Source organism: Triticum dicoccoides, chromosome 1A (assembly GCF_002162155.2).
Source record: "Triticum dicoccoides isolate Atlit2015 ecotype Zavitan chromosome 1A, WEW_v2.0, whole genome shotgun sequence".
Lineage (NCBI taxonomy): Eukaryota > Viridiplantae > Streptophyta > Magnoliopsida > Poales > Poaceae > Triticum > Triticum dicoccoides.
In genome coordinates, this window is record NC_041380.1 from 157,669,423 (window position 1) to 157,741,511 (window position 72,089).

General features: G+C 42.8%; 3 protein-coding genes across 3 annotated transcripts; 1 reads left to right on the top strand and 2 right to left on the bottom strand.

The window, feature by feature from the left end:
• Positions 1-8,870: 8,870 nt before the first annotated feature.
• Positions 8,871-11,547, top strand: LOC119368344 (polygalacturonase-like). The gene is made up of 7 exons (XM_037633635.1): positions 8,871-8,973; positions 9,104-9,472; positions 9,584-9,715; positions 9,805-9,975; positions 10,129-10,149; positions 10,247-10,762; positions 10,913-11,547. The coding sequence occupies exons 2-7, from the start codon at positions 9,224-9,226 to the stop codon at positions 11,144-11,146; spliced, it is 1,323 nt and encodes a 440-aa protein (XP_037489532.1). The 5' UTR covers positions 8,871-8,973; positions 9,104-9,223; the 3' UTR covers positions 11,147-11,547.
• Positions 11,548-11,918: 371 nt separating this feature from the next.
• On the bottom strand, positions 11,919-17,267 carry LOC119368354 (thioredoxin-like 2, chloroplastic). Its single transcript, XM_037633643.1, has 4 exons — positions 16,864-17,267; positions 16,108-16,296; positions 12,697-12,861; positions 11,919-12,439 (listed from the first exon to the last, which is right to left on the bottom strand). The coding sequence occupies exons 1-4, from the start codon at positions 17,026-17,028 to the stop codon at positions 12,311-12,313; spliced, it is 648 nt and encodes a 215-aa protein (XP_037489540.1). The 5' UTR covers positions 17,029-17,267; the 3' UTR covers positions 11,919-12,310.
• Positions 17,268-23,196: 5,929 nt separating this feature from the next.
• Positions 23,197-24,302, bottom strand: LOC119368363. Its single transcript, XM_037633651.1, has one exon. It carries the CDS (start codon positions 24,187-24,189, stop codon positions 23,479-23,481), a length of 711 nt encoding a protein of 236 aa, XP_037489548.1. The 5' UTR covers positions 24,190-24,302; the 3' UTR covers positions 23,197-23,478.
• Positions 24,303-72,089: the final 47,787 nt, after the last annotated feature.

The following is a 72,089-nucleotide window of genomic DNA, read 5'->3' on the forward strand; positions in this document are numbered from 1 at the left end:
CATCGTAAACATAGCACCACGGAATACCGACTGCGAAGGCAATGCGAGCACAAACGAGTAGGGAGTATTGCATATGCATTGAGGCTCCCTATCACCGACGGTTTTCTGGGTCGTGTGGGAAGGACCCCCCTATCGCAGTCACTCACTTGGCGACGATTCCGAATGCCATTGCGGAAAGGGGTTAAAACCGTTTGTATAGCACCTCATTGTACCAGTGTAGCATGACTCTACTATCACCATCTTGATATTGCAAAACTATTGCAAGGAATCAGACATATCATATTCAGTGATCTACAAGTTTTATGTAGGATTTTATGACTAATTAACCATGTGAATGACCAATTCCCGTTGACTCTCTAAATATATATAAGTGAAGCAGGAGAGTTTAATTATTTCTATAAAAGATATACCCACGCTCTAACAAATATAAGTGAAGCAAAAGAACATTCTACAAATGGCGGTTTTCTATGTGTAGAGAAACAGGCAATCCAAACTTCAAATGATATACGTGAAGAACATGAAGCATTCTATAAAGCCATACTCGAAAGATATAAGTGAAGTGCATGAAGCATTCTATAAATCAACTAAGGACTATCTCATACAAGCATGGTGCATAAAAGAAAAAGGAAAAATAAAAACAAAAGATGCTCCAAGAATTTGCACATATCATGTGACAAATAAAAATATAGCTCAAAGTAAAATTACCGATGATCGCTAGAAGAAAGAGGGGATGCCTTCAAGGGCATCCCCAAGCTTAGTTGCTTGGGAGTCCTTGAATATTACCTTGGGGTGGCTCGGGCATCCCCAAGCTTAGGCTCTTGCCACTCCTTATTCCTTCATCCATCGTGATCTCACCCAAAACTTGAAAACTTCAATAACACAAAACTTAACAAAACCCTCGTGAGATCCGTTAGTATAATAAAGCAAATCACCACTTCAAGTATTGTTGAAAACTCAATCATATTTTGTTTTTGCCTTGTAGCTATTGTATGTGATGAATAAAAATATAGTTTCAAGTAAAATACCGATGGTTGTTAGAAGAAAGAGGCGATGCCACTCGGGGGCATCCCCATGCTTAGTTGTTTGATACTTCTTGAATATTATCTTGGGGTGCCTCAGGCATCCCCAAGCTTAGCCTTTTGCTAATCCTCATTCCTTCATTCATCGTGATCTCACCCAAAACTTGAAGACTTTAATCACACAAAACCTAACAAAACCCTCGTGAGATCCGTTAGTATAATAAAGCAAATCACCACTTTAAGTATTATTGAAAATCTCCGATACAATCCATAGATTCATCAAAACACGCAAAACAATGCATAAAAACAGAATCTATCAAAAACAGAACAGTCTGTAGCAATCTAAATATTGACCATACTTCCGTAACTCCAAAAATTCTGAAACATTAGGACAAAATAAAAAAAATTGTATAGTATTACTGTGGAAAATTTTAGAAACTTTTGACATTCCAGTAAAAATGTAAATTCAGGCACCACAGCCAAAGTTTATGTTTTTGCACTGCACACACCAAACAAGCATTCTAATCATCCTGAAGGCAAATCTTGGCACATTCTTTTTATAATACAATGGAGTTTTACAAGAGGATAATTATTTTTGTTGAAAAGTTTCTGTAATTCAAGATTTGCAAAGTTTCCATGGGCATGAACAAATTTTAAGGAGCTCCCCCACTTCAACAGTGCTCGTCTTTCTTACTTTCACTTTTCTTTTTGAAAAGTTTTAGCTTCCCCTCTATATTTTTTGTTTTTAAACTTTTTAGAAGCACACAATGGAATAAAATGACTCTCTAAAACTTCCAGGTTGTCTCCCTGGCAGCGCTTTCTTTAAAGCCCTTAAGCTAGGCATAAAGTGCTCAAGTAATGGATCCACCTGGATTCCAAGGTATATCAAAGCCAATTTTAATTAACAATGATTTATAATTTAGTAGTGAGTACAAAGCAACATATATCATGCAACAACGAAGTCTAACTCTCTTCCTATGCATCGGCATGTGATAAAAGAACAATTCATGCACACATAGTAAAGGCCGATACATAGCATAAATAGTTTCTTGCAATTTTATTGTATTGGAAACATAGAGAGGTGGAGATGTAGTTCCTCTCTCATAATAATTGCAAGTAGGAGCAGCAAGCACATGCATATTATATCTATCAAAATCATCGTGTGCAATAGTAGAATGCAACCCATCAATATAATCCTTAATAAGAGCAAACTTCTCTAATATAGTGTAGTTGGGAGAATTAAAAAGATAATATGACTATCATGCATGGGTGCAATAGCACCAATTTTATTCTTAACATAAGGAACTATAGCAAGTTCATCTCCATAAGCATAATTCATATTGGCATCATGGCCACAAGCATAGCAAGCATCAATTTCATTAGAAAGGGATATTTCAAACGAATCCAATGGATCATAGCAATTATCATAGCATTCATCCTTTGGTAAGCATGAAGGGAAATCAAACAATGTATGAGTTGAAGAGTTACTCTCATTAGAAGGTGGGCACGGGTAGCTAATCTACACTTCCTCCTTTTGTTCTTTGCTCTCCTCCTCATCTTTTTCATCCAATGAGCTCACAGTGTTATCAATTTCTTCTTCCATAGATTCCTGCAAAATATTAGTCTCTTCTTGGACAGCCGAGACTTTCTCAATAAACTCATTAATATCGGCATTATATTCATAATTCTCATAGCAATATTTAAGTATAGCATAATTTTCAGGTCTATAAACAGCATCATCATAATTTTCACACTTTCCAAATAAAGATTCAATTTCATAAGCACCCTTAAAAGCAACAAATTATTCTATTTGTCCCACATCATAGTTATCATATATACCATTAGCATAAGAAGCCAAGGTTTCATTATCGCTAAATTTACATGAAAAGGGAGCGTGTGGAGCCTTCATCCTAGAACAACAAGTATAATCATATCTCAAGCATAAATTCCTGGCATACCAATGCAACATTTCAATTTGATCTCAAGTATAATCTCTATCTCTCTCTCTCTCTCTGTGTGTGTGTGTGTGTGTGTGTGTGTGTGTGTGTGTGTGTGTCTCCTTCTATTTCTGTGCTCCTGTTTTCTGGCCCTTCACCGTTTCTTAAATTCCCGAAGATTCGTAACTCTGATTGAGCTGAAAGTTTAGCACGATTTTAATCTGGATATTAGCTTTCTTGCGACCGAAGAAGGTCACCAACCGCCTTACGGGTGGCCACAAGCCTCCCAAGCGCGCCATGGGTAGGGGGTACGCCTCTACGACTTGTGGGCCCCTCGGGCATCATCTCATGTTGATTCTTGTTCCCAAAAATGACAAATATTCCAAAATAAATCTCCGTAAGTTTCGCGTTTGGACACCTTTGGTAGGGATATTATGCTAAACAAAAAAACATGCAACAAACAGGAACTGACACTGGGCACTAGATTAATATGTTAGTCCCAAAAATAATATAAAAATTTGCCAAAAGTATATGAAAGTTGTAGAATATTAGAATGAAACAATCAAAAATTATAGATACGACAGAGACATATCATGCTATCGGAAGTTTACTCCCTAGCAATGATTATCCTTGATAATTATCTGTCGTGTAGGGAAAATAAAAGCACTTCAAGGAGGATTGGAAATCATGCCTCTCTAAATGAGACATCGCACTCCTTGTTTCTATATATGCTTATTGGTTAGATATTTTATAATGATTATCTTTCTCTATCTAACCTTGTAGAAGAAGAAAGTTGCTTCAGATTATTTCTCTTGTGTTTCAAGAGAAAATTATTTCTATCTATCAAGTTGTTTTCCTTGCACTTCTCCTTTGTAACATCTTTGTTGCAGGAGAACTTCATCTGAAGCATATCTACTACGAGCAATATATCTATAATTCATTTGCTCTGATTTCCTCATATATCTAACTTGCAGAAATCTTATATCTCGAGTGGATTCTAGATTAAAATTGTGTTCTGAGAAAATCTTCATGGCTTATCCTTTGTCATAAATCATTTCAAAGTATTCACTTTATCTAACAAATCTTCTTAAAGATTGTGTGTGACAGGAAACACCTCAGACACTATCCAGTGTATTGAAGAGACCACGATTGAGATCATGTGTCAATATCACTCGTACAAAGATTCACATCGCTGCCTTCCATTTCTGTCATCTATGCATCTCATGCATATCTTCAGGGGGAGCGTATTTTATCTTCGTAATTATCCCTCGTCTTTCATTATCCTTCGCATTCCATTTCATTCACTTATCTATCCTTTGATGTGTTTTGTTTTGCCAACAATCATCCAAAAAGGGGGAGATTGTTGGTGCAACTATTGCCCTCCTGTGTTTTGGAGATTGTTGACAGAAACAGGCATGGACTGATTTGTTTGCTAGTGCATACAGAGAGAAATAGTCCATGCAGAACCAAAGAGAATGCTATCTTCGGTGTCAAGTTCGAGGAACTTCACCGAAGAATATCTGCGTTGCAGATAAGAATGGGCTACATCTATTGAAGACATGTTGGCGAGAAGATTGATGTGAAGGAGTTAGCCCCTCAAAAATTATTGCTGACATAAAGCAATTAGTTCAAAGCTTCTGTCCGAAGAAAAATGACTGCAGCATATGGAAGTCAAAGACAAAGTGAAGATGTAATATTCATTTCATTGTTGTTCTTTCATTTATTTGAGTCATAGGACCTCCGTACTGTTAAGAGGGGTATGGTTCTCGTAGCTTAGATCCATTGTGATGCTTAGCCCAAAACCTATGAAAGATGCGAGAGAAATCTCTTATGCTTCGAATGATTACCTGGCAGCAGTAGACATTGTTCTTCATGTTGTAGGAGATATCTTTCGAATGAAGGAGTTAGCTTTACTTGCTCCGCAAGTAGTGTTACCATTGTGCTCAATTTCCGACCATTGGACTCGTGTCATTCAGCCATTGGCTGCTCCACATGTCCAATTTGGTCATTTCTGTTCAGGGAAGGCTGCGGCTATAAATAGCCACCCCGCTCCAACATCGTTCGTTGGCTACTCCGCTTATGATTTCCGAGAAGATTGATTGAGCATCCCCTCTCCGAGTGATTTGAGTTTAAGATCCACCGAGAGAAAAATCAAGAGCCCAAACTTAGACAATGGTTGAGCATCACAGTAGTTATGAGTTATGAGTTAGAGTTCTTGTACCTAGAGTAGTTATGAGTTAGAGCTCTTGAGAGTTGCACACTCTCTAGACGGATAGGTGTCGGCTTGAGTGTTGAAGAGTTGTTGTCTTCACCGAGCTAGATCTTCAGCAACCAAGAGTGACTGTTGTTTTCAAAGGTCGATCGAAGGTTTGGAGATCGCCAACAAGTATCTACGATGAGTGAAATCAACTAGAGTCTGATCAGCTCTGAGTTGAAGGAGAATAGGGCGAAGAGAGTTTATCTTTTGTGTTAAATCACAACCCCTCCAACCAGACGTAGTTCTTTGGCAGAAGGGCAAACTGGTCTACCAAATCCAGTTGTCGCCATCGAGCACCACTAGTTCTATCTACTTTACTGCATAATTTCAGCAGTTTACTTTCGTGCTCTGTGACAATAGTTTATCTGATCTAGTTACAACTGTTGCATATCACTCGTATCAATCATTTCTCTCGTTCCCATCTGATTATCTTTCATTGCTTATCTTGATGAATCCTTTCAGTAGCATTCATTTCCATTCGCACTTGTTATTTTTGGAAGTGTTGTCCCCATGTCATATGTCATTTACTTCGTCTTAGTTATCTCTCGCATATTCCACCCATAGTTCTACCCAGTGCTATCTTATGCTAATGTATCTGTTTGTTTATTGCATTACAATAGTTATTGTCAAACCTGTGGTAGCCTATACTCGATCTATTGTTGCTCGCTATCTTGAAGGAATTGATCCTCAGTATCGAGTTTGATTAAGTTATTTTCCATCATACCTTATTTCCGCTGTTGCGTTTGGGTTCGTCTCAAAATATTCGCAAGAATTTTTGAATCTCCCATTCAAACCCCCCTGGTTGATATACTCTCGGTCCTACATCGGCCTTGAATCCCAACTGGGCAGGGGTCGCGACGCCAAGATACCGAGTGGCAGCGCTGCATTTGTTGGACCCGACGTCCATCGTGAGTTGTTTGGTCTTTTTTTCAGGTAGCTATGTTTTTATGTTTCGGGCCCAACTTGAACCTCCTGTTGAAAAGAGTGAAAGTCTCATTAACAACATGCTAGAAAATATGAGACAGAGTAAGACAATATTATTTATTGCCATGAATAACATTACTTACAGATAAATGGTCGAGAAAGATCTTAAACTGGTTTTCATTTTGTCATTCGGTACCAGATCCATGGTGGAAGGATGTGTCCATGGGACATCTGGCCTGCCCACGCTTGCCTCCGCCTGCCTAGTCGTTCACCCTGCCGGGCGACCTGCCCGGATGCCTCATCATCTGCTTGCAAAGCACTTGTCCAGACTTTGTCAAGCAAGCAATGTGCAACACGTTTAATAAATGCCCCTTTTATAAATTAACCCCAAGATCCATCTAAAATCGGTTGCAAATGAGCAACCGAACCACTCAAGATGGATATGCCTTTGGACACGGCTGATTTGCAGCTAACCTTTTGTGTTCGTGTCCCCGGGCACACCCATTCGTCCTCAAGTTGTGCCGTCTATTTAGCCAGCCTTCCCGAGATACTTAGGTGGTGTTTGGTTCTCTAGTCCTAAAACTTTTTCTAGTCCCTCGGACTTTTTGAAAAAGACTCTCAAGGAGGTACTTCTAAGGACTTTTAGCAAAAAATCCCAAAAAAGTCTCATCCTGTTTGGTTTGCTAGAGCTTTTTTTAGTCCAATATCAAAAAGTCCCTGGAACCAAACATCCCCTTACATGTCCGGAGTTAGTTCATTGGGTCCTGACAGGGGACCTTCTATCTGCCGCATTAGAATGCGGCAGACTGGAGGGGCTTCGCACAGGGGGTGCTTCGTTTGGGCCGGCCCACGAAGGAGCAGCTACTGACGTAGGAGTTAGTTCATTGGGTCCTGACAGGGGACCTCCTATCTGCCGCATTCTGCGGCAGACTGGATGTGCTTCGCACAGGGGGTGCTTCGTTTGGACCGGCCCACGAAGGAGCAGCTACTGACGTAAAATACAACGAAAAAATGTGAGGGCGACTGGAGAATCGAACTCGAGACCTCCCGCTTAATACCCGCGTGCGGTAGCCATTGCACCACTAAACGTTCTTTGCCAACACTAGGCAGCAAATACTATAAGAACATAATCCACGACTTTTATAGAAGTTCGAACGCAGTTCATTCTTTTTTTGCAGGAAAAACGCAGTTCGTTTTCAAAACCCGTATCTTTTTTTGAACGCAGACAATTCCAAAAATAGCGAATAATTTTTTTTAAATGTTGAACATTTTTTGACCTTTGATTTTTTTTTAAAAGCAGCAAAGTTTTTTTTAATGTTGAACAAATTTTGCAAAACAAGAACATTTCATAAAATTTTAAACGAAAAATAGAAAAAGCGAACATTTTTTGAAACTTGGAACAAAATTTGAAGAAAGCGAACATATTTTTGGATCTGTGAAGAATTTTTGAGAAAGGGAACATTTTTTGTAACTCTGAACAAAATTTGGCAATGCGAACATTGTTTTGAATTGTTAACATTTTTTGAAAATGCGAACAAGATTTGAAACTCGAACATTTTTTTGAAGCTTGGAACAAAATTTGAAGAAAGCGAACATATTTTTGGATCTGTGAACAATTTTTGAGAAAGGGAACATTTTTTGTAACTCTAAACAAAATTTGGCAATGCGAACATTATTTCGAATTGTGAACATTTTTTGAAAATGCGAACAAGATTTGAAACTCGAACATTTTTTGAATTAATTTTAAAAAGATTTCAAATGTGAACAAAATTTTGAAAATCAGAACAAACAAACAAAGAAAGCATGAAAAATTTCGAAATTCTGAACAAAATTTTGTAATGTGAACACTATTTCAGAAATATGAACAATTTTTGACAAAAAGAACATTTTCAAAAATTCTGAACCATATTTGAACTTTTCGAAAAGCTTACAAAGAAAAAGTAAAAAATATTGAAAAAGAAAAACAAAGAAAACAAGAAAGAACAGAATAAGACTGAAGAAAAAACAGTACAAGGAACATATGGGTTTTTCGTCGCTCTTAGTTTCTTTAAGTTTAGCATTGCTTTCTTACAGATCCACGAGCCGATCATGGTGGCTAGCGAGTGTGTATCGCTACTGGAGGTCGTAGGTTCGATCCCTAGCGCCATTGGTTTTTTGCGGTTCATCTCGCGAGGCGAAACCACTCAAATTGGCCGGCCCAGGGTGAGCTGCGCCCTGTGCGAAGCGGCGACTACTTGCCGCAGTAAGCGGCGAATAGGGAATTCCTCCTGACAGACGCCCCCACACGACTGACATAAGGTGGTGGCGTGTTCTGGGCCCGGGACGCCACCGGCCCATTTGGTCGTGGCCCAAGGAGTTGGTCCACCCTAGCAACGACCAGAAGTAGAGCCTCGCACGAAAACCCTTGCAGCAGGCGCACCCGCCGCCGCCACCACCACCAGCTCGCCGCCCACCGGCGCCCCAGCCAGCGGCAGAAGCCGGGAGAAAGAAGATAATGACCTCGCTAAAATGTCAGCGCAAGAAATCTCCATCAAATCGGCAACCATGAATCGAGCCCCACGCTTCTCCTTTCTCAGCTAAGATCCTGTAACTGAAACCTCTGTTCATGAATGTTAAGATACCTACCTGAAAAGGTCCAAATGCAATCACATGCCTTCTTTCCCTGATGATTTGTCATTAGCACTGATAAGTTGCACGATGATTCATTACTTCCACCAGCCAGTAGGTTATACATCTGTAAGGGTTCAAACATCCATGCAAGGTTAGTGGGTCTGGAGGGTGCAGCACCGAAGAAATGCGTTTCTCAGATGATCTGTCTCTACAGTGGGTACTCCAGGTGTCCTTAATTTTTCTGTTTGGATCTTAGTGTTGAAATAATCTCAAAAGCCAAACTGGGTTAGTTGGGTGCAATGGCAAAAAAGGCAAACATAATGTTTCAAGCACATTTATCTTGACTCCCATGCCAGGAGAATCTTCTGTTGCTACGCTCCAAATATCTATGCCAACTTAGCTAATCAACCAGAAGCAACCTGAGCTAAGAACAACCAAAGATCTCCAACCAAACTTGGCACCTATAAATAATCCTCATGATGGAATACTTGATCCCATCAGTTTCAGCACCAACAGCACATACTAAGTGTGCACAAATGGCTTCCATTGTGCCCCTTTTCTCTCTACTATCATTATTCTTGTGTTGTGTTCTTGCCAAGAAAGACATGAAAGTGGCCCCTTTGACAAATTGGGCTGATCATAGAGACCGATCTCTACAGTCAAATCATGTTTTCAGTGTGCTCAGATATGGGGCTTACGGGGATGGACGCCACGACGACACAAAGGTATGTATAATGCAAAACCAACTCAAAATACATAGCATAATTCATTTCACTAGAGATAGAAATGCATACGGAAGGTTTACCATGGGTTTCTTGCGCATCCACTTCTTGCAGGCATTGTCAAAGGCGTGGGCTGCAGCTTGCTCCTCTTTGAATCCTAGCACTGTGCTCATCCCCAAGGGCAAGAAATGCCTGACGAAGCATGTAACTTTCTTTGGCCCATGCAAATCCAGTATCAAGTTAATGGTGAGATAGATGAATAACAATAACATGCATACATTATTTTCTTCCATCAACTTTTGCAAACAAAGATGACAAGTTCTACCAAATTCCAGATTGAAGGTACTTTGGTAGCTCCTCCAAAGAGATCATACTGGATAGAGGATACCATTAGGCACTGGATTTTGTTCAGATCTGTGAGAGGTCTTACTGTCACCGGTGGTGGGACCATTGATGGAAATGGAAAATTTTGGTGGCAGAACTCCTGCAAAGTAAACACAAAACTCGTAAGTATATTGAACTTCTGAGTTGTGCATTAATGAAAAACACTAGGAAAATATAATGTTTCACTGTCAACTTTAAAAAGTTTTAACTATTACAGCTTTCAATTTATTTTTTCCTGAAACATTTCTAATATGAATTGTTCTTTTCCTTGATAGCCTTGCAGGCAAGCTCCAACGGTGAGTGCACCTTCCAATCATCTTACTTGGCATATTCCAATCGAGTAGCCTTGTTTTTCTTGCTTACATATTGGCTATCTTTCTTTTCACTTTCCAGGCTTTGACGTTCTATTCTTGTACAAATCTGAAAGTGAATAATTTAGAAGTGTTGAACAGCCAACAAATCCACATATCAATGGAGCGTTGCAGCGATGTAAGGATGTCACGCCTATCAATCAGAGCACCCAGCACTAGCCCCAACACCGACGGCATCCATATCGCCCATAGTAAGGATGTGAAAGTCATGGACTGTGCAATCAAGACTGGGGACGACTGCATGTCAATTGAGGATGGGACTGAGAATCTACATGTCAAGAACATCGTGTGTGGACCAGGGCATGGGATAAGCATTGGGAGCTTAGGTGATCGCAACTCTCAAGCTCAAGTTGCAAACATCACCATTGACGGGGTGCGACTGCACGACACGGCGAATGGAGCTCGTATCAAGACATGGCAGGGTGGGCGGGGTTATGCAAAGAATATTGTGTTCAAGAACATGATAATGGATAATGTACGGAACCCGATCATTATCGACCAGAACTACTGCGACTCGGCTACACCATGTAATAAACAGGTGAAAGAACATGACGACCATGATGGATTTATTCATTTGTTTATGTACATTGATTTTATTTTTTGTTGATTGTTTTCTGAGATAGCAACCCGCTCATACCAAGCGGTGTATGTACATAGATATAACCTGGTGTGTTATTCTTTTGTATAGAAAGTGGCTGTGGAGGTGAGCAATCTGTTGTTTAAGAACATTAGGGGGACAAGTGCCTCAAGAGAGGCTATCAAGCTCAGTTGCAGTAAAGCTGTACCTTGCCATGGGATAGCCTTGCACAACGTCAGGCTTACTCTAAAACGAGGGGGTGGTGATGCAAAGAGCACCTGTCAGAATGCAAAATGGAGGAAATTGGGAACAGTTATGCCACAGCCATGTAGTCTCAACGATTGAAAATATATGACAAGGATTTGAAACGGAATCGCTGAGGCCTGCCTAGTAGTAGTTGATAAGCAGAAAGGGTTATGTGTTTCGGTATGCTTCCTCTGATTCTCCAAGTGAAGCCATGCAATGGAATGATTCTGAGTGAAGTCATGCAATGGAAGCATACATGCTAACATTGAAATGTATAGAAGTAGGCACAATAGTTGGGGGCCTGGGGCTTACGGTGAAGAGTACCTGCATTTTTTTAGGCAGGGTACTTGCAATTTGATTGTAAAATGGACTGTTCCAAAGTATTTTGCATGCAATACTTGTAGTCATACATGAGAACAGTCTGTAACTAAAACAATTTCAAAGAGTAATACTGAACAGAACTATGTACTTTTCTCTGGCTGATTATTTTCAAAATTTGAAAAGCACCTTGGATGGGCCAGGGCGAAGAGAAGAGATGCGGCAATTTAGCCAGAAAATAAGGTTTTCTTATCTGTTTGATATTCTCGATTGTCTGAATAATTCATTAATTTTGAGTCACTTGACTCAGTATGCAGTTGCTAAAACATGCTTCCGTTATGAACAATAACCACACGGGAAAAAAAGGAATAGTTAATGAAATCAGCTGGTATTAACCAAAAAAATCAGCTGGATGCCCACCTTATGGTTGAACATAGCCTTCAAATTGTAGTACAACACAGTATCCAAAAATTGTATTCCAAAAGAGCACAATATTAGCAAAATGTTGCTGCGATTTTTGCTCTGTAGTTCACAGATAGTGAGGCACAGATGATGATTGGGATGGCTCAGAGAGATCACTAAGGAAAATCAGTCTAATTAGAAATAAACGGTCGGTTTAGTCGTTACCTAGGCCTGGCTTCACCACACGTCCTTGGCCAAACCAACGGTGTGTGACAGCCCCACTGCCCCAGGATGGAGTTCATGACTTTTACCACCCCTAAAATGATGTAGTATAACACTACTGCTTCTGCCAAGCACAAGGAAAAGTTGGCACGCTATATATGATACACATTTTCCTTCCCTGAGAGAAAAACAGTAATCCTCACAACATCTGATGCGTACGTGAGCCCCCTCTATACAGGAAAACGGAAGATTCTCCTGAAGCTGATTACAGTGGGGCAAAAAAATGAGTCGGGCAAAGAAACAGATGCTTTCTTAGGAGGGCTAGCTTGCAGCTTCTGCAGGTTTCTCCTGGGAGCTCGAGCTAGCAAGCACATCCCCAACTCCGACAGGTGGACCAATGCTGCAGCGATCGGTGTTGTGAACGGCAATGGCATCCTTCAGCTTCTGAAACTGTAAAGGAGAGACTTGATTTAATGAGAGCATACGGAACTTGGACAGAACTTTGCAGAGTATTTACTGGTGCCTATCTTCTGAACCCATAGTTGAACAACAAAACAATAAAGTGAAAACACTTTCAAAAGAAGCCTCTCTAGAAAAAAGATAATGTGTCTGGAGTTTCCGACAATCTGATACAGTACATTATGAGTTGTAACTAAAGATTACCTATTGTACAAGGTGAGCTATGAAGGGGGTGATGTATGGTTTACCTTAGCTAAGGAACATGAGAACGCCTCCAGTTGCCCATCGGCTCCGCGATAAAAATGGAAGAAAGGGAGGACCTTCACATTCAGTCGTTTACACATAGGTTTGTTTTCATCAAAATTTACTTTTAGGAATACGATATTAGGATTATCCATGGCTGTCCTGCACAGCTGCATTGTGAATTGAGATGCCATTAGTTTCAGAACAGTATACATGTTAGGGAGATGCTATCAGATGGTAATCATAAACTACTTCCTCCGTTCCTAAATATTTGTCTTTATAGAGATTTCAACAAATGACTACATACGGAGCAAAATGAGTGAATCTACACTCTAAAGTGTGTCTATATACATCCGTATGTGGTAGTCCATTTGACATCTCTAAAAAGACAAGTATTTAGGAACGGAGGGAGTACTTATGTTTTAAGGAAAGCAAGTAGCACAAGGTTAAAAAAATGAACCTATGAAACCAATCAATCGACTCAGTATGGAGTTTATAAAAAGTGATTGCCACAAAAATGTCAAACAAAAAGTCTGTCACGGTAAAATCCATAAAGCGTCCATTAGTTCTTCAAAGTACCAATTGTCATGTGGGGCACGTCCTACAGGCGTGGGCCACGCGGCCAGGAGCAGCAGCCGTCGGCCGCATCAGGCGAGGCGTAGGCTGGGCAGGAGTCCTGGTCCTGATACATTAGTTCCTAGAATAAAAGACTAGTTTGTTACGTATAGGTTTCTAGTTTGTTAGCAGCCCATGGGGCCTTTATATATCGTATAATCAGCACCCTTTGAGGGCAAGCAATAAAGTTATTATCTCCTACCTCTTCCTCCGTCTCCTATCCTCTCCTCCCGCACCATTGAGCAGCCAGGCAAAAACCCTAGCGCTCCTATCCACCGAGACTACGAACTACGTAGTCGAGGCCCCGCGTCTTGGGCACTGAGGCCCTTGACACCAATCATAAACTGGAAAGTCCTTGCTAAGCTAGATGCTAAGTTGCTAACAAGTTGGCAGTAAGAGCTTGTATTGTCATGAAGATGAGGTGGTCACCAAAACACATGACCTGGGCAAAGGTGAGCCGTCTCGTAATTGCAAGCAAGCAGCCTTTTTAAAGCAAGGGCAATCTCAGTCATGGTATTGACCTATGCAGCCAAGTCACTCGAGAACCATGAACCAAGCAAGATCTGCAACACTAACATAATGCCCAAAGCAAACCAATCAGCCAGCCATTGGCGATGATCTATACCCAACAGTTGCATGCCTATTAAACATAATGCAGCTACAGAAGGAACCAAATTGAGGGGCTGAGAAAAGAGCCACAAGGAGATGGTAAGACAATGAGTTTAGGATGGACAGTTCAGCAGGTAACAACTTATGCACACAAATTCAGTAGCTTCCGGAATCAGGCCTTGTTACAGCCTCCAAAAGGCCATAAGCTTCTAGGTAAGAAACAACAGGTGTGTAATAACTTGGTAAAAAGAGAGAATCTAGGGAGTCCTAATCAGGAATACATCTACCTTGCAGCTTGGCCTCCTTTTCTTGTGAACTGTTAACTAACTGGTAATGCTTTCTACTCCCTCCTTCCCAAAATACAAGGCGTGGTTCACTTTTTTCTGGTCTTCGATGTATAGCTTTGATTATGATTTTCACTTATAGCATGTCTACAGAATTAGTACAAAGATATATGAAATAAAACTATTTTGCAAGACAAATACGATGATACCACTTATACATGCTAGATTCATATAATTTTGTACTCCCTCCGTCCCATAATATAAGAGCGTTTTTGACAATAGTGCAGTGCCAAAAACGCGAAAATCCATCTCTGCACCCGAGCTCATCTGCACCCGTGCTGACGAGAAAAAAAATCAAAACAAATACTAGAAAAATTCAAAAAATTCCAAATTTTTTTGTGCGGTAGACAATTTGATGCATGAGGTCCGCTCTAATTTTCAAATCAGTTGGACATCTGAGAAGCTCTCAGCAAAAAATACAAATTGGGGGTCTGTAAAAATGTTTACTGTTCATGTACTGTTTTGGCCTGATTTGTCTTTTTTGCTGAGAGTTGCTCAGATGTCCAAATGACTTGAAATGTGGAGCGGGCCTCACGCATCAAATTATCTACCGCACAAAAAAAATGGAATTGTTGGAATTTGTTTTGAATTTTTTACGAATTTTTTTCTAACCGGGTGCAGATGAGCCTGGGCACCGAAACGCCCTACTCGTCAAAAACGCTCTTATATTATGGGACGGTAGGAGTATGTATTAGTGGTCAAAGTTGTGCATTAAAGACCATGCAAAGTCAAGTGCGCCATATATTTTGGGAAGGAGGGAGTACCAGCTAAATGCTAAACTGGCACACTCTTGTGATGATTGTCAAATCCTAAGTATGCTTAATAAATGTTCAAAAAAAGAATACTTAATAAATTAGCACTCTCTATCGTGACTAGAATGCAGAATAGGTGACCTGCGCATTGCTTGATTGTGACCTTTTATAGCAGGTTTGGCATAAAATTCCAGCGTTTGTTGTGCTGGTTCTATGACACTTGAGAACAGATTTGTCTGTGAACCTTGCAGGTGGCAAGAACCAAGAAAATCTCTGCCCAAGCAGCAAAGAACTTAAATGGAGTTATCTTACCCTTGGTGGAATCTCTAGGTGGACCAGGACCATGGAATTTTCAGCAACACAGTATTAGGCATGACCTCGTGTTCAACTTGATCCAGGAAGATTTCAGCAAAGGAATTGGCCTTAATTCAACACTATATGTCCATACCCACTAAGCATCTTGGCACCATAGTATTCAGCTATGCAGCGATCAATTAATATTTCTCTTCTATTTTAGAGAACAGTAACATCTTACGACTCACCAAAAACCTATTAAGGTCTCATCACGATGATGGATTGCTAAAGGAGTTATAACCATGGTATCCATGGTGCTAATGTCTTGTGAATAAGAGAGATAATATGTAGTATGTGTGTCTATGCATAAATTTTCAAGAGAGGGGGGAGATAAATGACAACGAAAGAGAAAAAAAAATATTCATTCTAAATTCAAGCCTTATATTTTGGAACAAGATTGCAGAAACTATAATCCTTACATTTTGAAATGAGAGAGACTGCTTTAGATCTAGCCCTAGTCTTGTAAAGATTATAAATACCAATCTACCAATTATAAATGGAAAGGAAAATGTTTCCCTGTTTCTGTACAAGGTCATTGGCAACTCTGGAACAAGATCAAGAAACAAACAGTACTACAGTATTACACAAGCAACATACCTTCTAGATGACATCTATCCACACAACTATGTGAAGTCATAACTAGACATGTGAGAAACAAAATTTGAAAGAAAAGGCAATCAAGGCATGAAAAAATCAAACGTACATAGTTACATATATATCAGTACGAATTAATGGTAATTACCCTTGGGAAGAGTGCCCGGCAAGAACCACACCAAGTTCCATAAAACTCTACAATAACAAGCCTGTCGCCTGCATCCCTTAGTGCATCCAAAAACTCCTGTGTGGAGTGTATGTCAATCATATTTGCACCAGCGTTCTTTTCCCACCATTTAGGTTGCTCACCAGTCTCTGAACGCACTGCGGCATGGGCCTAGCACGAGAACAATGGAAAGTCCAAATATATCAAACACTCTCAGCAATCAGTTGCATAAATTAAGCAGTAACCCTATCCGTGTCCCAAGCATGTAAATGCAAGAAGCCTTTCTAGTTTCAGTCATAAAGAACTTCAACCAAGGATGAAGTAACATAGTCTGAAGTATATTCACAATTTCCAATATCCGCGTGTACAATTCTCAGGGAGGGTGAGGTGAATGTGATTCATATAGCCCAAATCAAGCAAATAGTGTGTAAATGCCATCGATTAGACTCATTCCAACACCACAAATTAATCTATGGCTTGCAGGTGTATCTATTTTGTTTGCATAATGACAACTCTCCGCATGAATCAGCAACTAATCAGGATACTCTCCCTATTATGTATGTAATCCAGAAGGAAACCCCAATTAAACGATCAGAAGACTTCTCAAACCCCACGTTCCCAAACCGCCAAACCCTACATGAGACTCGAGCTTCCCTCATCACAACAGCGCAAAAACCCTTAACAGCGCAGAAGTCCTCTCTCCGAGGAAGCCACAGGAGAAAAAGAGCGCGCACGCACCATGAGCCGGTGTGGCCGCCCAGGCGGGGCGGCAGCCGCCAAGCGCGTGACCCGCAGGTCGGCGCGTGGGGCGGGTGAGAGGACCCCGTGGGAGGACGGCGACGAGGAGGCGGTGGTGGAAGCACCGAAGCGGCGGGGGAGGTGGTGGAGGAGGGCCTCGGCCATGTGCTCTGCGTCGCTCCGGGACGGGTCCAACGACTCCGGCGAGCACACCTAGACCGCCGCCGCAACGACCGAACTATTTGGTATCGGAGACGGGAGCATCCGATGAGGCGTCGCTGCAAGCGGGCTGTATGCGGCACTAGTCGGCTCCTGCCGTCTCCACCGCCTCCTTCCTTGGTTGCGGTGGGGGGAGGAGCGAGGGTCAGAGATTGTGGCCGTGTGGTGGAGACGGTAGCGGCTGGCTCTTTCGCGTGGATGGGGAGCTGAGTGCCACTAATAAGTGGGGCCCAGGTAACAGACAGCAGCTTGTCCCATTCGAAATTTAGAATTCGAAATGGCCTTGCTCGAAGAAGATCTGGGCTCTACGTGCGATCGTGCGATCCAGCATCCTCAGCCGTTTGATGTAAAACATGTGGTACAGGTAGATTGGCGTGGAATTCCAGATACTTCGATGTTACATTTTGTACTTACACCCTGAACAAAATCGAACACACACAGCACAACCTTCCCCTTTTCTAACATCTCGGTGGAGGCAGTGGCGGCGTTGCCCCAGCCAGCTCTTCCCCGTTGATGAAGGTGTCATTGTTCGATAAACTCTTTCCGTCTCCAACACCGGGCCACCTAATCCCCTCGTCGATTGCGATGGCTTTGTTCTAGCCAGCTCCAGACCAATCCTTCCTCACATCCCTCATATATTTCCGCGAGTATTGGAGCAAAGTGCAGTTCCATGGTTGTTGTCCTGGTGACATTGGAGGCCTAACGATGGCAATGGGGCTCATTAGCGTATTTTGTCGGCTCTGTTCAATATTTCATGCAACGCCTCCTTGTCGGCTCCCGATCTACCTACGATCTATAGAGGTAGGCTACGTCTCATCCTCTTCCCTCATCCCCCACCTTCCTATGCTATGTGTTCTGTTTCTTCACTCTTCGCCTCTATTTCTAAACTTCTGATGCACGTATAGATAGGTTGTGCGTGCGTGCGTTCATATGGGGCAGAGATTTGTTTCTAGTGGATCTCACGAGATTTGGCTGATGTTTGTCTTTTGTGGATCTACGCGGATCCAGTCTTCATTCGTCCATGTGTCTACAGATTGGATCCTTTTAATCTACGCTTCTCTTAAGTGGCGACGAGTGCTTTTTTGGTGCGCTAGTCCTTTGGGGTTTTAGCACGATGACTTCTCAATTGTTTACTACAACAAAGTTTGCCTGGAGGGGCGATGACGACACTGGTGCTCATATTTTCTGAATTTATTTTAGGCTTTTCGATGATGTTCCTTCAATGGGAGGAGACTTTTCCGACGACTACAAGGCTGTGTTGGCTATGGCTCGCTTGGAGGCATCCAAAGAGGCCCTGGGTTGGCTCTGGCCTCCACGACATCTGTCATCATTCGCAATGGCGAGAAGGCAAGCTTCTAGCACTGCTCTTAGTTGGGTGGTCACCCTCTTCGGTTTGCTTTCCTGAACCTATTCAATCACTCCATTTGAAAGAACAAGTCGATGGTGGCCGCGTTTTGTGGGGACTGTTTGGGCTCACGGTCTGCGCCATGACAACGCCGGGCCATCCACACGACTGGCATCACGCTCGTCGATAGATTTGATGATGAGATTGCTTGGACGGTCGGCGGCAACGACGAGTACTCCGCGCGCTTGGCCTACGACATGTAGTTCCCAAATTGGTCGCGCCTCACGTTTATATCCATGATCTGGAAGGTTTGGGCTCCTGGCAAAGTCAAAATGTTTTGTTGGCTGTTGCATCACGATAGGCTATGGTGCAACGATCGTCTTCCGCGAAGGGGTGGAAGAATAACTATTTCTGCCCGCTCTGCAACAAAAACCTCGAGACCTCGATTCACCTTCTCTGGGGGTGCTCGGTCTTCATGGCGATCTGGTCTAAGAGCAACTCCAACACGCCGACCCAAACGAACGACGAATTTATCCGTTTGAGTCGGCCTGACGGACACCCATGTCCGCTTTCGCGTTTGGGTCGACGCATGCGCGGATGCGCCCAACGCTGGCCCGACCAATTTTCTAGGTCGCGCGAAAAAAAATAAAACACAAATATTTCAAAAATAGAAAAACATTAATTAAACATTAATGTCGGCCACAAAGGCCGGCGAGAGTCCACTTGTCCACATTTACATTCACTAAACCTAAACTACAATGAGGCGCGCTGCCCCAGGCGTCCTCGTCGTTGACGTTAGGGCCGATCAGGTCGATCAGCGTCGGTGTCGGCCCGGCCCAGGGGAGCGTTGTATTCCGGACTTTGGTGATGTCGTCCGCCGCGGGTTGTGCCGCCGCCGACTGGGCACGGCGCGCCTGCTCCTCGGCCTCGTGACGCTCCTCCTCGGCGCCGCGCTCTAGCTGCTCAAGGTACTCGCCCTCGCGACGCTTCTTGGCCAGCCTTTTGCTGGTGCCATTGTTTGAGGTAGGCGCGCTCCTGCGCTTCCGTTGCCCCCATCCAGATCAGTGGTGCACTGACCTATTCATGCGCCACCCTAATCCAGGAGTAGCGCTCGATGGGGGTCGGCTCCAGCTCGGCCTTGGTTGGGGATGGCAGGGCCAGCAGCGACACGACGCAGTCGCCGCCCGCGGACAGCGCCATGGCCTCCACCATGCGCGCCTCGCAAGTCGCTTCCTCCTCCTCGTCCTCCTCCTCCTTGCTCTCCCGGAGGACAGCGGCCAGCACCACCTAGTCCTCGTCGTGCATGAAGAGGGGCAGCGGCGGGGAGCCATGCGACACGTCGCGGACGCCGCGCCTTCGGCCTTCTCGTGCTCGAAGGCGAACCAACGCTGCCATGCCGGCGAGTCGACCGCGTACGCCGGCCCTTGCTGCTACTTCGGCGTCAGCAGCTGCCATCGGCGCTGCACCTCCTTTGCGTGTGCCCGTGCCGACCGCGGCCCCACCGTCAATGGGTCCTCTCCGGATCCAAGTGTCAGTCGTGCGGCAGCGTGACGTCGAGGTAGGGGAGAGGGACGCGGTGCTCCCAGCGCCACTTCGCTTGGTGCACTGGGACGGCGATCCACTACCTTGGCCGGCCGGAAGACAACGACAGAGGGGGGAGGCGCGTGGGGAGAGATGGCGGGGCCTTGCCCTTTTCCTTTCCTGAGAAGAGACCCATTGCGGCTTGCAGTGGCTACAATTTGCTAGGCTTTTGTCGCCGACGGAAGAGCACAGGGGTAGCGAGATGGGGACGGGGTGTCTGGAAGCGGATGAGGACGGGCCCGTACCGTACGCTTGGATTAAAAAAGGTCGACCGCCTTCACTGACGCGTGGGCCCGCGATGGGCGTTCGCCATTAATAAAGATGATCATGGTAGTTGGGCAGCTGCCAGGTGGGGACGCGGCGGACAGCAGGAAGACGCGCGAGACGGTCGCTTCGCGTCCACGTCGACGCATTTCTGCCACAAATTTAGGGCATAAATAGGTCCGCACGGACGCGAAGCGGACACGTTTTACGAATAGATTGGCGCGTTGGGCCTTTATCTTTGTCCGCGCCAACCCAGATAAATGACGGTAGACAAAATGGGTACCTGTGTTAAAGTTGCTATAAGATAGCAACATGGAAGAGTTGCGTCGCGCTAGACCCGGCAGTTTGTTCACAAAGGAAGACAACGACGGAAGTTGTGTCAACGATGATCGGCAAAGCAGTGCCAGGGACGGGAAAGGGAACAAAGACGATGGTGACATTTGTTTCGTGGCATATCTAGTTTGAGCGTAACAGCTACACCTTCATAGCAACTCAAACAGACCGATCTAAATGGACGGCGATTTCGTCCGTTTTTTATTCGTTTGGATTGGCCGCCCGCCCGCGCCGACGCATATGTGCAGGCGTGGCCGGCTGGCCGTCTAATTTTGCATTGCATTCAACATATTGTGAAATGAGAATTTAACAAACAAAATAGTCCGCCCAAATAAATAGTATATTTTACAGGCCAAATAAAAATAAAAATGTTTCACATAGTTTTGCAAATGAATAAAAAAAGATACATCTATTGGTTGCCAACATGAGTCCACATATACTCAACCAAATCATTTTGCAGTTGCACGTGAGTTTCCCAATCACGCATGTCTTCATGAAACTGAGTGAACTGCTCAAATGTTGCCGATGCTCCATGCTCAGGCATAATATTCTCACCCTGAAACTGAAAGCCTTGATCATACAGACGTTCCGGGCGATCGTCTTCTACGATCATATTGTGCATGATCACACAAGCAGTTATCACCTTCCATAGTTTCTGCGTGCTCCAAGTATTAGCAGGATACCGAACGATGCCCCATCGAGATTGCAAAACACCAAAGGCACGCTCGACATCCTTTCTAGCACTCTCTTGCTCTTGGGCAAATCTTTTCCTTTTCTCTCCAACAGGGTTGGGTATTGTCTTTACAATAGTGGTCCACTGAGGATAGATACCGTCACCCAAATAGTACCCTTTGTCGTAATTGTGGCCGTTGACGGTAAAGTTCACCGGTGGGCTGTTGCCTTCGGCAAGTCTAGCAAACAATGGCGAGCGCTGAAGCACGTTGATATCATTGTGTGATCCAGCCAGGCCAAAGAAAGAGTGCCAGATCCAGAGATCTTAAGACGCCACGGCCTCTAGTATGACAGTGCAAGCCCTGACATGTCCCTTATACTGCCCTTGCCAAGCAGAAGGGCAGTTCTTCCACTCCCAGTGTATGCAGTCTATGCTGCCAAGCATCCCTGGGAAGCCCCTGCTAGCATTCATCGCCAACAAACGGGCTGTATCTTCAGTTGTCGGCTATCTCAAGTACTCAGGGCCAAACACAGCAATCACAGCCTTGCAAAACTTATACAGGGACTCTAGGCATGTAGACTCGCTCATACGGACGTACTCGTCAATGAGATCATCGAGCACTCCGTATGCAAGCATTCGGATGGCGCAGTGCATTTCTGATAAGAGGAGAAACCAATCTTGCCGACGACATCCTTTTTGCACTCGAAGTAGTCATCATAGCCGACCACTCCCTCTTTAATACGGTTGAAAATATGCCTACTCATATGGAACCGGCGGCGGAATTTGTGATGTTTGAACAACGGGTTTGTTGTATCAAAGTAGTCCTTCCAGAGAAGGAAATGCCCGCTCTCCCGGTTACGATTCAACGCCGGAAGGTGGCCCGAAATGGAGCCACGGAACAACGGCCGCTGTTTGTTGAGGTGGTGATGGACCAACACGACAGTCAATATCTCCTCCTCGTCGTCAGACGACGAATTGTCGGAGTCGCAAAGAAAATTATGGAAAAAGAACTCGTCGGTGGAGTCCATTTTCGTACCTTGGCAAACTGTCGAACAGCTTGCGGGCGTCGAAGAAGAAGACGGCCGGCGAGGGGAGACGCGACGCCCACAGACCAGCTAGCTGCCCGGCCGGCGTCCGACGAGTGTGACGACGTCCGACGAGTGTGCTGGTCGTATGTGGCGGGGGCGGCGAGGCATCTTCTTGGTCGCGGGCGGCTGGGCGGCGGGGGAAGCGGCGGCGGGAACCAGCTTGCTCCCCGGCGGCAAAACGGCGGCGGCGGGCGACTGGGGACAGGGGCGGCGTTGCTGGGCGGATGTGGAGGCGGCGGCAGCTGGAAGAGTCGTCGGCAAAATGAGCGGCGGCGTCGGTGACGGTGGAGACGGGGGACGAGGGTTGCTTGTTGGCCGGGGGGAGGGGAGGCCAATGTGCCACAGACGAGCGGGCCCGGGAACAGGAGTAGGCGAGCGCGCGCGCGTCCGTCGCATGTCCGCGCCGATGCAAATTAGGCTTAAAAATGGGTCGGAAATGGGTCGCCCGCGGATGAAAAACGAACGCGCGTCCGTTTAAGTCGGCGCGTTGGGCCGTCCGCGCTGATCCAAACGGACGGCCGCGGATGAAATGAATCGCCCCATTAAAGTTGCTCTCAGGGCAAAGCTTCCGAGCGTGAAGGACGTGATTGACGCAAACAGAAGTGACATGAAGTAATGGCGGATAGCCGGTGCAAAATGCATAGCGACCCTTTTTGGGAATTTGACGTGAGAAATGGCGCGAGTTTGTGAAAGAGGGCTTCCCTCTCTTTCTCTTTGTCTTTTTCTTGTTTCTTGTTCCTTTGATCACATGATCACTTGATCACCACTCTTTGTCTTTGTGGCCACACTTCTGCCAAATCAATGAAATACCAGTATTTACGATTGTATTGTGTTAAAAAAAGTTAAAAGGGCAATGATTACTCGGTGAAATAGTAGTAGTAGACACGAAACACTTCCAATCTTTCTATGCTAAAGCAGGAATAGAGTTCGTTCGACATGCCTCGGCACGGCATCTCCACCGGCCGTCGACGTCGATGCACGCATGCAGGTGCAGCCAGTAGTCCAGTACCACACGATACAGGCAACACGCACCCGTAAGCCGTAACACACGGCGCGGATGCGCTAGCCGGTCACAACGCCGCCGACGAGCAGCCGGGAGGATCAAGTTATACCTACGACACGCAGCTATCCGGGATGGCGATCGAGTGCTGCATCCGTAGCTGCTCGTAAAACCTCTTGATGAAGTCGTCGGCCTCGGCGTCCACGCGCTCGCTGCTGCCGCTGTTGCCGTCCTCCGGCACGACCGGGAACGGCGAGTCGGTGACGCGCAGCCGCCGGACACCAGCGGGGCTGCGGCCCAGGATCCATGCCACCATCGGTGATGGCGTCGCCGTCGCCATCCCTGCCACCGCCGGCGTGGCTCTTCCGGACTCCACGTCGGCGCTCATCGTCTCGAACGCCCGCGCCACCGCAGCGGCATCCAGGCCTCCGTAGTCGTCGCGGGCGGTGCCCCGACCGCCTCCGCTGCGCCCGCCGCGGCTCTTAAAGGGGAAGAGCCCGTAGTACTGCGGGTACGACGGCGTGGTGGTGCAGCTGAACTCCACCGCCCGCGCGTGGTGCCCGTAGAACGACGCCATGGTGGAAGTGGGGGAGGAGGAGATACGGTGGCCATGGCCATGGGCCGTGGCGGGTTGGGCTAGGAGGCCGCGAAGCGCCCGACCGGCGAGCTTGCCGCGGCCGAGGAGGAGATTCAGGTCCATCATGAGCCGCTTCCGGCAGAGTCCGCGGCGCAGCATGTGGCACACGGCGAGCACAACGTGCCACAGCCGCCGCGCCAGCCCATGCTCCATGGGCCGCCGCGCGGGCGTCGTCGCGAGATCCATTAAATTGTCCTAGAAAGGGTGTGGATGCGACGATACAATGGAAATAAACAGACACACCTGACAGATTATGGAAGAAGAGTGTGAGAGTGATTAGCTTAAGGGATGAGCTTATCTAGGGGCTGATGGATTGTGCAGGCAGCGGGAGGAGAGGAGGGTTTATAGGGGAAAGAAAAGCTTCAACTTCAAGGGACCCACATAAACGCATCTTTATAGAAACTTTTGAATATGCACAAGAACAAATTTCATGTTAACTTTTGTTGTTGTTTTTAGTACGAAATATCCAGCATCGCCGTGATGTATTCCTTGTTCACTATTATAAGATATTCTTACTTTTTTCTAAACGGATGTATGAATATGTTTTAGTGTGTTTGTTCACTTATTTCAGTCTGTATATAATCAACATTGATATATCCAAAACATCTTATAATAGTAAATGGATGGAGTACTATATGCTACTAGCTACAAAGAAATTGGCATGTTTGTCGATACACTTATTTTGGCATGATACATGTTTTCTCTTTCGAGCTTTCGGAGTCTCATTAGATGGTAAATTGTACTAAAATAATATTGAAGGTAAATGCATGTTTCTAGTCCAAACTATTGAATGAACAAATTCTCAAATCATATTAGAATCCTATTAAAATCCTTCCAGTTAGGCAAATTACAAACTTAAATTTGACAGAAAAATCCACCGACAAGTAAAATTCCAAACATTCCGAATTGGTCCGAGAGAGGAAGGAGATACAATACTGGCCTATTCTTCTTTCTTCCCGGTCCTTTTACCCGTGCAGTTGTTATTGGCAATGATCGCAAACTGGCCACAGAAACACGATACTTAGGGGCTGCTCGGACTCTCTCCACTCTCCAACTCCACGCCGGAGCGGAGCAGGATCTAGTTTTAATTTGGGGAGTGGCTGGAAGGGCCCTTCACAGGCTCCGCTCCGTGGCAATTTTGTCGAACAGGGCCTTACACAAGGTATCTACCCAATGCAATCAGTTATACACTTGTGCAAACTCAATCAGCACACAAGATGTATACACGATTGACGTACTGTCATGGATCTTGGTCAAAAGACAAGATACGTAGCGCCGGTTTCGTGCTCCCGTGTTTAGCAAAAGCTAAAGCTTAAATTGCTTAGGGAGCAAGTGAGGAATTAGTCCGTTCTCGTTTCCTTTTCCTACTTGCTTGCTTGTATTCTTGATTTCCTACCTTTGCCTAAAGCATGGTCATGGATCAGCTCGGAGCTCGAGGACATGACCATGGCTTTCCAAAGGCTGGTGCTACCTTTTCTTATATCGGGAATCATAGTTGTGTACAGCTGGTTACCTTGCTAAGAACGTACAAAAACTGCTAGATGTAAAAAAAAAAAAAAAACTCCATCTGATCGGAATTAATTGACGCAGCCTTTATACATTATCCTCTGTATACATGGGCGAATGCAGCGGGAGCATGACAGATACCTTTGAATTCGTATTTGGAAAAAGTTTTCAAAGGTATAATTTTTCAGTAAAATAATTTATGTATTATTGATCTAATTTATGGTCAAATTTGAATCTCGAAAAACATAGGCAACTACATTATGGAACAAAGGGAGTACAAACCTTTTGCACTAAATATCACTGCAGTAGATTATTGGCAAGATTAAACCCAACTAATGCACACCACTCCCACTACAGATTAACGATCTAAAATGGTGAAGAATAAACAAGCAATTGGAGAGAAATATACATCTATAGATCAAACATAAATGCATTCATAGATCTGAACATAAAGAAATAAGTTATCATCTGATCCAGACCACCGCTAAAGAATACATCGGATCAACCATAATTATTTGGGGCAACTCATATGGCTATTGTATTAAACATGGGAATGAAGATGTCACATCTTGGCAACTACCATGAAACCTGTAGTCTAGATGTGGACTACTCACAACTCATCTTGAACACAAGGATCAATGTCGATGAAGATGGAGATGAATTCCCTCTCCAACAGAGTACCAGTCATGGATGAAAACAAAGATCGCCTCGGAAGACGAAGTGGTGGCGACAGAAAAATGCTTGATAAATTGCGGTAGTGTTTTCCAGTATATAAAGACCACCGGACACCAGAGCCACCTGGAAGGGGGTGCCCACCAGGCTAGGCGCCCCTATAAGGTGGGGGCCTAGGGACCGTGGAGCCCACCTGGGGCTGTGATGCGGCTTGAACTACGTCGGTACTTTCCCAAAGAGAAAAGGGATGATGCAGCACAACCACGGTAGGTATTTCCCTCAGTGATGAGACTAATGTTATCGAACCAGTAGGAGAACCACGCAACACCATGTAAACAACTCCTGCACACAAAGAACAAATACTTGCAACCCGACGTAAGAGAGGGGTTGTCAATCCCTCACGGGTAAAAAGATAGGTAAAATTATAGTAAATTGGATAAATAGATCTCGCGGGGCCGCGAGATAAAATAAATAAATAAAAATTGCAGCAAGGTATTTTTATGTTTTTGGATTAATAAATCTGAAAATAAACACAAATAAAAATAGACCGCGAAGGCAAATATAATAAAGAAGAGACCCGGGGGTCGTAGATTTCACTAGTGGCTTCTCTCGAGAAAATAGCAACGCTAGGTAAACAAATTACTATTGGACAATTGATAGAACTTCTAATAATCATGACGATATCCAGGCAATGATCATTATATAGGTATCACGTCCAAGATTAGTAGACCGACTCCTGCCTGCATCTACTAGTATTACTCCACACATTGACTGCTATCCAGCATGCATCTAGTGTATTAAGTTCATGGAGAAATGGAGTAATGCAATAAGAACGATGACATGATGTAGACAATATCTATTTATGTAGAAATAGACCCTATCTTGTTATCCTTAATAGCAACGATACATACGTGTCGGTTTTCCTTCTGTCACTGGGATCAAGCACCGTAAGATCGAACCCATCACAAAGCACCACTTCTCATGGCAAGAAAAATTGATCTAGTTGGCCTAACTAAACCAAAGATTCGAAGAAGAAATACGAGGCTATAAGTAATCATGCATATAAGAGATCAAAATAATCAAATAACTTTCATGGATAAAAACATAGATCTGATCATAAACTCAAAGTTCATCGGATCCCAACAAACACACCGCAAAAATAGTTACATCAAATAGATCTCCAAGAGACCATTGTATTGAGAATCAAGAGAGAGAAAGAGAGGAAGCCACCTACTACTAACTACAAACCCGTAGGTCTACAAAGAACTACTCACGCATTATCAGAGAGGCACCAATGGACATGATGAACCCCTCTGTGATGGTGTTTAGATTGGATCTCGTGGTTTTGGAACTTGCGGTGGCTGGAATTGATTTTCGTTGACTCCCTAGGCTTTATGGAATATTAGGGTATTTATAGAGCAAAGAGGCGGTGCGAGAGGCCACTGAGGTGGCACAACCCACCTGGGCGCGCCTGGGGGCCCAGGCACGCCCTGGTGGGTTGTGCCCACCTTGGGGCACCCCCAGGTGCTTCTCCGGCCCATTGGGTGTCTTCTGGTCCAAAAAATCCACAAAAAATTTCGCTGCGTTTGGACTCCGTTTAGTATTGATTTCCTGCCATGTAAAAAACAAGCAAAAAACAACAACTGACACTTGGCACTATGTCAATAGGTTAGCCCCAAAAAATGATATAAAATAATTGTAAAACATTCAAGAATGATAATATAACAACATGGAACAACAAAAAATTATAGATATGTTGGAGACGTATCAACATCCTCAAGCTTAATTCCTGCTCGTCCTCGAGTAGGTAAATGATAAAAACGGAATTTTTAATGTGGAATGCTGCCTAACATGTTCATCACATATTCTTTCTTTTATAAATGGACAATGGGACTTTTATATGGTTCAAAGCAATAGCCTAGTTTTGACATGAGGACTTTAATACTCAAGCATATCAACAAGCAACCATGTATTTTAAAATATCAACGCCAAATCAAGTTATCCCTAGCTCATTATGCTCAAATCCATTCATGAAACACACTCGCATATTAGCTATACCCAATGCTCAAGTTCGATCATAGTGCCCCTTAGTTGGTGCTTTATAAGAGAAGATGGAGACTTAAGTAAAAATAAAAATTGCATAAAGTAAATAGAAAGGCCCTTCGCGGAGGGAAGTAGGGATCTGTAGAGGTGCTAGAGCTCAAAGCGAAAAAGATAGAGATAAAACATTTTGGGTTGCATGCTTTTCCTGTCAACGAAAACGATCAAGTAGTTCCCAATACTTTCCATGCTAGATATATCATAGGCGGTTCCCAAACAGAAAATAAAGTTTATTATTCCTTTTCCATCATACTTTCACTTTCCATGGCTAACCGTATCCACGAGTGCCTTCCATACCAACACTTTCCAAGGAATTTATTATTTGACAACATAAAGTAAATTCAGTTTTCATTTTGGGACTGGGCATCCCTAATACCTGTGTCGTACTCTCGTGCAATGACAAGTGAATAAGCACTCGTCTTGAGAATAACACATCTAGCATGGAAATATATCAGCCACCCCCTACCGTTTCATGAGAGGTATGAGCACAGGGAAGAGAAGTTTATTTTGAAAATTAGAGATGACACATACAGATTTGCTTAGAACGTTAAAAGAATGCCGCATATAGGTAGGTATAGTGGACTCATGTGGCAAAAACTGGTTCAAAGGATTTTGGATGCACAAGTAGTGACCATACTTAATGCAAATGAAGGCTAGCAAAGGATTGAGAAGCATCCAACCAAGAAACGAAAAATCTCATAAGCAAGCATTAAGCATAACTAACACCGAATAATGCACCACAAGTAGGATGTAATTTCATTGCATAACTATTGACTTTTGTGCTTGCATAGGTAATCACAAATCTTAACACCAATATTCTTACTAAAGCATAATTACTCATCAACATGACTCACATATTATATCGACATATCTCAAAACTATTACAAAGAATCAAATTTATTTAGTCCAATGATCTTCATGAATTTTTTATTATATCCTCCTTGGATATCTATCACTTTGGGACTAGTTTCATATGTTGCTTTTGATAGCTCAAACAAATCTAAGTGAAGAACATGAGCATACAAATTTTCTTCTCTCAAAATAATTTATGTGAAGTAAGAGAGAATTTCTTAAAAAAATTACTAACTCTCAAATAAATCTAAGTGAAACATGAGACCATTTCTCAAAAAATACTAAAGCACACCGTGCTAAAAAAGATATAAGTGAAGTAGTAGAGCAATTCCATAGCTCAAAAAGCTTTGAGTGAAGCATACAAAGCAATTCTAACAAGTCATGGCATAATTTTGGCTCTCTCAAATAGGTGTGTCTAGTAAGGATTCATGACTAAAAAACAAAGCAAAATAAGCAAAGACTCATATCATACAAGGCGCTCCAAGCAAAACTCATAATATGTGACGAATAAAAATATAGTTTCAAGTAAAATACCGATGGTCATTAGAAGAAAGAGGGGATGCCACTCGGGGGCATCCCCAAGCTTAGTTGCTTAATACTTCTTGAATATTATCTTGGGGTGCCATGGGCATCCCCAAGCTTAGCCTTTTGCTAATCCTTGTTCCTTCATCCATCGTAGTATTATCCAAAACTTGAAAACTTCAATCACACAAAACTCAACAAAACCTTCATGAGATCCGTTAGTATAAGAAAGCAAATCATTACTATAAGTACTGTTGGAAAGCCATTCATATTTTATTTTTACATTATATGTACTGTATTCCAACTTTTCTATGGCAAAAAATCTTCAAAGAAAACCATAAAATCATTAAAACAAGCACACAACACAAAGAAAACAGAATCTGTCAAAAACAAAATAGTCTGTAGCAAGCTGGAAATTTCGAATACTTCTGTAACTCCAAAAATTCTGAAAAATTATGACAACGTGAGAAATTCATATATTAATATTCGGTAAAAACAATCAATATTTTATCGTGCTTCTTTTAAAAATGAAAATTATTTTCCTGGGTGCAAAAGTTTTTGTTTTTCAGCAAAATCAAATCAACTATCACCCAACATGATCCCAAAGGCTTTGCTTGGCACAAACACTAACTAAAACACAAAAAACATAATCATAACAGTAGAATAATTGTGCAAACACTCAATAACAGAAAGAAAAAGACAAAAGTAAATTTTATTCATTGGGTTGCCTCCCAACAAGCACTATTGTTTTACGCCCCTAGCTAGGCATAATGCAAAGGATCTAAGTATTGTCATCTTTGTTTCTAGATCCATATGGTGCCCTCATGATTGATTCATATGGTGGCATAATTCTAGTTCTAGGTAAGTGTTTCATACCCTTTCTTAGTGGAAATTGAAATTTAATATTGCCTTCTTTCATATCCATCACGACACCAATAGTACGTAAAAACGGTCTACCAAGAATAATTGGACAAGACGGATTGCAATCAATATCTAGAACAATAAAATCTATGGGCACATAATTCCTATTTGCAAGGATAAGAACATCATTAATTCTCTTCATAGGTTTTTTAATAGTAGAATCCGCCAAGTGCAAATTTAGAGAACACTCTTCAATATCGGTAAGACCAAGCACATCACATAAAGATTTCGGAATTGTCGAAACACTAGCACCCAAGTCACATAAATCAAAACACTCATATTTTTTTATTTTGACTTTGATGGTAGGTTCCCATTCATCATGCAATTTTCCAGGAATTGAAACCTCTAATTCCAACTTTTCTTCTAAAGCTTTCATCATAGGATCAACAATATGTTTAGTAAAAGCTTTATTTTGTTCATAAGCATGGGGTGAATTTATCATGGATTGCAACAAAGAAATACAATCAATCAAAGAGCAACTATCATAATTAAAGTCTTTGTAATCCAAAAGAGTGGGCACATCACTAGTTAAAGTTTTGACCTCTTCAAACCCACTTTTATCAATTTTCTCAACAAGATTTTCACCCTCCGAATTATCCGGACACCTTCTAGCTAAATTTGACTTCTCTTTAGTCCCATTATTGTCAATATTAATTTTACTAAACAAAGAATCAATAGAAGAAACACCAATCATTTTAAGATCTTCATCACTTTTATGAAAGCAATCACTAGAAAACGCTTTTTCTAAAAATTCACTTCTAGCTCTAAGTATAGCGGTTCTTTTCTTAGTCTCATCGATAGAAACACAAAGAGCCTTAATTTATTCCTCAACCTTAGGCACAAAAATTTCCATCTTGGGATTTTCTACATCATGAGAAATTTGTCAATACTTCTAGACATATCATCAATCTTATTCAGCTTTTCTTCTATTGTAGCATTGAAAACTTTTTGAGTATTGATAAATTTAATATTATTCTCAAGATCATAGGTGTTCCTATTATTATTATTATAAGAAAGATTGCCATAGGAATTATCATAATTATTAGAGGAATTACTAGGAAAAGGTATATGACTAAAATTACCTCTATAAGCATTGTTATCAAAATTGTTTCGCGAGATAAAATTCACATCTATGGCATCACTATTTTTCTCAATCAAAGTAGACAAAGGCACACCATTAAAATCAATAGGAGCACTTTTATTAGCAACCTATTTCATAAGAGCATCAATTTTTTCACTCAAAGAAGACATTTCTTCAACCGAATTGAACTTTTTTACTAGTAGGAGCTCTTTCGGTATGCCATTGTGAATAATTTGCCATAATGTTGTCAAGCAACTTGGTGGCTTCACCCAAAGTAATTTCCATAAAAGTACCACCCGCAGCGGAGTCCAAAAGTTTACGAGAAACAAAATTTAACCCTGCATAAATAATTTGTATGATCATCCAAAGATTTAACCCATGAGTTGGGCAATTACTTAGCATTAATTTCATCATTTCCCAAGATCGTGCAACATGCTCATGTTAAAGTTTCTTGAAATTCATGATTTGGGTTCTAAGGGAAATAATTTTAGCGGGCGGAAAATATTTAGTAAATAAAAGCATCTTTGCACTTATCCCAAGAATTGATACTATTGCGAGGCAAAGAAGAAAACCAAAATTTTGCACGATCTCGCCAAGAAAACGGGAATAATTTCAACTTCACAAGATCATTGTCCACATCTTTTTTCTTTTGCATATCGCATAATTTCATGAATGTATTAAGATGGGACGCGACATCCTCATTAGGAGTACCGGAAAATTGATTTTTCATAACAAGATTCAGCAAAGCGGTATTAATATCACAAGACTCCGCACTAGTGGCGGGAGGAGCAATCAAAGTGCTAATGAAATCATTCTTGTTGGTATTTGAGAAATCACACAACTTGGTGTTCTCTTGAGTCATTGTGACTACGCAACAAGATTGCACTCAAAAACAAATTTGACGAGAAAACGGCGAACGAAAAAGAGGGCGAATAAAACGGCAAATTTTTGTGAAGCGGGGGAGAGGAAAACAAGAGGCAAATGGAAAATAATGTAAATTGCAAGAAGATAAGATTTGTGATTAGGAACCTGGTAGATGTTGATGATGTCTCCCCAGCAACGGTGCCAGAAATTCCTTTTGATGCGGCTTGAACTACGTCGGTATTTCCCCAAAGAGGAAGGGATGATGCAGCACAACTACGATAGGTATTTCCCTCAGTGATGATACCAAGGTTATCGAACCAGTAGGAGAACCACGCAACACCACGTAGACAGCTCCTGCACACAAAGAATAAATACTTGCAACCTGACGTAAGAGAGGGGTTGTCAATCCCTCACGGGTAAAAAGATAGGTAAAATTATAGTAAATTGGATAAATAGATCTCGCGGGATCATGAGTTAAAATAAATAAATAAAAATTGTGGCAAGGTATCTTTGTGTTTTTGGATTAATAGATGTGAAAATAAAAGCATATAAAAATAGACCACAAAGGCAAATATAATAAACAAGAGACTCGGGGCCATAGATTTCACCAGTGGCTTCTCTCGAGAAAATAGCAACTGTTGGGCAATTGAAAAAAATTCGAATAATCATAACGATATCCAGACAATGATCATTATATAGGCATCATGTCCACGATTAGTAGACCGACTCCTGCCTGCATCTACTACTATTACTCCACACATCGACTTCTATCCAGCATGCATCTAGTGTATTAAGTTCATGAAGAAATGGAGTAATGCAATAAGAATGATGATATGATGTAGACAAGATCTATTTATGTAGAAATAGACCCCATCTTGTTATCCTTAATAGCAATGATACATATGTGTCGGTTCCCCTTCTGTCACTGGGATCAAGCACCGTAAGATCGAACCCATCAAAAAGCACCTCTTCCCATGGCAAGAAGAATTGATCTAGTTGGCCTAACTAAACCAAAGATTCAAAGAAGAAATACGAGGCTATAAGTAATCATGCATATAAGAGATGAAAAGACTCAAATAACTTTCATGGATAAAAGCATAGATCTGATTATAAACTCAAAGTTCATTGGATGCCAACAAACACACAACAAAAAGATTTACATCAAATAGATCTCGAAGAGACCATTGTATTAAGAATCAAGAGAGAGAGAGAGAGAGAAAGAGAGAGAGAGAGAGAGAGGAAGCCATCTAGCTACTAACTACGGATCCGTAGGTCTACAAAGAACTACTCACGCATCATCCGAGAAGCGCCAATGAGGATGATGAACCCCTCCGTGATGGTATTTAGATTGGATCTGGTGGTTCTAGAACTTGCGATGGCTGAAATTGATTTTCGTCGACTCCCCTAGGGTTTCTAGAATATTGGGGATTTATAGAGCAAAGAGGCGGTGCGGAAGGCCACTGAGGTGGGTACAACCCACCTGGGCGTGCCTGGGGCCCCAGGGGCGCCCTGGTTGGTTGTGCTCCTCTCGGGGCACCCCTAGGTGCTTCTCCGGTCCATTGGGTGTCTTCTGGTCCAGAAAAAATCCACAAAAAATTTCGCTGCGTTTGGACTCCGTTTGGTATTGATTTTCTGCAATGTTAAAAATAAACAAAAAACAACAACTGTCACTTGGCACTATATCAATAGGCCAGTCCCAAAAAATGATATAAAATGATTATAAAACATCCAATAATAATAATATAAAATAATAGAACAATAAAAAATTATAGATACGTTGGAGACATATTAGGTTGAGCCTTGGCTGCTTGATCCTCTTCCGACACAAAAACCTTTGTCCTATTTGTTCTGATTTTCGTGGACATTTTCTATGGCAATTTTCTGAAATTGTGAAAACATCGGAAAACAGAAACTTACGCTGAGCACTGAAGTAATAGGTTAGTCCCTTGACATAGTTTGAAAACATTGCAAACTTAAATAATAATCGGCACGACACATAAAAATTATAGATACGTTGAAGAAGTATCATTTGGGTAGAACCTATGACCCAATGATTGGTGGGTCCTATTTGCAGGGAAATATATGGATGCCGCATTATGACGACTCTGTGCGATTTGCCTCAGAGGTTTTCAAATCCATACGCGATATGGAGCCTGCCAATATAACGACTCTGCTAGAGTTGCTATAATCCTCCCATCTTCCGTGGAATTTTGGATTTCTGGATAATTAGAAAATCCATTTAATATATTTTTCATGCCAATATATTCTAAAAGTTGGAAATTAACTAAAGCTTCATAATTTTGAAAGTTTGAAATTCCTAATAATTATAAATTTCTCAACATTTTAAACTTCTAGTTTTTTTAAGTTACAAAAAAAAAAGTTTGATGAGACGTTGACTTCCGAAAAAAAGGAAATTTCATCTGGTTTGAAAATGACGGATGTGTTTTCCGAGATCGTCAGACAATAGCATTCACAATATAGTACCCCCTCTGTGCTCGACAAGAAAACCTATAAATTTTGTTCAAGTCAAACAATGAAAACCTTGACTTAGTTTGTTGAATTATTTTACAAACAACTACAATACCAAACTAGTATCATTAAAAATACTTTTTTTGTGTGAAAAATATCGTTAGAAATACAATAAAATATACTTTCATAGAATCAATAATTTGGATTTGCAGATGTTGATCTTTTCCGTATGTTAAACTTTACATTTTTTTGCGAACCAACCTGTGGTTGAGATGGTTAGGTGGACATTGGTATCCCCAACCCACCAGGGTTTAAATCCTGGTGTTCGCATTATTCCTGGATTTATTTCAGGATTTCCGGCGATGCGCTTTCAGTGAGAGGAGACGTTTCCGTCGACGACGAGGCGCCTACAGTGGCTTCGTAAATCTCAAGATGATATGCCGGCTCAATCTCTCGGAGGTGCTCATAGGGATAGGGTGTGCGTGTATGCATTCATAAGGGTGAGTGTATGCGCATGTATATGAGCACTTGTGTCTGTACTGATGCTAAAAAAATAAACTTTACATTGTTTTATTCGAGCACGGAGGGTGTATACACGACTCTCCATGCATGCAGCGGAAATCAACGACACTAGCAAATCTTTTCGCAAAGAAAAAAAAAGACGACACTAGCAAATCACACTGTCACGTCAGATTTCATGTGGATTTCGATAAAATATATCCGATCCGTCCTATCAACCTTATCCAAAGCAAAAATACAATATATTTTATATGCAACATTGGACGCTGATTTGCCCAAATTAGACGTGCGTGCGGTAGTTGGTTTGGTGCGCTCGAATGCAAGTGGCATGGTGCTTTCCATCATGGCGTCCCGCTTTTGGGGGAAAAGCATCTACAATCAAAGCAAACTACACAGACAAAAGCCAACCCGCAAGCACTAATCTTTTGCGCTTTAGCCAAACCAGCTCCCTTTGCCTTTCCCCCCTCGTGTTGTAGTGCGCTGTTTAGCTTATCTACCTAGCAGTAGTATCACTCCAGTTGTAGCGGGGTCTGGCAGACACCGATACTAGAACGACGATCCGACGGGGAAGATGACCCTCTCTACTACTCTATCTCTCGTCACGGTTTTGAGTAGCGGTGTTTGGGATTGAAGCTTTCTATTTTTTATGCGGCGGAGGATTGAAGCTTTGGCATAGTACTGCCAAATTTGCGCTTCATGTACGTCTGCATGGTGTGTGACTTGTTTGATTACTTCTTCCATTTGTTAAACCACTTGCTAGATTTCATACACCAAGTGTTGTGATCTTCTTTTTCACACAAGAACTGGAAAACGATATTTCTACGGTAATTTCATATATTAAGCCAAGGTATCATAGATACAAAAAGAAAAGGAAAAGCAAGACTAGGGAAAATCAGCCAACTCCTTGTTTAGTGAACATCATAGTAAAATCCTTGTTAACTGAAATCAGAAAGTACTATCAATCCAGTATTGAGGAATGGTGACGTTGTTTAATATGATAGCTCATGATCTTGAGGTCCTGCTTTAACAAGGTTTTCCAGGATAAAATTTCTGGAGTTGTTCAAAATTTGTTATTCCTCATCATCCAAATATTCCATCATCTCATAATTATGATGTTAAGTAAGAACTTCAATTTGGCGACAGTGGTCTACTTTGTTGGTTTGGCCTTTCCAGAAAATGCACATGGAAGAGAGCAAAGATACACCCACAAAAATACAGAGAGCAAAGGTACATAAAGCAACAGTCAGTTATTTTTACACTACAGCAGAATTATTTGCTTTCATGGAGAAGTCCAGCCGTAGAATTAGATTTTCACACTACTGTGGAATTAGCTTCCAATGACAGGCGCAAAAGGCCTACCAGAATTAGCTTCCAATGACATGCGCAAAAGGCCTACCAGTGACGGGCATGATGCTCGCCACTAGTAACATGTTATGGCGTGCAGGGCGCCCCTCATTTGTATCCCTGGACAAAGTATCATACCACTCATGAGCTAAACCACTCACCGCCACCGGTAGCATGGCCCAGTTCAAAATAAGACACTGATGTGGCAGCGTTTTGTTGCCACGACAACGTCTTGCACATTCCATTATATAAATAGTTGCATATGCATTTGTACATATCTCTACGCAAAAAGGGGAGTATGTTGTCGTTTCATTTCATTTCTCTTCGTTGCCTCCCATCCATCGAAGACATCCCACGCCCTACCGATTTTTTCCTAACGAAGCCCACCCCCCGTATTGGTTTCTACTCCGGTTTTTCCCTCCCAGTCCCCCCCAGTACTCAACACGCAAACAAACACGTCCACACCCTCGGGCACAACACATGTCCTTCGCCCTGCCTCCCTTCTCTCTTCCTTTTTAAACCGGCTAGGGTTCCACCCGCTGCCACTCGCCATCCGCCATGGCGCACTCAACGTCGATGATCTCCTGGCTTCACTTGGGGCTCCGGGTCGAGGCCTTCTGTCTGCGCCTTTCTCTAGCCGCCTCATCGCTTGGTGGCCATCAACCTCACCTTGCTTCTCTGGCGAGCAGAGGTCCCTTCTTCCTCACTGACAAGACATCAACATCATGATGGGATCTAGCCAACGGCCTCAAGGAGAGGAGCTCCACGAGCGGGCAGGGCGACCCCATGCCTTGGAGATGGCAACCCTCGACCCCTTCTCCAGTGGTGCACTGGCCACATCCCCTTCCTCGTCTCTCTCATTACTACTGGGAAAAGGCTTATAGGTGAACACAAATTTATGGCGGGCGAGGCGAGTCACCCGCCACAACTAATTTAGAAATGTAGATGTGGCGAGTACCAAAGCTTACCCGCCACTGCTACTGACAAAGCAGTGGTGGCCATGAATACCAGCCCGCCACAGGTAGACCGTTTCAGAGTTGGCCGCATAATGAAACCTAACTGTGGCGGGTGGTGACACATGCTCGCCACTGTTTATTTATACATCAGTGGCGGGTGCGGCTGTTGCACGCCACAACTAAATTATGGTAAGCACTCTTACTAGGCATGGAGGACATACATATTATGCACTCGTAGCAGTGGCAGGTTCTGTTCGCCGCTCGCCAGTGCTGTCCACTTACGTGTGGCGGGCACCCTACCACGCCCGTCACATGTAGACCCATGATGCTGACTGCAGTTCATTTCCCCCACCCCATAAACCAAACCAAATTTGCAATTTCCCCAGCCGCTACCCCCCCATCGCCTTCTCCCAAATCTTGTGTAACACCCCGGATATGATTTACCTAATATGTAATCCAACTCTTGCCGTTTCCGGCGTTATTTTATTTTCTCGGGTTCGGGTTTTTGTCTCCGTGTGTGTTGTCGTTGTCATGCATCTCATATCATGTCATCATGTGCATTGCATTTGCATACGTGTTCGTCTCATGCATTCAAGCATTTTCCCCGTTGTCTGTTTTGCATTCTGACGCTCTGTTTTCCTCCGGTGGTAATTTCTACCTTTCTTTCGTGTGTGGGGATTAAACATTTCCGGATTGGACCGAGACTTGCCAAGCGGCCTTGGTTTACTACCGGTAGTCCGCTTGTCAAGTTTCGTACCATTTGTACTTCGTTTGATGCTCCAACGGTTAACCGAGGGACCGAAAAGGCCTCGTGTGTGTTGCAGCCCAACACCCCTCCAAGTTGGCCCAAAACCTACCAAAACCCTCTCCATCCTCTAGAGAGTTCGATCACGATCGCGTGGCCAAAAACCGCACCTTATTTGGACTCTCCTAGCTCCCTCTATGCCTATTTAAAGACCCCCCGAAATTTCTCCTTCCCCTTCCTCCCGAAACCCTAGATCCATCTCCACCCGCCGCCGCCAGACAAAACCACCGCCGACGGACGTGTCCGGTCCGGCCGGACACGTCCGCCACCCCACCCGGGCCAATCCCGTGCTGCCACGTGGCGCCGCCCGTGCCCACATCGCCGCCTCCTCCGCCGGCCCGCCGCGGCCCGCCGCGGGCCCCCGAGGCCCGGTCCGCCCGACCGCGCCCGCGCCTGCTTCCTCCTCGCCGCGCCGCCGCACTCCCTCCTCGATGTCCGCCGCGCCTCCCCGCCGTCGACCTTTGCCGCCGCGCCCGTCCTCCGCCTCCTCCCGCCTTGACGTCCGAACCGCGCTGCCCTCGTCGCCGGCAGGTGCATCGACGACCGGATCCGGTGCCGCCGCCCCTCTCCCTCGACGCCGTCCTCGTCTTCCACTCCGGCCGGCAACTCCGGTGAACTCACCCCGGCGAGCCTCAAACCCCGTGCTCAGATTTGGATCCAAAAAACCCTAGGGTTGACCTCTCATTTTCTCTAAGTCCTTTTCTGTTACTTTTTATAGCATATTTAATCATGTCGTAACTTTGCACCACGTAGCTCTGTTTTGGACATATAGCATATCAAAATGTTCGTCTCTGAGAGCACATCATTTCATCTCATTGCATCATTTTCATTTGAGTTCATCTTGATGCCTGAAATGCTGTTAGAAGAATACTATTTGAGATAATTGCCAGATCTGCTGCTCCAATTAGAGATTTGTCATTTTTGCCATGATTAATGTGTGCATGATATGCCCTTGAGCTCTACATGAGTTTTGTTATATGTTTTGCCATCTATCCAGAGGTGCAACCCATGTATTTTTGTGATGTGTGTGGTGACTAGCACAAGCTTGCAAAGTGGAGCATTCGTTAATGCTGATTTCAGGGACTTGGCATTTCCACCAAGTCCTTGACCTGTTTATCTCATTATGCCATATGTTCATATTGTTTCCTAGTGATTCGTGCCTCTTTAGAGGATGATTAGTAAGGATGTTTTGTTAATCTTGTAGTGCTCTATCCATCCATGCCTTTGTTTGAAATTATGGAGCACCCTAACTTGAGTCAATCGAGCTCTACTTTTGTCATTTCGTGAATCTGGGCAGATTGTCTACTTGTTAGCGATTTTGCCGAGGATGTTGTAGTTTATTCGTGCATGCTATGTTATTTTTCTTGCCATGTCTAGCTTGTATTTTGTGTATTCTTGATGCGTGTATCCTTAGATTTTCATGACTTGCTCTGTAGTGAATGCATCGAGCTCGTAAACATGCCTACTTGATATCTGTTTCAGCATGCTCACATGCTTGCAAATGTATTTTCTGATCCCTTTTGGCTCAAGGTCACTAAGGGAGTTTTGTTAAGCTCTTTGAGTAGCTCTAGGCCATGCTTTACTTTGCCATGTTCAGGTCCTGTAGCATATAGTTTTCATGCTCCAAAGAGTGCTATCTGATCTGAAATTTCAGACAAGTGTTAATTTCACTAAGTCTGAGATCTGTTTGCCAAATGTATTTTTGCCATGCTTGTTTGAACCTGTTAATGGATGAATTGGCCGTAGCTCAGTGCTAGTCTTTTGTTAAGCATCATGAGTGGATCCCTGCCATGTATTTTTTTTGCCATGTTTGGGTGCTGTAGTATGTTCATCTTGTTGCATTTAGATGGCTACTTGCTGTAAATCGCAGAACGTGGTCATATTTGAATTGCTTGCCATTTCCAAACCGTAACTCCGATTCCGGTGTTCTTTATATCGTTTTCAAGCGACTTCATCTCACCTTTCCAGTGGCACACTTGGATTTCCAAGTTGAGGCCAGGTTCATGCATTCCTTGTCAAATCTTGCATATGCATCGCATATTGCGTCCCGCATAGCATACCATGTTTGCATCATATTGTTTGAGTTTGCACATGGTTGATTGTGTCCTTGTTGCTTGTTTGTCTTGTTTGGGTAGAGCCGGGAGACGAGTTCGCTAACGAGGAGCCCGTTGAGTTTGCTTTCGAGGATCTAGTCAACTCTGACAACTTTGCAGGCAAGATGATCATACCCTCGAAATCACTACTATCTTTGCTATGCTAGATGCTCGCTCTTTTGCTATGCCTATGCTATGATGCCTACCACTTGCTTATCATGCCTCCCAAATTGCCATGTTCAACCACTAACCCACCATGTCCTAGCAAACCGTTGATTGACTATGTTACCGCTTTGCTCAGCCCCTCTTATAGCGTTGCTAGTTGCAGGTGAAGATTGGAGACGGTTCCTTGTTGGAACATTATTTACTTGTTGGGATATCATTATATTGCCATGTTATCTTAATGTATCTATATACTTGTTAAAGGGTGGAAGGCTCGGCCTCTCGCCTAGTGTTTTGTTCCACTCTTGCCGCCCTAGTTTCCGTCATATCGGTGTTATGTTCCTGGATTTTGCGTTCCTCACGCGGTTGGGTTATAATGGGTACCCCTTGATAGTTCGCCTTGATTGAAGCTTTTCTAGCAATGCCCAACCTTGGTTTTACCTTTTCCACCTAGCCTCTTCTCCCCTGGGTTTCTGGAGCCCGAGGGTCATCTTATTTAGCCCCCCCTGGGCCAGTGCTCCTCTGAGTGTTGGTTCAACCGAGCTGCCTGCAGGGCCACCTCGGGGAAACTTGAGGGTTGGTTTTACTCGTAGCTAGTCTCATCTGAGTGTGCCCTAAGAACGAGATATGTGCAGCTCCTATCGGGATTTGTCGGCACATTCAGGCGGTGTTGCTGGATTTGTTTTAACTTGTCGAAGTGTCTTGAAGAACCGGGATACCGAGCCTGATCGGAACGTCTCGGGAGGAGGTCTATTCCTTCGTTGACCGTGAGAGCTTGTCATGGGCTAAGTTGGGACTCCCCTGCAGGGATATGAACTTTCAAAAGCCATGCCCGCGGTTATGGGCAGATGGGAATTTGTTAATGTCCAGTTGTAGATAACTTGAACCTTAACTTAATTAAAATGAATCAACTGTGTGAGTTGCCGTGATGGTCTCTTCTCGGCGGAGTCCGGGAAGTGAACACGGTGTTGGAGTAATGCTTGCGCAGGTTGTCCTCTAGTTACTCGCTCGCACTTTGCCTCCTCTTCTCGCTCTCTTTTGCGAACAGGATAGCCACCATATATGCTAGTCGCTTGCTGCAGCTCCACATATTTTTCCTTGCCTTACCTACTAAGCTTAAATAGTCTTGATCGCGAGGGTGCGAGATTGCTGAGTCCCTGTGGCTCACAGATTACTTCCAAACCAGATGCATGGCCTGATGATTCCGTTCCAGATGACGCGCTTGAGCTCAAGTGGGAGTTCGACGAGGACTCACGCCGATACTACGTGCCTTTCCCTGATGATCAGTAGTGGTGCCCAGTTGGGGTGATCGGGACCGTGTCGCATGTTGGGTTTATCTTTTATTTTGGCGCCGTAGTCGGGCCATGAGTGTTTGAATGTTGTAATGCTATTTATGTACTTTGATTGACGTGGCGAGTGTAAGCCAACTATGTATCTCCCCTTTTATTATCTATATTACATGGGATGTTGTGAAGATTGCCTAACTTGCGACATTGCTTTCAATGCGGTTATGTCTCTAAGTCGTGCCTCGACACGTGGGAACTATAGCCGCATCGAGGGCGTTACATCTCGCCTGACTCACGGCGGCGCCCTCGTTGCTGCCTCTCCTCCTCGCCGCCTCCCCGCCAATCGTTGCTGCCCCTTCATCGACGTGGCATCGCAGCCCTTTTGTCGCCGCCGCGCCCCTCGTTGTTGCCCCTTCGTCGACGCTGCATCGTAGCCCTCCTCACTGCCGTGGGCATGGACTCCTCCAACACCGGAGACATCTTGTTACCACCGCCACCGCCGTCGCGAAGCTCCTCCGCGATGGCTACCCCTCCAGACATCACGCCCTCCTCCACCAACATCGGAGACCACGCACCGCCTTTGGACGCCAATCGAGCCACCTCTCCGGTATGGTCAAAGTTGGGTTTGGGTAAATAGATATTTAGCATGGATTAAATTTGAGTAGTGTGTCTTAGTGTTATTTGTGCTTAGGGTAACTATGAGTAGATTAGGAACATTTTGCAGGTATTGACACGAGTGCCAATGTTTCGGCGACATGTTGCTTTATTTCCGTTTTGCCAAATTTCTGGCACTCGTTATGTCCTCTTTTTAGCAAAGGTCATGTCAATTTTTTCTTTCATTTTTTAACTAGGATCCATTGTAGTGTCGTTGGCTTATATTTGCAGGTATTGACATGAGTGCCAATGTTTTGGCGAAATGTCGATTCATTTCCGTTTCGCCGAATTTCTGGTACTCGTTATGTCCTCCTTTTAGCAAAGGTCATGTCGAATATTTCTTTCATTTTTTATGCTTCATGACTCATAATTGCACACTAAATTTTAGCAAACGCAACAAATGGATTCCGGAGAGCCATCTTCTACGGACCCCTCAGCTCGGCGTCGTAAAAAGGGTAGAAAGAGAAAGAAGAAATCAACCAATGAACCTACCGCCAGTAAGGAACCAGGAGAAGGTGTGGTGAATGTTTCTACCAGTAGGTGCTTCATGCAAATGTTTAAGCCCGGTGAATTGATGTTACCACAACACAAGTTGAGTGCACTAAGCGCTAAAATTCAGATTCTACACAAAGACGTAGTAGTTAGGTTAGGAATGGGTGAGATGTATTACACCGCCAATGTTATAGAGGGCCTTGGATTTGTCGACGAGTACCCTGCTGATAAAATATATCTTGGGTTTGAGAGTGTGGTCAAGCCATCTTTAATGAGGCTTTGATCGCTCTAGCATGCTACAAATCCATTACTCGAGAATGAGGAAGTTAGCTTCCTTGATCTTTATCTCATGCATTGGGCCAATGTGGATTCTGATAAAGGCCAACGTCTTATCACGACTTACCTCCACAAGACCATTCTTCATAGTCCTCAGCACAAGCTCTGTTGGAAGTATGCCCTAGAGGCAACAATAAAGTGGTTATTACTATATTTCCTTAATCATGATAAAGGTTTATTATTCATGATAGAATTGTATTGATTGGAAACTTAAATACATGTGTGAATACATAAACAAATACCAAGTCCCTAGTATGCCTCTACTAGACTAGCTCACTGATCAAAACATGGTTAAGGTTTCCTGACCATAGACATGAGTTGTCATTTGATAAGGGGATCACATCATTAGGAGAATGATATGATGGACAAGAACCATCCGTTAGCTTAGCATATGATCGTTAAGTTCATTGTTGCTGCTTTCTTAAATGTCAAATACATATTCCTTCGACCATGAGATCATGCAACTCTCGGATACCGGAGGAATACCTTGTGTGCTATCAAACGTCACAACGTAACTGGGTGATCATAAAGATGCTCTACATGTATCTCTGAAGGTGTCTGTTGAGTTGGTGTGAATCGAGATTGGGATTTGTCACTTCGTATGATGGAGAGGTATCGCTGGGCCCTCTCGATAATACAACATCATAAGAAGCTTGCAAGCAAAGTGACTAAGGAGTTAGTTACGAGATGATGTATTATGGAACGAGTAAAAAGACTTACCAGTAATGAGATTGAACTAGGTATGAAGATACCGACGATCGAATCTCAGACAAGTAACATACCGACGGATAATGGGAACTACGTATTTGTCATAAAGGTTCGACCGATAAAGGTCTTCATAGAATATGTAGGAACCAATATAGGCATCCAGGTCCCGCTATTGGTTATTGACCGGAGAAGCGTCTCGGTCATGTTTACATCATTCTCAAACCCGTAAGGTTTGCACGCTTAACGTTCGTTGATGATATAGTATTATACGAGTTATGTATGTTGGTGACCGAATGTTGTTTGGAGTCCCGGATGAGATCACAGACATGACGAGGAGCTCTGGAATGGTCCGGATATAAAGATTGATATATAAGATGATATGGTTGGACCAAGGGGTAAGGCCACGGGGCTTTAGGTTGGTGCAAAAGGAAGTTTTGTGGAGGTCAGGGACAAGACGCCAGGGACCCTGGCGAGACGCCGAGGCACATGGCGTCTGGGCCAGACGCCGAGGACCGTGGCGTCTAGTACTGGAAACCGAGAAGGGTGCGTTCCAAACCGACTTTGAGGAGGCGCTTTCTCGAAGAAGCGACCCCGGGGTTCAACATATAAATAGAGGAGCAGGGCTAGCCCCTGGGGGACACCATGATTCACCAAGCCGTGTGCCGGCGCCCCCTCTCCCTCTAGTTCATCCTCCATCCTAAATCTGTTGTGCTTGGCGAAGCCCTGCAGAAATAGTTTCACCACGTCGGCGTGCTTCCGGAACTCATCTACTACTTTGCCTCTCTTGCTGGATCGAGAAGGTGAGGACGTCATCGAGCTGAATGTGTGTTGAACGCGGAGGTGCCGTACGTTCGGTACTTGATTGAGACGGATCGTGAAGGTGTACGACTACATCAACCACGTTGATAAACGCTTCTGCTTAGCGATCTACAAGGGTATGTAGATGCTCTCCCCCTCTCGTAGCTATACATCTCCATGGGTAGATCTTGCGTGTGCGTAGAAAATTCTTGTTTTCCCTGCAACGTTCCCCAACAGTGGCATCATGAGTGAGGTATATGCATAGATGATATGCACGAGTAGAACACAAAGGAGTTGTGGGCGGTGAGGTTCATATTGCTTCCCACCAATGTCTTATTTTGATTCGGCGGCATTGTGGGATGAAGCGGCCCGGACCAACCTTACATGTCCACGCACATGAGACCGGTTCCACCGACTGACATGCAACTTATTTTGCATAAAGGTGGATGGCGAGTGTCTGTTTCTCCTACTTTAGTTGACGGATTTAACTACGGCGGTCCTTGCAGAAGGTTAAATAGCAACTTGATAATCACCGTTGTGGTTTTGCATAGGTTAGAACGGTTCTTGCTAGTTGCCCGTAGCAGCCACGTAAAACTTGCAACGACAAAGTAGAGGACGTCTAACTTGTTTTTGCAGGGTATGTTGTGATCTGATATGGTCAAGACGTGATTTGTGATGTCTACTACGCAACCTTCTTCTTGTAGACTCGTGTTGGGCCTCCAAGCGCAGAGTTTTGTAGGGCAATACCAAATTTCCCTTATGTGGATGTCGGTTTATCAATCCGTGGGAGGCGTAGGATGAAGATGGTCTCTCTCAAACAACCCTGCAACCAAATAACAAAGAGTCTCTTGTATCCCCAACACAGCCAATACAATGGAAAATTGTATAGGTGCACTAGTTCGGCGAAGAGATGGTGATACAAGTGCAACATGGATAGCAGATATGGGTTTTTGTGGTATGAACATATAAAAATATCAAGGTAACTTGTAAAAAAAAGTGAGCAAAAAAGGTATTGCAATGCTTGAAAACAAGGCCTAGGGTTCATACTTTCACTAGTGCAAAGTCTCTCAATAATGATAACATAATTAAATCATATGGCAATCCCTCAAAGTGCGACAAAGAGTCACTCCAAAGCTCCTATCGCGGAGAAAATAAGATGAAATTACTTGTAGGGTACGAAACCACCTCAAAGTTATTCTTTCCGATCAATCTATCGAGCCATCCCTATAAGTGTCACAAACATCCCTAGAGTTCGTAGTAAAATAACACCATATGAAAACCAATCAATCAACCCTAATGTCACTTAGATACTCCAATGTCACCACAAGTATTTGTGGGTCAATTATATGATATGCATCAAACAACTTCAGATTCATAATATTCAATCTAACACAAAGAACCTCAAAGAGTGCCCCAAGATCTCTACCGGAGAAACAAGGATGAAAACGTGCATCAACCCCTATGCATAGATTACCCCAATGTCACCTCAGGAATCCGTGAGTTGAGTGCCAAAACATACATCAAGTGAATCAATAGAACATGCCATTGTCACCATGATGTAAGACATACATCAAGTGTTCTCAAATCCATAAAAGTATTCAATCCGATAATAGTGAAACCTCAAAGGTAAAACTCAATTCATCACAAGAAGATAGAGGGGGAGAAACACCATATGATCCAACTATAGTAAAAAAGCTCGCGGTACATCAAGAACGTGCCAAATCAAGAACACGAGACAGAGAGAGAGAGAGAGAGAGAGAGAGAGAGATAAAACACATAGCTACTGGTGTTGGGGAATGTAGCAATTCAAAAAAATTCCTACGAACACGCAAGATCTAACTAGGAGATGCATAGCAACGAGAGGGAAGAGTGTGTCCACATACCCTCGTAGACCGAAAGCGGAAGCGTTTAGTAACGTGGTTGATGTAGTCGAACGTCTTCACAATCCAACCGATCCAAGTACCGAACGTACAACACCTCTGTGTTCAGCACACGTTCAGCACGATGACGTCCCTCGAGCTCTTGATCCAGTAGAGGGTCGAGGGAGAGTTCCGCCAGCACGACAAAGTGGTGATGGTGATGATGAAGTTACCGGCGCAGGGCTTCATCTAAGCACTATGACGATATGACCGGGGTGTTAAACTATGGAGGGGGGCACCGCACATGGCTAAGAGATTGTCGGTTGTGCTCTGGATGCCCCCTGCCCACGTATATAAAGGAGGGGGGAGGAGGAGGCCGGCCAAGGGGGAGGCGCGCCAGGGGGGGAGTCCTACTAGGACTCCAAACCTAGTAGGATTCGGCCCCCCTTCCCTTCCAACGGTGAGGGGGAAAGGGGAAAGGAGGGAGAGGAAGAAGGAAAGAGGGGGGACGCGCCTCCTCCCCTTGTCCAATTTGGATTGGGGCAAGGGCGCCGTGCCTCACCTCCTGTGGCATGTCTTCTCTCCTCCACTATGGCCCATTAGGCCCAATAACTTTCCTGGGGGGTTTCGGTAACCTCCCGGTACTCCGAAGAATCCCCATACCTTATCGGAACCATTCCGCTGTCCCTATATAACCTTCCAATATATCAATCTTTACCTCTCGACCATTTCGAGACTCCTCGTCATGTCTGTATGTCATCCGGGACTTCGAACAAACTTCAGTCATCAAATCACATAACTCATAATACAAATCATCATCGAACGTTAAGCGTGTGGACCCTACGGGTTCGAGAACTATGTAGACATGACCGAGACACATCTTCGGTCAATAACCAATAGAGGAACCTGGATGCTCATATTTTCTCCTACATATTCTACAAAGATCTTTATCGGTCAAACCGCATAACAACATACGTCATTCCCTTTGTCATCGGTATGTTACTTGCCCGAGATTCGATCGTCGGTATCATCATACCTAGTTCAATCTCGTTACCGGAAAGTCTCTTTACTCATTACGTAATGCATAATACCGTAACTAACTTATTAGTCACATTGCTTGCAAGGCTTATAGTGATGTGCATTACCGAGAGGACCCAGAGATACCTCTCCGATACTCGGAGTGACAAATCCTAATCTCGGTCTATGCCAACTCAACAAACACCATCGGAGACACCTGTAGAGCATCTTTATAATCACCCATTTACGTTGTGACGTTTGATAGCACACAAAGTGTTCCTCCGGTATTCGGGAGTTGCATAATCTCATAGTCAGAGGAATATGTATAAGTCATGAAGAAAGCAATAGCAATAAAACTAAACGATCATAATGCTTAGCTAACGGATGGGTCTTGTCCATCACATCATTGTCTAATGATGTGATCCTGTTGATCAAATGACAACACATGTCTATGGTCAGGAAACTTAACCATCTTTTATTAACGAGCTAGTCAAGTAGAGGCATACTAGGGACACTCTATTTGTCTATGTATTCACACATGTACTAAGTTTCCGGTTAATACAATTCTAGCATGAATAATAAACATTTATCATGATATAAGGAAATATAAATAACAACTTTATTATTGCCTCTAGGGCATATTTCCTTGAGTCTCCCACTTGCACTAGAGTCAATAATCTGGATTACATAGTAATGATTCTAACACCCATGGAGTCTTGGTGTTGATCATGTTTTGCTCATGAGAGATGCTTAGTCAATAGGTCCGCAACATTCAGATCCGTATGTATCTTGCAAATCTCTATGTCTCCCTCCTTGACTTGATCACAGATGGAATTGAAGCGTCTCTTGATGTGTTTGGTTCTCTTGTGAAATCTGGGCCTTCGCCAAGGCAATTGCTTCAGTATTGTCACAAAAGATTTTCATTGGACCCGATGCACTAGGTATTACACCTAGATCAGATATGAACTCCTTCATCTAGACTCCTTCATTTGCTGCTTCCGAAGCAGCTATGTACTCCACTTCACACGTAGATCCCACCACGACGCTCTGCTTGGAACTGCACCAACTAACAGCTCCACCATTCATTATGAATACGTATCTGGTTTGTGACTTAGATTCATCCAGATCAGTGTCAAAGCTTGCATCGATGTAACCATTCACGATGAGCTCTTCGTCACCTCCATAAACAAGAAACATATCCTTAGTCCTTTTTAGGTATTTCAGGATGTTCTTGACCGTTGTCCAGTGATCCACTCCTGGATTACTTTGGTACCTCCCTGTTAAACTTATAGCAAGGTACACATCAGGTATGGTACACAGCATTGCATACATGATAGAACCTATCACTGAGGCATAGGGAATGACTTTCATTTTCTCTCTATCTTCTGCAGTGGTCGGGTATTGAGTCTGACTCAACTTCACACCTTGCAACACAGGCAAGAACCCTTTCTTTGACTGATCCATTTTGAACTTCTTCAAAACTTTATCAAGGTATGTGCTTTGTGAAAGTCCAATTAAGCGTCTTGATCTATCTCTATAGATCTTGATGCCCAATATATAAGTAGCTTCACCGAGGTCTTTCATTGAAACATTCTTATTCAAGTATCCTTTTATGCTATCCAGAAATTCTGTATTATTTCCAATCAACAATATGTCACCCACATATAATATTAGAAATGCTACAGAGCTCCCACTCACTTTCTTGTAAATACAAGCTTCTCCACAAGTCTGGATAAAACCATATGCTTTGTTCACACTATCAAAGCGTATATTCCAACTCCGAGAGGCTTGCACCAGTCCATAAATGGATCGCTAGAGCTTGCACACTTTGTTAGCACCTTTAGGATCGACAAAACCTTTTGTTGCATCATATACAACTCTTCTTTAAGATATCCATTAAGGAATGCATTTTTGACATCCATTTGCCAAATTTCGTAATCATAAAATGCGGCAATTGCTAACATGATTCGGACAGACTTAAGCATTGCTACGGGTGAGAAGGTCTCATCATAGTCAACTCCTTGAACTTGTCAAAAATGTTTTGCAACAAGTCGAGCTTTGTAGATAGTAACATTACCGTCAACGTCAGTCTTCTTCTTGAAGATCCATTTATTATCTATGGCTTGCCGATCATCGGGCACGTCAACCAAAGTCCACACTTTGTTCTCATACATGTATCCCATCTCAGATTTCATGGCCTCAAGCCCTTTCGCGGAATCTGGGCTCATCATCGCTTCCTCATAGTTCGTAGGTTCGTCATGGTCAAGTAACATGACCTCCAGAACAGGATTACAGTGCCACTCTGGTGCGGATCGTACTCTAGTTGACCTACGAGGTTCTGTAGTAATGATACGTCTCCAACGTATCTATAATTTTTGATTGTTCCATGCTATTATATTATCTGTTTTGGATGTTAATGGGATTTATTTTACACTTCTATATTATTTTTGGGACTAACCTACTAACCCAAGGCCCAGTGCAAATTGCTGTTTTTTTGCCTATTTCAGTGTTTCGCAGAAAAGGAATGTCAAACGAATCCAAATGGAATGAAACCTTTGGGAGAGTTATTTTTGGAACAAACGTGATCTAGAGGACTTGGAGTAGACGTCAAGCAACCAACGAGGTGGCCACGAGGCAGGGGGCCCTACCCCTTGGGCACGCCCTCCCCCTTGTGGGCCCCTTGTGGCTCCACCGACCTACTTCTTCCTCCTATATATGTTCATGTACCCCAAAAACATCCAGGAGCACCACAAAACCCTATTTTCACCACCGCAACCTTCTGTACCCAAGAGATCCCATCTTGGGGCTTTTTCCGGAGCTCCGCCGGAGGGGGCATCGACACGGAGGGCCTCTACATCAACTCCATGGCCCCTCCGATGATGTGTGAGTCGTTTACTTCAGACCTTCGGGTCCATAGCTATTAGCTAGATGGCTTCTTCTCTCTCTTTGAATCTCAATACAAAGTTGTCCTCGATCTTCTTGGAGATCTATTCGATGTAACTCTTTTTGCGGTGTGTTTGTCGAGATCCAATGAATTGTGGGTTTATGATCAAGTCTATCTATGAACAATATTTGATTCTTCTTTGAAATATTTTATGTATGATTGGTTATCTTTGCAAGTCTCTTCGAATTATCAGTTTGGTTTGGCCTACTAGATTGATCTTTCTTGCAATGGGAGAAGTGCTTAGCTTTGGGTTCAATCTTGCGGTGCTCGATCCCAGTGACAGAAAGGGAAACAACACGTATTGTATTGTTGCCGTCGAGGATAAAGAGATGGGGTTTATATCATATTGCTTGAGTTTATCCCTCTACATCATGTCATCTTACCTAATGCGTTACTCAGTTCTTATGAACTTAATACTCTAGATGCATGTTGGATAGCGGTCGATGTGTATAGTAACAGTAGTAGATGCAGGCAGGAGTCGGTCTACTTGTCACGGACGTGATGCCTATATACATGATCATGCCTAGATATTCTCATAATCACTCGCTTTTCTATCAATTGCTCGACAGTAATTTGTTCACCCACCGTAATACTTATGCTATCTTGAGAGAAGTCACTAGTGAAACCTATGGCCCCCGGGTCTGTTCTCCATCATATTAATCTCCCGTCAACAAGTTATTTCTGGCACCATTTATTTTGCAATCTTTACTTTCAATCTATATCATAAAAATACCAAAAATATTTATCTTATCATTATTATCTCTATTAGATCTCACTCTCGTAAGTGACCGTGAAGGGATTCACAACCCCTTTATCGCGTTGGTTGCGAGGTTCTTATTTGTTTGTGTAGGTACGAGGGACTTGCATGTAGTATCCTATTGGATTGATACCTTGGTTCTCAAAAAATGAGAGAAATACTTACGCTACTTTGCTGCATCACCCTTTCCTCTTCAAGGGAAAACCAACGCAGTGCTCAAGAGGTAGCAAGAAGGATTTCCGGCGCCGTTGCCGGGAAGGCTTACACCAAGTCAAGATTCGATCTCCCGCCAACGTGCGATTTCTGGCGCCATTGCTGGGAGATCTACGCACAAGTCAAGACATACCAAGTACCCATCACAAACTCTTATCCCTCGCATTACATTATTTGCCATTTGCCTCTCATTTTCCTCTCCACCACATCACCTTTGCCGTTTTATTTGCCCTTTTTTCCATTCGCCTTCTTCCCGTATGTATCTTCCTTTGTGTTTCCATGTGCCTTCTATTTTCTTGCATCTTTGCTTGCTAAAAATCTATTGTTATGGATCCACTTAAAGTGTTCTACTTGGATCATCTTCGATCCTTATGCGCTCATGCTGAAACCCCAACTAGCCTAGTTGATGGGAAATCTTTAGACGAGCATGCTCATTTTGTGCGTCACCGTTTGTCTGAAAAAGGAGACTCTTATGGGATCAAATAAACAAATTGCTATGTTATGCTTGGAATCTTTGTGAAATTTGTGATCTTACTTGTTGCTCTAAGAACCCTAAAAAACACCTCCCCTACCTATGTGAGTTTAATGATAATGAAATCTTATAAGGGTGTTTATAGTTACTACGATATCGAGCAAATTGAAGAATTTGTTGCTTTTATGGGTGCTTATGAAGTTGCTTCTTTGATTGAAAAGTATGATATTACTATTTATGAATCTGAAAATTTTGGCATACTTAAATATTGCTATGAAAACTATGCTGATAATGTCCATGTCAAAGAATTTATTGAAAGAATTACCGTTGCTTCGGAAGAAAATAATGATATGCATGAATCTATAGATAATTATGATTTCGATGATTTGATTGAAATATCCCTTGATGAAAATGATGCTTGCTATTCTTGTGGCCATGATGCCAATATTTATGAAGATGAATTTGCTACAGTTCCTTATGTTAAACATGAGATCGTTGCTATTGCACCCATACTTGATAGTTCCTTCGATGAAAAGCATGATTGCAATGATGTTATTATAAATTCTCTTAATGTCAATTGTGCTAATGATATGCAAAACCTCAAGCTTGGGGATGCTAGTTTTGCTATGACTACTATTTGTTGCAATGATAATGATTGGGGTGATTCTTCTTTTGATCTTGAAAATTTATTTAAGCCCCATGATGAATATGAGATTGATATTAGTGTTTGCAATATTATTGAAAGTGGGTTTGGAAGAGTGTCAACTTTAGATCCCAAATATTTGGAGAGTGTTCAATCTTATGAAATTTTTGATAAAAGTGGGTTTGGAGAGGTCATGACTTTAATTAATTTTAATCCCACTATTTTGGATAAGTGTCAACTTTGCATACATGTGGATCGTGTTAAGAATATGTTTTGTGATAGCTATATTATTGAATTTGTTTACGATCCTACATGTAATTATTATGAGAGAGGAAAATATGGTTGTGGAAATTTTCATGTTACTAAATTACCTTTCAATATGTTGAGATTGCTATTGTTTTTTTCCGCTTCCTTGCATATGCTAGTTTTTGCTTGCCTTGATAATTTGTGTGCCTATAATATGCCTATGCATAGGAAGTATGTTAGACTTAGATGTGTTTGTCACGTGTTTTATGATGCTCCCTTTGTGATTCAATTCTTGTCTTTCATGGGAGCATCATTGAAATCTTTATGCCTAGCTAGGGGCGTTAAACGATAGCGCTTGTTGGGAGGCAACCCAATTTTATTTTTATTACTTGATTTTTGATTCTGTTTAGTAATAAATAATTCATCTAGCCTATGTTTATATGTGGTTTTATGCTTTTAATTAGTGTTTGTGCCAAGTAGAACCTTTGGGAAGACTTGGGGGAAGTTTTTGCGATCTTGCTGTAAAAAACAGAAACTTTAGCGCTCACGAGATGAGCTGCCATTTTTTACTGGAGAGTGCTATTTAGTTAATTATTTTCGCAGATTATTAATAGATAAATTAGTCACTTCCAGAAATTTATTTTAGAATTTTTGGGGTTCCAGAAGTATTCGAAACCTACAGATTACTACAGACTGTTCTGTTTTTGACAGATTCTGTTTTTCGTGTGTTGTTTGCTTATTTTGATGAACCTATGGCTAGTATTTGAGTGTATGAACCATACAGAAGTTGGAATACAGTAGATTTAACACCAATATAAATAAATAATGAGTTCATTACATTACCTTAAGTGGTGGTTTGTTTTGTTTTACTAATGAAGCTCATGAGCTTTTCTATTTAAGTTTTGTGTTGTGAAGTTTTCAAGTTTTGGGTAAAGATTTGATGGATTATGGAACAAGGAGTGGCAAGAGCCTAAGCTTGGGGATGACCAAGGCACCCCAAGGTAAAATTCAAGGACAACCAAAAGCCTAAGCTTGGGGATACCCCGGAAGGCATCCCCTCTTTTGTCTTCTTCTATCAGTAACTTTACTTGAGGCTATATTTTTATTCACCACATGATATGTGTTTTGCTTGGAGCGTCTTGTATGATTTGAGTCTTTTCTTTTTAGTTTACCACAATCATCCTTGCTGTGCACACCTTTTTTGAGAGACACACAAGAATCGGAATTTATTAGAATACTCTATGTGCTTCACTTATATCTTTTGAGCTAGGTAATTTTGCTCTAGTGCTTTGCTTATATCTTTTAGAGCACGGCGGTGGTTCTATTTTATAGAAATTATTGATCTCCCATGCTTCACTTATATTATTTTTAGAGTCCTTTATAACAGCATGGTAATTTTCTTTGGTTATGAATTTAGTCCTAATATGATAGGCATCCAAGATCGGTATAATAAAAACTTTCATAAAAAGCGCATTGAGTACTAGGAGAAGTTTGATACTTGATAATTGTTTTGAGATATAAAGGTGGTAATATTAGAGTGTGCTAGTTGAGTAGTTGTGAATTTGAGAAATACTTGTGTTGAAGTTTGCAAGTCCCGTAGCATGCACGTATGGTGACCATTGTGTAACAAATGTGAAACATGAGGTGTTATTTGATTGTCTTCCTTATGAGTGGCGGTCGGGGACGAGCAATGGTCTTTTCCTACCAATCTATCCCCCTAGGAGCATGCACGTAATGTTTGGTTTTTGATGAGTTGTAGATTTTTGCAATAAGTATGTGAGTTCTTTATGACTAATGTTGAGTCCATGGATTATACACGCTCTCACCCTTCCATCATTGCTAGCATCTTCGGTACCGTGCAATGCCCTTTCTCACCTTGAGAGTTGGTGCAAAATTCACCGATGCATCCAAACCCCGTGACATGATACGCTCTGTCACACATAAACCTCCTTATATCTTCCTCAAAATAGCCACCATACCTGCCTATTATGGCATTTCCATAGCCATTCCGAGATATATTGCCATGCAACTTTCCACCGTTCCGTTTATCATGACACACATCATCATTGTCATATTGCCTTGCATGATCATGTAGTTGACATCGTATTTGTGGCAAAGACACCGTTCATAATTTTTCATACATGTCACTCTTGATTCATTGCCCTTCCCGGTACACCGCCGGAGGCATTCGTATAGAGTCATACTTTGTTCTAGTATCGAGTTGTAATCATTGAGTTGTAAATAAATAGAAGTGTGATGATCATCATTAATAGAGCATTGTCCCCCCCAAAAAAGAAATGCCAGAAAAAAAGAAGGCCCAAAAAAAAGAAATAAAAAGGGGCAATGCTACTATCCTTTTTTTCCACACTTGTGCTTCAAAGTAGCACCATGATCTTTATGATAGAGTCTCTTGTTTTGTCACTTTCATATACTAGTGGGAATTTTTCATTATAGAACTTGGCTTGTATATTCCAACAATGGGCTTCATCAAATGCCCTAGGTCTTCGTGAGCAAGCAAGTTGGATGCACACCCACTTAGTTTCTTTTGTTGAGCTTTCATACATTTATAGCTCTAGTGCATCCATTGCATGACAATCCTACTCCTTGCATTGACATCAATTGATGGGCATCTCCCTAGCCCATTGATTAGCTGCGTCGATGTGAGACTTTCTCCTTTTTTGTCTTCTCCACATAACCCCCATCATCATATTCTATTCCACCCATAGTGCTATATCCATGGCTCACGCTCATGTGTTGCGTGAAAGTTCAAAAAAGTTTGAGATTACTAAAGTGTGAAACAATTGCTTGGCTTGTCATCGGGGTTGTGCATGATGAGAGCATTCTTGTGTGACGAAAATGGAGCATGACCAAACTATATGATTTTGTAGGGATGAACATTCTTTTGCCATGTTATTTTGAGAAGACATAATTGCTTAGTTAGTATGCTTGAAGTATTATTATTTTTATGTCAATATTAGACTTTTGTCTCAAATATTTTGGATCTGAATATTCATGCCACAATAAAGAGAATTACATTGAGAATTATGCTAGATAGCATTCCACATCAAAAATTCTGTTTTTATCATTTACCTACTCGAGGATGAGCATGAATTAAGCTTGGGGATGCTTGATATGTCTCCAACGTATCTATAATTTTTGATTGTTCCATGCTATTATATTATCTGTTTGGATGTTAATGGGCTTTATTTTACACTTTTATATTATTTTTGGGACTAACCTACTAACACAAGGCCCAGTGCAAATTGCTATTTTTTTTGCCTATTTCAGTGTTTCGCAGAAAAGGAATATCAAACGAAATCCAAATGGAATGAAACCTTCGGGAGAGTTATTTTTGGAACAAACCTGATCCAAAGGACTTGGAGTAGATGTCAAGCAACCAACGAGGTGGCCACGAGGTAGGGGGCGCGCCTACCCCCTGGGCGCGCCCTCCCCCCTCGTGGGTCCTCATGGCTCCACTGACCTACTTCTTCCTCCTATATATGTTCATGTACCCCGAAAACATCCAGGAGCACCATGAAACCCTATTTCCACCGCCGCAACCTTCTGTACCCAAGAGATCCCATCTTGGGGCCTTTTCCAGAGCTCCGCCAGAGGGGGCATCAATCACGGAGGGCCTCTACATCAACTCCATGGCCCCTCCGACGATGTGTGAGTAGTTAACTTCAGACCTTCGGGTCCATAGCTGTTAGCTAGATGGCTTCTTCTCTCTCTTTGAATCTCAATACAAAGTTCTCCTCGATCTTCTTGGAGATCTATTCGGTGTAGCTCTTTTTGCGGTGTGTTTGTCGAGATCCAATGAATTGTGGGTTTATGATCAAGTCTATCTATGAACAATATTTGATTCTTCTTTGAAATATTTTATGTATGATTGGTTATCTTTGCAAGTCTCTTCGAATTATCAGTTTGGTTTGGCCTACTAGATTGATCTTTCATGCAATGGGAGAAGTGCTTAGCTTTGGGTTCAATCTTGCGGTGCTCGATCCCAGTGACAAAAAGGGAAACGGTATGTATTGTATTGTTGCCATCAAGGATAAAAAGATGGGGTTTATATCATATTGCTTCAGTTTATCCCTCTACATCATGTCATCTTACCTAATGTGTTACTCTGTTCTTATGAACTTAATACTCTAGATGCATGCTGGATAGCGGTCGATGTGTGGAGTAATAGTAGTAGATGCAGGCAGGAGTCGGTCTACTTTTCATGGACATGATGCCTATATACATGATCATGCCTAGATATTCTCATAGTTATTCTCTTTTCTATCAATTGCTCAACAGTAATTTGTTCACCCACCGTAATACTTATGCTATCTTGAGAGAAGCCACTAGTGAAACCTATGCCCCGCGGGTCTATTCTCCATTATATTAATCTCCCGTCAACAAGTTATTTCTTGCACCGTTTATTTTGTAATCTTTACTTTCAATCTATATCATAAAAATACCAAAAATATTTATCCTATCATTATTATCTCTATCAGATCTCACTCTCGTAAGTGACCGTGAAGGGATTGACAACCCCTTTATCGCGTTGGTTGCGAGGATCTTATTTGTTTGTGTAGGTACGAGGGACTTGCGTGTAGTCTCCTACTGGATTGATACCTTGGTTCTCAAAAACCGAGGAAATACTTACGGTACTTTGCTGCATCACCCTTTCCTCTTCAAGGGAAAACCAACGCAGTGCTCAAGAGGTAGCAACTAACTTGATCTGAAGTTTCATGATCATCATCATTAGCTTCCTCACTGATTGGTGTAGGAATCACTAGAGCTGATTTCTGTGATGACTACTTTCCAATTTCGGAGAAGGTACAATTACCTCATCAAGTTCTACTTTCCTCCCACTCACTTCTTTCTAGAGAAACTCCTTCTCTAGAAATGATCCATTCTTAGCAACGAATATCTTGCCTTCAGCTGTGTGATAGAAGGTGTACCCAACAGTCTCCTTTGGGTATCATATGAAGACACATTTCTCCGATTTGGGTTCAAGCTAATCAGGTTGAAGCTTTTTCACATAAGCATCGCAACCTCAAACTTTAAGAAACGACGACTTAGGTTTCTTACCAAACCACAGTTCATATGGTGTTGTCTCAACGGATTTAGATGGTGCCATATTTAACGTGAATGCAGCCGTCTCTAAAGCATAACCCCAAAACGATAGTGGTAAATCGGTAAGAGACATCACAGATCGCACCATATCTAATAAAGTACAGTTACAACGTTCGGACACACCATTACGCAGTGGTGTTCTAGGTGGCGTGAGTTGCGGAACTATACCACATTGTTTCAAATGAAGACCAAACTCATAACTCAAATATTCACATCCACGATCAGATCATAGAAACTTTATTTTCTTATTACGATGATTTTCACTTCACTATGAAATTCTTTGAACTTTTCAAATGTTTCAAACTTATGTTTAATTAAGTAGATATACCCATGTCTGCTCAAATCATCTATGAAGGTCAGAAAATAACGATACCTGCCGCGAGACTCAACACTCATCGGACCGCATACATCAGTATGTATAATTTCCAATAAGTCATTTGCTCGCTCCATTGTTCCGAAGAATGGAATCTTAGTCATCTTGCCCATGAGGCATGGTTCGCAAGCATCAAGTGATTCTAAAATCCCATCAGCATGGAGTTTCTTCATGCGCTTTACACCAATATGACCTAAACGGCAGTGCCACGTATAAGTTGCACTATCATTATTAACTTTGCATCTTTTGGCTTCAATATTATGAATATGTGTATCACTACAATCGAGATTCAACAAAAATAGACCACTCATCAAGGGTGCATGACCATAAAAGATATTACTCATATAAACAGAACAACTATTATTCTCTGATTTAAATGAATAACCATCTTGCATGAAACAAGATCCAGATATAATGTTCATGCTCAACACTGGCACCAAATAACAGTTATTTAGGTCTAGAACTAATCCCGATGGTAGATGTAGAGGTAGCGTGCCGACGGTGATTACATCGACTTTGGAACCATTTCCCACGCGCATCGTCACCTCGTCCTTAGCCAATCTTCGTTTAATCTGTAGCCCCTGTTTCGAGTTGCAAATATGAGCAACAGAACCAGTATCAAATACCTAGGCACTACTATGAGCATTAGTAAGGTACACATCAATAACATGTATATCAAATATACCTTTGACTTTGCCATCCTTCTTATCCACCAAATACTGGGGAAGTTCCGCTTCCAATGACCAGTCCCTTTGCAGTAGAAGCACTCAGTCTCAAGCTTAGGTCCAGACTTGGTCTTCTTCCCTTGAGCAGCAACTGGCTTGCTGTTCTTCTTGAAGTTCCCCTTCTTCCCTTTGCCCTTTTTCTTGAAACTAGTGGTCTTGTTCACCATCAACACTTTATGCTCCTTCTTGATTTCTACCTCCGCAGCCTTTATCATCGCGAAGAGCTCGGGAATTGTCTTTTCCATCCCTTGCATATTATAGTTCATCATGAAGCCTTTATAGCTTGGTGGCAGTGATTGAAGAACTCTGTCAATGACACTATCATCAGGAAGATTAACTCCCAGCTGAGTCAAGTGGTTGTGGTACCCAGACATTCTGGGTATGTGTTCACTGACATAACTATTCTCCTCCATTTTGCAGCTATAGAACTTGTTGCAGACTTCATATCTCTCAACTCGGGCATTTGCTTGAAATATTAACTTCAACTCCTGGAACATCTCATATGCTCCATGACGTTCAAAACGTCTTTGAAGTCCCGATTCTAAGTCGTAAAGCATGGCATGCTGAACTATCGAGTAGTCATCAACTTGCTCTACTAGATATTCATAATGTCCGGAGTTGCTCCTCCAGCGGTGCTTCCAGGACGTAATTCTGCTGTGCAGCAATGAGGATAATCCTCAAGTTAGGGACCCAGTATGTGTAGTTGCTACCATCATCTTTCAACCTAGCTTTCTCTAGGAACACATTAAAATTCAAGGGAACAGTAGCACGGGCCATTGATCTACAATAAAATAGATATGCAAAAACTATCAGGACTAAGTTCATGATAAATTAAAGTTTAGTTAACCATATTACTTGAGAACTCCCACTTAGATTGAGATCCCTCTAGTCATCTAAATTATCACGTGATCCATATCAACTAAACCATGTCCGATCATCACGTGAGATGGAGTAGTTTTCAATGGTGAACATCACTATGTTGATCATATCTACTATATGATTCACGTTCGACCTTTTGGTCTTAGTGTTCTGAGGCTATATCTGTATATGCTAGGCTCGTCAAGTTTAACCCGAGTATTCCGCACATGCATAACTGGCTTGCACCAGTTGTATGTGAACATAGAGCTTATCACACCCGATCATCACGTGGTGTCTCGGCATGACGAACTGTAGCAATGGTGCATACTCAGGGAGAACACTTGTATCTTGAAATTTTAGTGAGGGATCATCTTATAATGCTACCGCCGTACTAAGCAAAATAAGATGCATAGTATAAACATCACATGCAAACAAAATATGTGACATGATATGGCCATCATCATCTTGTGCCTTTGATCTCCATCTCCAAAGTACCATCATGATCTCCATCGTCACCGGCTTGACACCTTGATCTCCATCGTAGCATCGTTGTCGTCTCGCCAACTATTGCTTCTACGACTATCACTACCGCTTAGTGATAAATTAAAGCAATTACATGGCGATTGCATTTCATACAATAAAGCGACAACCATAAGGCTCCTGCCAGTTGCCATAACTTTTACAAAACATGATCATCTCATACAACAATTTATATCTCATCATGTCTTGACCATATCACATCAAAACATGTCCTGCAATAACAAGTTAGACATCCTCTACTTTGTTGTTGCAAATTTTAAGTGGCTGCTATGGGCTTGTAGCAAGAACCGTTCTTACCTATGCATCAAAACCACAACAATTTTTCGTCAAGTGTGCTGTTTTAACCTTCAAAAAGGATCGGCCATAGTCAAACTTGATTCAACTAAAGTTGGAGAAACAGACACCCGCCAGCCACCTGTGTGCGAAGCACGTCGGTAGAACCAGTCTCATGAACGCGGTCATGTAATGTCGGTCTGGGCCGCTTCATCCAACAATACCACCGAATCAAAGTAAGACATTGGTGGTAAGCAATATGACTATTATCGCCCACAACTCTTTGTGTTCTACTCATGCATATATCATCTATGCATAGACCTGGCTCGGATGCCACTGTTGGGGAACGTAGTAATTCAAAAAAATTCCTACGAACACGCAAGATCTAACTAGGAGATGCATAGCAACGAGAGGGAAGAGTGTGTCCATGTACCCTCATAGACCAAAAGCGGAAGCGTTTAGTAACGCGGTTGATGTAGTCGAATCTTCACGACCCAACCGATCCAAGTACCGAACGTACGATATCTCCGTGTTCAGCACATGTTCAGCGCGATGATGTCCCTCGAGCTCTTGATCCAGTAGAGGGTCGAGGGAGAGTTCCGTCAGCACGACGGCGTGGCGACGGTGATGATGATGTTACTGGTGCAGGGCTTCACCTAAGCACTATGACGATATGACCGAGGTGTTAAACTATGGAGGGGGGCACCGCACACAGCTAAGAGATTCTCAGTTGTGCTCTTGGGTGCCCCCTGCCCATGTATGTAAAGGAGGGGGGAGGAGGAGGCCGGCCAAGGGGGTGGTGCGCCAAGGGGGGGGGAGTCCTACTAGGACTCCAAACCTAGTAGGATTCGGCCCCCTTTCCTTCCAACGGTGAGGGGGAAAGGGGAAAGGAGGGAGAGGGAGAAGGAGAAGGAAAGAGGGGGGACGCGCCCCTCCCCTTGTCTAATTTGGATTGGAGCAACGGGAGCGCCCCCACCTCCTGTGGCATGTCTCCTCTCCTCCACTATGGCCCATTAGGCCCAATAACTTTCCCGGGGGGTTTCGGTAACCACCCGGTACTCCAAAAAATCCTGAACCTTATCGAAACCATTCCGGTGTTCGTATATAACCTTCCAATATATCAATCTTTACCTCTCGACCATTTAGAGAATCATCGTCATTTCCGTGATCTCATCCGGGACTCCGAACAAACTTCGGTCATCAAAACATAACTCATAATACAAATCGTCATCGAACGTTAAGCGTGCAGACCCTACGGGTTCGAGAACTATGTAGACATGACCGAGATACATCTCCGGTCAATAACCAATCGAGGAACCTGGATGCTCATATTGGCTCCTACATATTCTATGAAGATCTTTATCGGTCAAACCGCATAACAACATACGTCATTCCCTTTGTCATCGGTATGTTACTTGCCCGAGATTCGATCGTCGGTATCATCATACTAGTTCAATCTCGTTACCGGCAAGTCTCTTTACTCGTTCCGTAATGCATCATCTCGTAACTAACTTATTAGTCACATTGCTTGCAAGGCTTATAGTGATGTGCATTACCGAGAGGGCCCAGAGATACCTCTCCGATACTTGGAGTGACAAATCCTAATCTCGATCTATGCCTACTCAACAAACACCATCAGAGACACCTTAGAGCATCTTTATAATCACCCATTTATGTTGTGACGTTTGCTAGCACACAAAGTGTTCCTCCGGTATTCGGGAGTTGCATAATCTCATAGTCAGAGGAATATGTATAAGTCATGAAGAAAGCAATAGCAATAAAACTAAACGATCATAATGCTTAGCTAACGGATGGGTCTTGTCCATCACATCATTCTCTAATGATGTGATCCCGTTCATCAAATGACAACACATGTCTATGGTCAGGAAACTTAACCATCTTTGATTAACGAGCTAGTCAAGTAGAGGCATACTAGGGACACTCTGTTTGTCTATGTATTCACACATGTACTAAGTTTCCAGTTAATACAATTCTAGCATGAATAATAAACATTTATCATGATATAAGGAAATATAAATAACAACTTTATTATTGCCTCTAGGGCATATTTCCTTCAACTAGTACATACGCTAAGCCCCAAGGGTGAACTACTCCCTCCTCATCATGGTGGTCGTCGGGATGATGAAGATGGCCTCTGGTGATGGTTTCCCCCTCCGGCGGGTGCCGGAACGGGCTCCTAATTGGTTTTTCATGGCTAGAGAGGCTTTCGGCGATGGAACTTCTGATCTAGGGTTCTTTTCATAGGTTTCTATATTTATAAGAATTTTTCGCATTGGAAACAAGTCAGAGGGGTGACCGAGGGGCCCACAATCCCTCAGGGCACCCCCTGGGGTGCGCCTGGCAGGCTTGTGGACTCCTCGTCCACTTCTTGGCTCAGCTCTGGTGCTTCGGGGGTCTGTTTTGGTCCATAAAAAATCACCGTAAATTTTCAGCCCATTCCGAGAACTTTTATTTCTGCACAAAAAATGACACCATGGTAGTTCTGCTAAAAACAGCGCCAGTCTAGGTTAGTTCTAATAAAATCATACCAAAACCATATAAAATTGTTGCAAACAAGGCATGGATACTTCATAAGTTATAGATTCGTTGGAGATGTATCAGCATCCCCAAGCTTAATTCCTGCTCGTCCTCAAGTAGGTAAATGATAAAAGAAAGAATTTATGAAGTGTGAATGCTACCTAACATATTTATCAATGTAATCTTCTTTATTGTAGCATGAATGTTAAGATCCATGAGATTGAAAAAAAAAGTTTAATATTGACATAAAAACAATAATACTTCAACCATACTAATAAAGCAATCATGTCTTCTCAAAATAACATGGCCAAAGAAAGTTATCCCTACAAAATCATATGGTCTGGCTATGCTCTATCTTCATCACACAAAGTATTTCATCATGCACAACCCCGATGACAAGCTAAGAAATTGTTCAAAATAAAACTAAGTGGGTGTGCATCCGACTTGCTTGCTCATGAAGGCCTAGGGCAATTTGAGGAAGCCCATCACTGGAATATACAAGCCAAGTTCTATATTGAAATATTCCCACTAGTATATGAAAGGGATAAAATAGGAGACTCTCTATCGTGAAGAACATGGTGCTAGTTTTGAAGCACAAGTGTAGAAAAGGATAGTAACATTGTCCCTTCTCTCTTTTTCTCTCATTTTTTTATTTGGCTCTTTGGCCTCTCTTTTTTTATTTTAGGCACTTTGGCCTCTTTTTTGGGGCTCTTTGGCCTTTTTTATTTCAAGCCCGGAGCCTCATCCCAACTTGTGAGGGAATCATAGCTTCCATCATCCTTTCACTGCAAAAAAATACACTTCCATGATGATACATGTTTGTCACAGTAGGTCACGTTTTCTGTCATGCATGTACATCCATGACAATTTTATGGCAGAATCAAGATATTCATACCTGTGCTGTCGTAGAAGTGTCCATGACATTACCAAAATTATGAACACGGAAGTGTCCACTTCCATGACAATAAATAACGCGTCATAGAAGTGCTTTCATCAAGGGTAACCGGCACGTGGCATCCATCATAACGGGTCACCGTTAAGCTATCGGGTTCCGGTTTGGACCCGACAACCTGTTAACAACTGGGACCAATGAGGATTTTGAAGGAAATATACCATAGAGGCAATAATAGAGTTGTTATTTATATTTCCTTATATCACAATAAATGTTTATTATTCATGCTAGAATTGTATTAACCGGAAACTTAGTACATGTGTGAATACATAGACAAACAGAGTGTACCTAGTATGCCTCTACTTGACTAGCTCGTTAATCAAAGATGTGTTGTAATTTGATGAACGGGATCACATCATTAGAGAATGATGTGATGGACAAGACCCATCCGTTAGCTTAGCATAATGATCATTTAGTTTTATTGCTACTGCTTTCTTCATAACTTATACATGTTCCTCTGACTATGAGATTATGCAACTCCCGAATACCGGAGGAACACCTTGTGTGCTATCAAACATCACAACGTAACTGGGTGATTATAAAGATGCTCTACAGGTGTCTTCGATGGTGTTTGTTGAGTTGGCATAGATCGAGATTAGGATTTGTCACTCCGTGTATAGGAGAGGTATCTCTGGGCCCTCTCGGTAATGCACATCACTCTAAGCCTTGCAAGCATTGTGACTAATGAGTTAGTTGCGGGATGATGCATTATAGAACGAGTAAAGAGACTTGCCGGTAACGAGATTGAACTAGGTATGAGGATACCGACGATCGAATATCGGGCAAGTAACATACCGATGACAAAGGGAACAACGTATATCGTTATGCGGTTTGACCGATAAAGATCTTCGTAGAATATGCGGGAGCAAATATGAACATCCAGGTTCCGCTATTGGTTATTGACCGGAGACGTGTCTCGGTTATGTCTACATAGTTCTCGAACCCATAGGGTCCGCACGCTTAATGTTCAGTGACGATCGATATTATGAGTTTATGTGTTTTGATGTACCGAAGTTTGTTCGGAGTCCTAGATGAGATAGGGGACATGACGAGGAGTCTCGAAATGGTCGAGACGTAAAGATCGATATATTGGAAGGCTATATTCGGACATCTGAAAGGTTCCGAGTGATTCATATACTTCTCGGAGTACCGAAGAGTTACGGTAATTCGTATTGGGCCTTAATGGACCATACGGAAAAGGAGAGAAAGACCTCAAGGGTGGCGCGCCCCTTCCCCATGGACTGGTCCGAATTGGACTAGGGAAAGGGGGCACCCCTTCATTCCTTCTCCTTCTCCCTTCCTTTTTCCTATTCCATGTGGGAGGTGGAATCCCTAGTCCTAGTAGGACTCCACACTTTGGGCGCGCCCTATGAGGGCCGACCTCCTCCGACCTCCATCCTTTATATACATGGCCAGGGGGCACCCCATAGACACACAAGTTGATCATTGATCTCTTAGCCGTGTGCGGTGCCCCCCTCCACCATAATCCACCTCGGTCATATCGTAGTGGTGCTTAGGCGAAGCCCTGTTCCGGTAGCATCATCATCACTGTCATCACGCCGTCGTGCTGACAAAGCTGTCCCTCGACACTCTGTTGGATCGTGAGTTCATGGGACGTCACCGAGCCGAACGTGTGCAGATCGCGGAGGTGCCGTACTTTCGGTACTAGGATCGGTCGATCGTGAAGACGTACGACTACATCACCCGCGTTGTCATAATGCTTCTGCTTACGGTCTACGAGGGTACGTAGACAATACTCTCCCCTCTCGTTGCTATGTATCACCATGATCTTGCGTGTGCGTAGGATTTTTTTTTGAAATTACTGCATTCCCTAATAGTGGCATCCGAGCCAGGTTTATGCGTAGATGTTATATGCACGAGTAGAACACAAAGGAGTTGTGGGCGTGGGTATATACATATTGCTTGCCGTCACTAGTTGTTTCTTGATTCGACGGTATTGTTGGATGAAGCGGCCCAGACCGACATTATGCGTATGCATATGCGAGACTGGTTCTACCGATGTGCTTCGCACACAGGTGGCTGGTGGGTGTCAGTTTCTCCAACTTTAGTTGAATCGGATTTAATGAATAGTGTTCTTTTTGAAGATCAAAAAGCAATCACTATACCGCGTTGTGGTTTTTGATGCGTAGGTAAGAACGGTTCTTGCTCAACCCGTAGTAGCCACGTAAAACTTGCAACAACAAAGTAGAGGACGTCTAACTTGTTTTTGTAAGGCATGTTGTGATGTGATATGGTCAAGACATGATGCTAAATTTTATTGTATGAGATGCTCATGTTTTGTTAAAGTTATCGGCAACTGGCAGGAGCCTTATGGTTGTCTCTTTATTGCATAAGATGCAAGCGCCATATAATTGCTTTACTTTATCGCTATGCGATAGCAATAGTTGGCGGGACGACCATGTGATGACATGTTGATAAAGATCAAGATGATGGAGATCTTGGTGTCGTGCCGATAATGATAGAGATCATGATGGTACTTTGGAGATGGGGATCAAAGGCACAATATGATGATGGCCATATCATGTCACATATTTTGATTGCATGTGATGTTTATCTTTTATGCATCTTATTTTTCTCAGTACGACGGTAGCTTTATAAGATGATCCCTTACTAAAATTTCAAGGTATACGTGTTCTCCCTAAGTATGCACCGTTGTGACAGTTCTTCGTGCTGAGACACCACGTGATGATCGGGTGTGATAAGCTCTACGTTCACATACAACAGGTGCAAGCCAGTTTTGCACATGTAGAATACTCGGGTAAAACTTGACGAGCCTAGCATATGTAGATATGGCCTCGGAACACTGAGACCGAAAGGTCGAACGTGAATCATATAGTAGATATGATCAACATAGAGATGTTCACCATTGAAAACTACTCCATCTCACGTGATGATCGAACATGGTTTAGATGATATGGATCACGTGATCACTTAGATGATTAGAGGGATGTCTATCTAAGTGGGAGTTCTTAAGTAATATGATTAATTGAACTTAATTTATCATGAACTTAGTCCTGATAGTTTTTGCATATCTGTGTTGTAGATCATTAGCTGCGATGTAGCTCCCCGTTTATTTTTTGATATGCTCCTAGAGAAAAATAAGTTGAAAGATGATAGTAGCAATGATGCGGAATGGGTCCGCGATCTGAGGATTATCCTCATTGCTGCACAGAAGAATTCTGTCCTTGATGCACCGCTAGGTGACAAACCTATTGCAGGAGTAGATGCACACGTTATGAACGTTTGACAAAGCTCGATATGATGACTACTTAATAGTTTAGTGCACCATGCTTTACGGCTTAGAACTGGGACTTCAAAAACATTTTGAATGCCACAGAACATATAAGATGTTCTAAGAGTTGAAATTGGTATTTCATACTCATGCCCGTGTCGAGAGGTATGAGACCTCTAACAGTACTTTGCCTACAAGGTGGAGGAGAATAGCTCAACCAGTGAGCATGTGCTCAGATTGTCTGGGTACTACAATTGCTTGAATCAAGTGGGAGTTAATCTTCTAGATAATATAGTAATTGATAAAGTTCTCTAGTCACCATCACCAAGTTATTAGAACTTAGTGATGAACTATAATATGCAAGGGATGACGAAAGTAATTCCCAAGTTCTTCGCGATGCTAAAATCGGTGAAGGTACAAATCAAGAAATAGCATTAAGTGTTGATGGTTAACAAGACCACTAGTTTCAAGAAAAGGGCAAAGGGAAAGAAAGAGGAACTTCAAAGAAGAAAAGGCAAGCAAGTTTCCACTCCCATGAAGAAGCTCAAAGCTAGACCCAAGCCTGAAACTGAGTGCTTCTACTGCAAAGCAAATGGTCACTGGAAGTGGAACTGCCCTAGATACTTGGCGGATAAGAAGGATGGCAAAGTGAACAAAAGTATATATTTGATATACATGTTATTTATGTGTACTTTACTAGTGTTTATAACAACACCTCAGTATTTGATACTGGTTCAGTTATTAAGAGTAGTAACTCGAAACGGGAGTTGCAAAATAAACAGAGACTAGTTAAGGGCGAGGTGATGATGTGAGTTGGAAGTGATTCCAAGGTTGATAATATCACCATCGCACACTCTCTTTACCTTCGGGATTAGTGTTGAACCTAAAATAAATTTTATTTGGTGTTTGCGTAAAGCATAATATGATTGGATCATGTTTATTGCAATACAGTTATTCATTTAAGTCAAGGATAATTGTTATTCTGTTTACATGAATAAAACCTTCCGAGGTCATACACCCAAGGTGAATAGTTTATTGAATCTCGATCATAGTAATACACATATTCATAATATTGAAGCCAAAAGATGCAAAGTTAATAATGATAGTGCAACTTATACGTGGCACTGCCGTTTAGGTCATATTGGTGTAAAGCGCATGAAGAAACTCCATGCTGATGGGATTTTGGAATCACTTGATTATAAATCATTTGATGCTTGCGAACCATGCCTCGTGGGCAAGATGACTAAAACTCCGTTCTCCGAAACAATGGAGCAAGCAACTGACTTATTGGAAATAATACATACTGATGTATGCAATCCGATGAGTGTTGAGGCTCGCGACAGGTATCGTTATTTTCTGATCTTCACAGATGATTTGAGCAGATATGGGTATATCTACTTGATGAAACAAAAGTCTGAAACATTTTAAAAGTTCAAAGAATTTCAGAGTGAGGTGGAAAATCATCGTAACACGAAAATAAAGTTTCTGCGATCTGATCCTGGAGGATAATATTTGAGTTACGAGTCTGGTCTTCATTTGAAACATTGCGGAATAGTTTCACAACTCACGCCACCTGGAACACCACAGCGTAATGGTGTGTCTGAACGTCATAACCGTACTTTATTAGATATGGTGCAATCTATGATGTCTCTTGCCGATTTATCACTATCGTTTTGGGGTTATGCATTAGTGAAAGTGCTAGTTATCGACTAGAGGGGGGTGAATAGGCGATTTTTATGAACGTCTTCAACATGGGAGTTTCGAAGACCAACAGTAGAAATGAACCTATTGACATGCAGCGAAAGGTAGACTACACTAGGCAAGCCATAGTCAAGTATTCAATGAAGTGAAAGCATGAAGACTAATAGCAGCTAGGTAGTGATGATCAGGATGGAAGATAGTATGAAGCCAGACAACAATAGAAGTCACACAGTGAAGTCAAACAGTTAACACAGGCAAGCAATGACTTCACGAAGACAAACTATAAATAAAGAGAGGGAGAAGATAGAACCAGTCGGTTGGTGAGGACAAGGATTTGTTGGACCAGTTCCAGTTGCTATGACAACTATACGTCTGGTTAGGGAGGCTGAGATTTAACTCCAAAGACCGTGTCTTCACCTTATTCCCCTTGAGCTAAGGACACCCAGTCCTCGCCCAATCACTCACATAAGTCTTCAAGGTAGACTTCCAAACCTTCACAGACTTTGTTCACCGGCGATCCACAATGACTCTTTGATGCTTAGAACGCGACGCCTAACCGGCTGGAGGATTCACAGTCCTCAAGTGTAACAAGTCTTCAGATGACGCGGACAAAAAGATTTCAGTGATGCCAAACACTCTTTGGGCTCTGGGTGTTTTGGGCTTTGTCCTCGCAAGGTTCTCTCTCTCAAATGCTTCGGAGGTGGGCTGCTCTCAAACGACAAAACTCGTGCACTAACCCTGAGCAGCCACCAATTTATGGTGTAGGGGGTGGGCTATTTATAGCCACTAGGAAACCCGACCTGATTTGTCCGAAATGACCCTGGGTCACTAAGGAACCGACACGTGTTCCAATGGTCAGATTTCAAACACACGCGGTAGCTTGACTTGGGCTACAAGTAAAGCTGACTCATTCGGCTCTGGATAAGATTTGCTCTCATTGTCTTCGCTTGAAGACATAGGATTTGGTTGAGCATCACTTTAGTCACTCTGACTTTGTTCACTTGGACCCCACTTAACAGTACGGTGATTCCTATGACTCAACAAAGAAGAAAATGAAACTACGAAACAACTATGTCTTCGTGCTCCAAAGACTTCATGCGATGTCTTCTCATCTCATAGTCTTCAATGTGAATATCTTCACATACCACCATTATCTTCAATGTCTTCACACATTTTTAGGGGTCATCTGCGGTAGGTAAACCGAATCAATGAGGGACTACTACCTGTGTTATCCTGCAATTCTCACAAACACATTAGTCCCTCAACCAGGTTTGTAGTCAATACTCCAAAACCAACTAGGGGTGGCACTAGATGCACTTACAATCTCCCCCTTTTTGGTGATTGATGACAAACTGGTTGAAGTTTTCAACGGGGATAAAAGTGTGTGAGATTGTAAAGGATTAAGATATTGTCTTCATAAGTAGCAAAAGGCTCCCCCTGAAGATGTGCATATATGTATTTTGCTTTTGGAATGCAAATGCACATGGCAGGTTGTACTTGTGGAGATCCTCTTCAACTTATGAAGGCAATTCATCATGCATGATAAGATATAACGAAGATAATGACATGCATAATGAAAAATGGACGTCTGCAATATGACTTCATGCGGGATTTATCGTCGCACATGCGGAATTTATCATCGCATCACATAGATGACAGAAGAAGTAGCAGATGACCATCAAGTTTAAGTGTTACAACTCAAAGAACTCAAATGTATCAAAAGCAAGAGTTGTAAACACTTGGCAAAAAGTATAGCAACCACCCATAGGGACCCGCTTGAAGACTATCAACTCATATGCTTCTCCCCCTTTTGTCAGTAAGGACCAAAAGGTTTGAAGACATAGAGCTTCTAGTCGTTCCCATGAGGAGTAGGTGGTGAAGTAGCAGGGTCGTCATTGAGGTTTGGTGGTGCAAAAGAACTTGGTGTAGTGTTGATACGCGCCGAAGTTGGAGGTGGTGAAGTAGCATCATCTTGGTCATCAATGACTCTGGGATTAACAGTTGCAGCTGAGGAGGAATAGTCAGAGTCTTCAAGTGAGGGAGTGTGACGCAAGACAACATTCCTTGGAGGAGTTGAGTCAAACTTGAATCTTTCGGTGAAGCCATCATCTTGAAGATCAGCTTCAACACTGAGCAATGTAAAGCTCTTCCACGACCTCCGACAGGTTTCATGAGTGACAAAGGCATTCTTGGTGGCAAGGTTGCGAATGCGATTGACATCCACCAAGAGGCTTTGCATTTGATGCTTGAGCTAGTCGTGCTGCTTATCCTGTTGTTGATGCAAGGCGACAAGAAGCTCTCGATCATTGAGAACACGAGATCGCTTCCGAGGCCTTTGAGCAATAGTGCTTTTAGTGGCTTCAGTATGGGCACGGTGAGGTGCACGTGTATTGCCAGCCAAAGGATAAACACGAGTGATGGCCTGAACTCCTTCAATGGGCTGGGTGAAGCTCTGGTG

Excerpts from the sequence above, each read along its gene's own strand:
- LOC119368363 (XM_037633651.1), bottom strand. The coding sequence starts at position 24,189 with ATGGATCTCGCGACGACGCCCGCGCGGCGGCCCATGGAGCATGGGCTG.
- LOC119368354 (XM_037633643.1), bottom strand. The coding sequence starts at position 17,028 with ATGGCCGAGGCCCTCCTCCACCACCTCCCCCGCCGCTTCGGTGCTTCC. Across the intron at positions 12,862-16,107 it reads GCCGGGCACTCTTCCCAAGG|CTGTGCAGGACAGCCATGGA; the intron begins GTAATTACCATT and ends TTCACAATGCAG. Across the intron at positions 12,440-12,696 it reads TCTCATGTTCCTTAGCTAAG|TTTCAGAAGCTGAAGGATGC; the intron begins GTAAACCATACA and ends TCTCCTTTACAG.
- LOC119368344 (XM_037633635.1), top strand. The coding sequence starts at position 9,224 with ATGATGGAATACTTGATCCCATCAGTTTCAGCACCAACAGCACATACT. Across the intron at positions 9,716-9,804 it reads AATCCAGTATCAAGTTAATG|ATTGAAGGTACTTTGGTAGC; the intron begins GTGAGATAGATG and ends ACCAAATTCCAG. Across the intron at positions 10,763-10,912 it reads CTACACCATGTAATAAACAG|AAAGTGGCTGTGGAGGTGAG; the intron begins GTGAAAGAACAT and ends TCTTTTGTATAG.